Raw genomic sequence first — 72,089 nt, 5'->3', positions numbered from 1 at the left:
GTAGATTTTTATTTTCATTGTATTATTTAGAACTCTAGCCCAGGGAACTTAGCTAATTCCCAGTTCACTAATTCACAAAACCTAAAATTCTCACCCCACTCCTCAGTGAAGCTTTAATCACAGAGAGATGTAGTAAGGGTTCAGATTACTAAAACTTCATTACTCATGCAAAATATTCTTGAGCACTCCTATGCTGTGGTGTAGGAGCATAAATAATTAAAGCAGAACTACACTTGTCAAAAGAAATGAAGCGGAGACATACTCTACTGTTTGCAGAGCCCGTATCGGCAGTGACTTCCTCATTAATGCAATAATCCACAAAGGATTTCCATGGGTAATGGGAATTATTGAGGGACTAGCATGCTAAAATTTTTCAACTGAATGACCATCCAATATTCAAAGAGATGGGGCTTTGCGAAGATACTTAGAAAAACTTCTCCCATCCTTAATGACTCTTTCCAGTTAGAAGATTGGGAGTCAAATTTTCAAAGGTGATATTTGTGGTTTGCAAATCTGATCATTCATTCCTTGTTGGTGCTAAGCATTTAAGATTTCTTTAGAACTTCCAAGACAGATGTCTTCTTCTTGACTCTCTTTATGTTTTCTCCTTCAGGTTTAAGTTCCATGGATATAAGGACCAACTTTTGGGTTTGTTTTTCCTGTACTTTTCTGAGAGCCAACAAAGAAGTCATGTGGCTAGTTATATAAACATCAAGCATCTAGATGATAAATATTATTTAGGGATTCAGCAAATAAAGACTCATATTTTCATTATAAACCATTTCTATGAGTTAATCAACTTCTGGAAAATGCACTCTACAATAAAAATAAAAAGGGTCTTTCATCATACTGACTCTCAATTCTGATAAAAACAAAATATCTGGTGGTAAAAAGGTATGGCTTTTTGGTAGGTTAAGTTCCACTGAGAAATAAAACTTAGTCAAGAAGCAAAATAGTTCTTTTCATGAATAGAGGAAAGAAACCCATTATAGATGAGAAGTGAATATCCGAGCCCTGTTGCATCACACAGGTCCTCTCAACTTCTTAGGATATATCTTGCTGAATAGAGTAACTAGAATAAAAACCTTTGTGGGCTTAGTCAGGAGTGAAATACCTATTTTCAGTAACTAGGAGAAATTTTGGTTAAATTAAGTATCAAACATTGTAGAGTATAGGAAAGTAAATACATACATATAGAGTAGAAGCATCAATATAACAAACAGTAGTATAAATAAAGAACTTGACAATCTGAACACAATGCTTTACACAGAGTAGATATTTCATACATATCGATTGCCAGTGATGGAGTGAAGATTACTCTTTTATTGCGGAAAAATATTTTTTTTCTCACTTAAGAGTGATCTTTCAAAATCAATTCCTATAATATTTTGCATCCTAGTTTGTTTTTTAAAAATAACTTATTAATAGTTGTACTACTGTTTGGTTGGGGGCAGGGGCAATTGGGGAAAGACTGAACCTGTCATTTCATTGAGATGGTGAACTCCCAATGAAGAAATATTTTGATCAGTGTCTTCTCTGGAATTTATAATCTCAGAGAATTTTCCTGGGGGCACCGAGGGGTTAAAGGATTTGCCCTTATTTATACAATAGGTATGTGACATGGACAGGCTTTAAACTCAGTTCTTCCTGACTCTAACCATTATACAATAATAAGCTACTCAACAATAGTAGTACCATATTTATATGGTCATAGTCTGATGCTTTATAGGGTTATGATCCTGGATGCTTGATGGTTATAGTTATCAGAATGGCTGGTATTTGTAGAGCACTTTAAGCTTTGTGAAGTGGTTTACTTGTGTCTTCTCTTTTGATCCTCACAACAATCCTTAAAGGTAGGGGTGAGCAATTATTCCCATTTTATAGATGAGGAGACTGAGGCAAATAGAAGTTATGTGACTTGCTCAAAGTTACACAGCTAGTAAGCATCTGAAACTAAATTTGAACTCAAGTCTTCCTGACTCCAGATCCAGTGCACTATACACTGTATCATCTAGCTACCAGTGGAGCCCAAGTTTGGACAGGTTCTACTACCTGAAAAGGCTTTGTATATGATGCTGGCAATAGCCTATTTCTGCTTTCTAACTTGGTCTGGAATGACCATCTACAGGAAATTGGTCAAGGGCTTCTGGCAGCATATGAGAAACTAGAAGAGCCCATATCTGCCCCAAACACCCAGGAAAGCTCTGAAGATGCACCACAAAGAATAAAGACAAAGAAAACCAGAGAAATGAATGTAAGATTCTCCATCTAGTTCAGGACTCTACAAGAAAACTTCCAGACACTTTTGAAGGCTCTGTGAGGAGACCAGCCAGGATAGGCAAAAGGCACGGCTCACAAGTAGCCTATTATCAACAGGGTCAGATCAGCACGCAGGCAGTTCATGCTCAACTTAGCACCTAGGTGGCTCGTGTCCAACCCAGAACCCAGGCAGAGCGTGTCAAAACTATAGGAGTAGAAAGGACAAGATTGATACTCAGCCAGTCTAACACCCATGCAGCATACATTATAGCTGCAGCACGAGAAAGACCGTCAGGGAAGCAAAGCAGATCTTGCAAGAGAGGAGGCCTGTTTGTTACCAGCACAACTGATAACATATGGTTGGGGCCAACTCTGGTTTTGGAACTGTGAAAGAAGGAGACAGAAAAAGCGCTGAGGTAAAAATCCAAGTCAAGTCATCAGGAGACTGGACCAACAGTGAGGACTTCCTGCACATGACAGGCTACTGTTAGCCATCATATCTAGGACTAATCTTGCCCACACTACCAAGAATATAGGGGGTTAGGGGTGACAGAAAAAATCAGAGTCTGAATTGCATATGGGTACACACACACACGTGTACAACCCAATCCAGAAACTGAGGCTGGAGACAAGAGTAAAGAGAAGAAAATGTTTAATACTATGAGGAAATATAATACATTGACAGAAGCCAAAGAGTTGGTCCCAGAAGAAGAGAGTGACTCCGTAGCACTTCCAAATAAAATTCAGAGAAAAGAATGATGGTAACAAGATCATTCTTTAAGAATACATGCAAGAAGGGCAGCTAGGTGGCGCAGTGGATAAAGTACCAGCCCTGGATTCAGGAGGATCTGAGTTCAAATTTGACCTCAGACACTTGACAGTTACTGGCTGTGTGACCTTGGGCAAGTCACTTAATCCTCATTGCCGAAGAAGAAGAAGAAGAAGAAGAAGAAGAAGAAGAAGAAGAAGAAGAAGAAGAAGAAGAAGAAGAAGAAGAATACATGCAAGAAATGAAGCATGGGACACAAAGGGTGATACTAAATGAAATGAGAGCTAGACAGCAAAGAATGGGAAAAAGACTTAATTGGGAAATAATCTAACAAAATAAATATAATAAAATATAAAAAGAAATAAATATAAAAATAAAAAATATAGTAAAACAGAAAATACATTTTATTGTTGTTTTTTGTTTTGCAGGGCAATGAGGGTTAAGTGACTTGCCCAGCGTCACACAGCTAGTAAGTGTCAAGTTTCTGAGGCCGGATTTGAACTCAGGTCCTCCTGAATCTAGGGCTGGTGCTTCCACTGCGCCATCTAGCTGCCCCCAAAAATACATTTTAAAGCTAAGTCAAAACTAAAAGATCCTTATGTATTGATTAATGGCCTAGTTTCTATTTGAAAGGGCAGAAGGTTGGTACAGTGAATAGAAGGTTGGGCCTGGAGTCAGGAAGACCTGAGTTCAAATCTGGTCTCAGACACATACTAGCTGTGTGACCCTGGGCAAGTCAATTAAATCTGTTTGCCTCAGTTTCCATATCTATTAAATAAGGTAGACAAGAAAATGGCAAACCACTCCAGTATCTTTGCCAAGAAAACCTCTAACAGAGTCAGGAAGAGTCAGACATGACTGAACAACAAATTATATTTTGAGTTTGACACCACTGCTCTAGATATTATGCCTTGGTGACTCTATAAAATAAGCATTCACAGAATTAACATCTAAAAAATGAGACAGTGATTCCAAAGACCCAGCACAGCTTCATTAAGAACAGATCATAGGGGGCGGCTAGGTGGCGCAGTGGATAAAGCACTGGCCCTGGATTCAGGAAGACCTGAGTTCAAATCCAGCCTCAGACACTTGACACTTACTAGCTGTGTGACCCTGGGCAAGTCACTTAACCCCCATTGCCCCGCAAAAAAAAAAAAAAAAGAACAGATCATGGGGCAGCTAGGTGGTGCAGTGAATAGAGCACTGGTCTTGGAGTCAGGAGGACCTGAGTTCAGGTCTGGCCTCAGACACTTGGCACTTACTGGCTGTGTGACCCTGGGCAGGTCACTTGACCCCAGTTGCCTCACAAAAAAAAAAAAAAAAGAACAGATCATGACAGACTAATTTCATTTCTTTTAAAAATAGTATTGTTAGATTAGTCAGAGAAGGGGATCTTTTACCTGTAGCTTATTTAGATTATAGCAAAGCATTTGACAAAATCTCTCACACTATTCTAGCAGAAAAAAATGGAAGAAAGTAGGTTAAATGGCGGTACAGTTAGCTGTATTTGGAACTAGCTTAATGGCAGACCCCAAAGAGTAGTCATTAATGGTTCCATGTCAAGTTGTAAGAGAGCTCCAGTGATGTGCCCCAGAGAATTATACTTGTCCTTGTACTATTTAATATTTTTGTCAATGACTTGGATAAAGGCATAGGTAGTATGCTAAATGGTACGCTTATATCAAATTTGCAAAGAACACCAAGCTAAGAGGGAGAGCTAGCAGATTAGATTATGGAGTTAGGATCCAAAAAGATCTTGACAGGCTAGAACACTGGGCCAAATCTAATAAGGTAAAATTTAATAGGAAGAAATGTAAAGTCTCTGATGTGCCACACGAGGAAATAGAAATGGTATTAAAGAAAACAAAGATGGGGAAAGCCGTTGCACTAGACAAGTATACACAGAGGTGGCCCGTGCTAGAAATAACACAATTATGGAGGCATTGAGAGATCAAGTTTCAAGATATCTATAAGCTGTCAAATGCTCAGGAAAAATCACCAGTTTTATTATGACCAAAAAAGGTGATTGAGAAAGTATCAATAACTAAGGATCTGCATGCCTACTTCCTCTTCCCCAAACAATATTTATGAAAACAATTTACGCTGTATCAAGGGCATCCTTTCTGATGTTATGATAAGGAAGCAGGCAGGTTTTCACAAATAATATTCTACAGTAGACCACATCACACAATTGACTGAAAGGGGTTAGAGAATAAAAGCTCCCACTGTGCCTATTGTCTGCTGACTATTAAAACAAAACAAAACAAAACAACAACTTTTGGTTTGGTATAGCAATAGGCTTCCTTAAAGTCTCTCCTCTAACAGTCATACAAGATTTTTAGAGAGCTGTAAGAACAGAGATAACTTTGACAACTTTCTGATCAATTAGTCAATCAAGAAATACTTGTCAATGGGTTACTATGTGCCAGGCACTGTGCTAGTTGGAGATACAAAACTGTCCCTGCTTTCAAAGATTTTACATTCTAATTGGGGTAGACAAATCTATGCATATATAATTATGTAGAAAAATGACATGCAAATTAGATACTTGGTTGTTTTTGTTGTTCTTGTGGGGGAATGGGGTATACAGCAGCATCTAAGGGACTAAGGAAAAATCTCATGTAGAAGGTGGTACTTGGGCTGAGTCTAAAAGAACACAAGAGATTCTAAGAGACTGAGAGTGCATTTCAAGCATGGAGTATAGCCAGTGAAAAGATATGGAGATGGGAAATGGAAGTGTTAGGTATAAGAAACAGAAAGAAGCCCAATGCATGAAGGGAACTAATGTGTAATAATGCTGGAAATGTAAATTGGGACCAGATTGTGAAGAGCTTTGAATGCCAAATTGAGGAGTTTGTATTTGGTCCTATAGATGTTGAGGAGCCAAACAGATATTAAGCATGACATAAAGCAGGGAGGTGTCTACTTGCTAAATCTGTTTGTCATTGTCATAAATCATGTGTTTCCATGGATAGTGTTTTCTAGATGCTCCTCTTTGGAGAAGACATTGTACTTATTGCATTAAGGTCCAGGAAATAGTCTTCCAAATAAGATCTATAATGATTCAAAAGAGCTTAGCCTAACTATTTACTTACTGAGGAAGAAAACCAACAAGAAGAAAGTCTATTATTTAGACAATGAAATGCAGTTGCAACAACCCATGAAGCTCATCTGTAACTACACATATCATTGCAAATGGAATGAAAACTGGGAATAGAATAGGAAGAGGCATTTGGGTTGTATTGCATTTGGGAAATCATGCAGAACTTTTACTAGCGCTAACCCTCCCTGAGACAAAGGCCCATCTCTTTTAGCAATGTTTTATTGATGCCTTTTATCTTTACAACACAGTCATCTCAAGTTTTCCTTCAGCTAAAAAAACATCTGATATCAAAATGGTATCTAACAATGAAGAAAACATATATAATCTTAGCAGTCCTCCCACCTCTTACTTGGGTGGAAATTGGTATGTTTCACTATCTTCAGTTTCACTCTGGGAACTTCATTGGTTTTAAAAATTCCTTTTTTTTTTTTTGGGTGGGGCAATGAGGGTTAAATGACTTGCCCAGGGTCACACAGCTAGTAAGTGTCAAGTGTCTGAAGCCGAATTTGAACTCAGGTCCTCCTGAATCCAGGGCTGGTGCTTTATCCACTGTGTCACCCCTAGCATTAACTTCCTTTTAGTAATCTTTTCAGTTACCTTGTTTTAGACAGTGGATTTTTTGGGTTCTATTTATTTAATTCTGTATCAGTTCATAAAAAAATCTTAATCTATTTTTCTGAATTCTTCATATTTCTCATTTTTTACAGAATAATACTAAGGCTTATATATATTTTAAAATTAAAAGTTATTTCATTTTCTTGAATATTTACCTTCTCTCTCCCACATTCCCCTAGTGCTCCAGTGAGAGAGCAAGAAAAACAAAATTCCCATTATAAACATATATAGTTAAGCTAAACAAATTCCCACATTGGCCATGTTGAAAAAAAAATAAAAGTCTCAATTTGTACTTTGAGTTCATTACCTCTCTATGAGGAGATCAGTAGCATATTTCCTCTGGAATTATTGTTAGTCATTGCATTGATCAGAGTTCCTAAGTCTTTCAAAGTAATTTGTTTTTTTTTAAATAATACTATTTTTATTGTATAAAATGTTCTCCCAGTTCTGCTCACTTTAGTCTGCATCAGTTCATATACATCTTCCTGGGTTTCTTTGAAGCTTTCCCCTTCATTTCTTTTTTTTAATCATAAAAGTATTTTTATTATTTTCCAGTTACATGTAAAGATAGTTTTCAACATTTGTTTTCATAAGATTTTTAGTACCAAATTTTTCTTCTTCCCTTCCTTCCCTCCCCCCATCCCCAAGACAGTAAGCAATCTGACATAGGTCCTATAGATACAATCACATTAAATATAGTCATATTATGTAAGAAAAATAAGAACAAAAGGGAAAAACTTCAAAAAAGAAAAAAACACAGAAAAAAGTAGAAACAGTATGGTTCAATCTGCATTCAGAATCCACAGTTCTCTTTTCTGGATGTGGAGAACATTTTCCATCATGAGTCCTTTTATCCCCTTCATTTCTTAGAGCAAAGTTGTATTCCATTCCATTCATATGTCATAATATGCTCAGTCATTCCCCAATTGATTGAAGGTCCAACTTTTTAACATCAATATTCTTTGGGTGCTGCTGTATAGTTGGGAATCATAGAATACCAAAGCCTCTGAAGAATTACTTTGTCAAGTCACTCCAAGGACGATATAGAGATATGTAATGTGTATGAGGAGCCTTTAGCAGATTACTAACAAATAATTGCACAGAAGTGGAATCAAGCAGAAAAGCAGATATTGGCTCAAAGAATAAAACAAGCTTCCTAACAGTGCTATTGAAAAGTAGAATGAAGGAGTTTCTGAAGTAGTGAGTTCTTCATTTTTAAGTGAAGCCTGGACAATCACTTGTAGGGTGGGGGGTTATAGAGGAGATTCTTGGGTGAGTATAGGTAGTATCTGTCTCAGATATAAGTATTAATGAAATGTCATTGGACCTGTGATTTCACTGAATTCCTAAAGAGGAAAGTCATTCTACCAAAGCAGATAAGCACTTTCTCTGCAATCTACAGTCTTAAGGAGTTGACCAGAGGTTAAACAATATATACACAGGGTTACACAGCAGGTATAAGTCAGAGGCAGAACTTGAACCTAGGTCTTAAATCTGATGTTGGCTCCCTCTATATGATGCCACTTTGCCTCTCTAATTACTAAAAAGTACCTCTAGTAAAATTAGCTTAATGATCTTAGGCAGCTAGGTGACACATTGGCTAGAGCTCCAGACATAGAGTCAGGAAGACTCATCTTCCTGATTTCAAATCCAGTCTCAGACACTTGCTACCTGTGTGACACCTGGGAAAGTCACTTAACTATGTTTTCCTTAGTTTCCTCGCCTGTAAAATGGGCTGGAGAAGAAAATAGCAAACTACTCCAGGATCTCTGCCAAGAAAACCCCATATGGAGTCACAAAGAGACAGGCACAACTGAAATAACTGAACAACACTAATGTACTAATTCAATGAATAGCCATTTGGCTGCATATTATATTCTGAATAGTAGGAATCTCTCATTCATTTAATTTCCCACCCTGCTCCATATCTTGTTCAGACTGTGCAGATGAACAATGACCTTGGCATATAATTGAATGAATAGGATGAAGAAATCAGTAAGGATGGCCTTTGGGAAAATTTTTGGGTGCTTTTAATGATGTAAATCCCAATATACATTTTGGCTGTGAATTCTGGAAACCATGGCCCTAAAAAACTAAAGTTGCAAGTCACTCTAAGGTCAATGGAAAGATGCCTGGTGAGTATAAGTAACATGCAGTATATTACCAATGAAGAACTTTCTATCAAGAATGCTATAAAAGGCATCATTGAGATGTGTGACTAGAAGAGGAGATGAATCAATTGTGTAGTGAAAGTAAGGAATAAAAGATACACAATGATAAGTCTAGATGAAAATCCCCAGCATGTTAGTGGATTCCTTGTGAAGAATTTATAGGAGGATGTAAAAAAATAGTAACCCAATAAAATGAAGGGGATGCAGTTTTTATTGAGATTATCCATATCACTGTGATTATAGATAAATCAAAGGAATTATAGTCTCCAAATTAGAAAGGGCTTTAGAGACTCCTACAGAGGAATCTTTCCTACAACATGCCCAACAGGTGCTATCCAGTCTCTGCTTGTAGACCTCCAATGATGGGGAGCCCACTACATCTTGTGGTAGGCTATTCCATTTTTGACAGCTTTTCCTGACATTAAGCATAAATTTGTCTCTCTGGAATGTCCACTCATTGTTCTGTCCTTTGGAGGGAAGCAGAACTAGTACAATCCCTTTTCTACATGTAGGTGGTTGAGTGAATAGGCAGCTGGCTCTGGAGTCAAGAAGACCAAAGTTTAAATCCTGCCACATAACCTACTAGTTGCATGACCCTGGGCAAGTCACTTTACCTCTCTGAGCCTCATTATCTTCTTCTATAAGATGGGGGAAATGATAGCACCTCTCTCATAGGGTTGTTGTGAGGATCAAATGAAATAAGATTTGTGACTGGAAGCTGACTGATTTTTGTCTTCTTGGAGTACTGTGAGACTGAGACTGGAAACTCAGCCCTTCCCCTCTCCACGATAGAAGGAAAATAGAAATTTTTCCCAAGAGGATTAGATCAGAGAGAGAGAAAAGTCAAGCAAGCTAGAAAGGTGGTGAGAGATCTAAATGAAACCTGAGTTGAGCATGGCTGTGATGGGGGTGAAGTCAAGGGAGATTATAGCTATTTATGTTTTCTAAGAAAAATAAGAATGATTCCCGCCTTTCCCCCATTCTCCTTATCTTTGCTCCGAGGAAGAATGTGCACAGGTATGTGTGTGTGTGTGTGTGTGTGTGTGTGTGTATGTCTGTATTACTATTTAAGATAACACTGTAGTAAACTCAAAAGTGCTATTGATCTTTATGAATTTCATTTGCTCAAAGGCAGCTGAGAATGAGGTTATGGTCAGTTGCTAGAGAAAAAAAAAAGGAAATTTTCTTTTCAATTTTCCATGATGTCTGATGGGGGCCTTGAAAGAACCAAAGAGATTTTTATCAAAGGCATATTATTAAAATCACTAAAAGAAGTGATTAAAAATGAATCTAGTTAGTTCATGTATTCCCTGGTGTAAAAAATATGGGGTAATGGTAGAAGTGGTGAATGAAGGAAAGAAGGAAAAAGCATTAAAATGCTTACTATGTACTAGGAACTATGCTAAACATTGGAGATAGACGAGTAGAAGAGTCCCTACCTTGAAGGAACTTAGATTAAAATGAGATGAGATGTTACATCTAGGGCCATGGTGGACAGGAAAATAAATTTTCATATTGGGAATCAGGGATTATCAGTGTATCCTAAGAGTGAAAATCTAGTCAAAAAATGCCTAGGAAGGAGGTATCATCAGTGCCAAAAGCTGAAAAGAGATGAGAGAAAACATATGGATTGCTTTCAGGGCTACATTGGTATTCTTGACATTTCAAAAGACCTAGAAGAATACCTCCAATGCGTTGGATAGCTCTATTGAGTGTCAAGGAGGACACAGTCAAATATCATGCAGTAGAATGAATGGATGGAACGTGAGTTATAGCACCAAATTCCAGAAGGATATAGTTTTAAAGATATTTACAAAGTACTTTCCTCAAAACAACTCTGTGAGGGAGACACCTTCTTTTATATTCTACACAGTCTGATTTTGTAACAGGAATGGAACATTTTCTTTATATAAAATACACCAAACTGAAAACACTTTGTTTGCTTACCATGTTGTATTTGGGACTCAAATAATTAAGCTCATTAGATTTTCATTATGCAATCTATTAGCAGTAAGGGGAGAAAAATAGAGATTAATAGTAAATTAGGATGATTTGTCAAACTTGACCCAAAGAGAACTTTACTTTTCTGTAAATGTGTGATTTCTTCTAATCAATTTTCCTTCTACTTCTTATATATTTATGTTCTTTTACCTCCCGGAAAAGAATTTATACAACACAGAAAGTTGGATGTCTGTTATCTAGGGAGCAGTGAGAAAGCTCTTTTCCTGGACCATGGCTAGAAAGTCAAGAGGAAATCATGGAGAACTGAGCATGCCTGGCAAGGTCTGAAGTTTCCATATCTATAGCGAACAGTTGGGAAGTGCACTTAATTTTTTTAAAATTAATAAAGAATTTTATTTTTTTCCCGTTACATGTAAAGATAGTTCTCAACTTTTGTTTATACAAGCTTCCAATTTCAGATTTTTCTCCCTCCCTCCCCTCCCACCCCCTCCCCTAGACAGCAGATAATCTGATATAGCTTATATGTGTGTATATACATATATATAGCTTATATGTGTATATATATATATATATACACATAATAACAATCCTATTTCTGCATTAGTCATGTTATAAGAGAAAAATCAGAGCAATGATGAAAAACCTCAAAATAGAAAAAACAACAGCACCAAAACCAAAAGAAATAGTATGGTTCATTCAGCATCTATATCCCACAGTTCTTTTTTTTTTGGATTTGGAGATCCTCTTCTATTGTGAGTTCCCTGGAACTCTTCTGTACCATTGCATTGGTGAGAAGAATATAGTCCATCACAGTAGATCAGCACTCAATGTTGATGATACTATGTACAATGTTCTTCTGGTTCTGCTCATCTCACTCATCATCAGCCATTTTTCTTGCCTACCCATTTTTTACATCATCCCAACATAATCAACTCACTTCCTCACCTACTTTCTATGTACAATTCTTCTAACTGCCCTAATAATGATCAAATTCTTAGGAATTACAAGTATCATCTCATATGGAAATGTAAACATTTTAACCTTATTGAGTTCCTTTTGATTTCTCTTTCATGTTTATCTTTTTTAAGCTTTTCTTGAGTCTTGTATTTAAAAATCAAAATTTCTATTCAGCTCTGGTCTTTTTTTTCATCAGGAATGCTTGAAAATCCTTTATTTCATTAAGTATCCATTTCCCCTCTTGAATATACTGAATACTGTTTTTCTGGATAGATTATTCTTGGTTGTAATCCCAGCTCCTTTTCCTTCCAGAAGTTTGCCACTTTCTCAGTGTGGAAGCTATTATATCTTGTATGATCCTGACTATGGTTCCATGATATTTTGGAAAGTTTCTTTTGTTTCTTTTTTTGCTGTTTGAAGCATTTTCTTTTCGAGCCAGGAGCTCTGGAATTTGCCTGTGATATTCCTGGGATTTTTCATTTGGGGATTTCCTTTAGGTAGTTATTGGTGCATTCTTTCCACTTCTATGTTACCCAGTTTTCTTTGATAATTTCTTGAGATATGATGTATAGGCTCTTTCTTTGATCATGGCTTTTAGGTAATTTAGTATTTATTAAATTATCTCTCGTGGATCTCTTTTCCAGATCAGTTGTTTTTTCCAACGAGATACTTCACATTTTCTTCTATTTTTTTATTCTTTTGACTTAGTTTTATTGTTTTTTGATGTCTTGTGGAGTCATTAGCTTCTATTTACCCAATTCTTATTTTAAAGAATTATTTTTAAGTGATCTTTTAAAAATCTCTTTTTCACATTTAACCAACTCTGCTTTTTAAGGAGTTATTTTCATCAGGAAATTTTTGTACTTCTTTTTTCCATTTGACAAATTCTGTTTTTTTAGGGTATTTTCTTCAGTATTTTTGTGCCTCTTTTATCAAGCCATTAATTATCTTTTCATAATTTTCTTCCTTTGCTTTCATTTTTTTACCTATTTTTTCCTCTACCACTCTTATTTGATTTAAAAAAAAAATTTAAGCTCTTCTAGGAATTCTTGTTGGATTTGTATCCACTTCCCACTTCTCTTTGAGGCTTTGCTTGTAGATGTTTTGACTTAATTTTTGTGTCTTGATCTCTGTCACCATGGTAGATTCTTATGGTCAGGTGTTGTCTTTTTCTTTTTTCCACCCTATTTCTTGATTTGGAACTTAATGTTGGTCTCTGTTCCCAGTATGGGAGTAGAAGGGCTCTGTCTCTCAAACTTCTGGCTTTTTTGCATTGCTGTTTTCAGAACTAGTGATGGTTTGGAAGTTTTGGGTCCTTTCAAGGTTCTGTGGTCTAGGGAGAAGTGTGGTTACTGTTCTTGTGGTCTATACTTTGGTCCTTATCCAGGAAGTACCCCTCATCCATTGGGGTTGCAATCAATACTATTCTTCAGAGTCTTTGATCCCTTGGGATCAAAAATGATACTCTTCTCAGGGCTCCCATTCCCTCATGACCAAATTTTTCCTCTCTGCCCATGAACTATGACCCAGAAATGGGTATAGGCAATGGAGGTGCCAAACAGCAACTGGTCCTACATCCATTGCTAGCACAGGAATATTCTCTGATCTCTTTCTGACCAGTCATCAGACCTCATTATTGTCTTTGGCTTGAGAGATCCTGAAACTGCTGCTGCTTCTGTCACTACCACCTAGTCCTGTCACTTGTGTTTCATTCATGTGGGATCAGGGCCAGCGTCCTCTCACAAATCACAAATCTCATTTTCTGACCTCCTATGTTGTCTTGGGCTGGAAGAATATCTCACTCTGGCCTTTTTCCCCCTCTGTCACTCAAGAATTCAATTTAAGGCATTATTTTAATGTTTGGAGGGGAATGTTGGGAGAGATCAGCTGAGTTATTTCTCTACTTTGCCGTTTTAGTTATACCCCAGAAAGTCAGAAGTTACATTTTAAAAACACCTAAAAGATAATCTGTTTTCAGTAAACAGGGGTAGAGAAAACCCCATATCTACCTCTATCAGATAAGAGGAGAGGATCTAGTTGATTGGGCAGAGGTGATAGAAGCAAGATACTGCTAGAGGTAGCTTGGGCCATAGTATATTTTTTTGTGAGGGAGTGAGTCAGAAATATTCCATAGCTTGTGCTCAACTCTAACTCTTACTCAGGTGCTCTGAGGTTTCAGACCAGCTTTTCTTTTTAAAGGTCCTTAACTATCCATTTGTATGAGTATTGGATAGGAAATGATTACCACCACATCATCAGTACAAGTATGAAAAATCTCAAAAAATCAGATTTGGAAGCAACCTCAGAAGCCATTTGATCCAATGTATATCTGAATAAGAATCTTCTCAATATAATACCTGGCAAGTGTTCATCTAGATTTTTCTTGAAGCTCTCTAAGGAGGGGTAATTAACTACATCTTGAAGCAGTCCATTTTAAGTTTAGATAGTTCTAATCATTAGGAAAGTTTTTCTTACATAATCTAAATCTTCCTCTGTTTAATTTTCATCTGTTGTGTCTACCTTTGCATTATGGACTTAAACAAAAGAAATTTAATCTCTCTTCCTTACATCAGCTTTTCAGATTCATCAAATTCATTTCAAATTAATCATACTTTGTCTTCTCTTCCCTTGTCTAAACATTCTTACTTCCTTAACCTGATTCTTGTATAGTATGATTTTAAAGCCCTTCACTATTCTAATCATGCTGTTCTCCTACCCAGGTTATCAAAGTCTTTCCTAGAATATGGTGCCCATAATTAAACACAGTGCTCCTAATGTATTCTGTCAAGGACCTAGCACAGTACACAGGGCCATATAGAGATGCCAAGGTCATTTAAATTGAGGTCTCCTTTTCAAAGAGATACATAACTGTTAATGGCTATTCCTTTGAGTCCCACCATTCAATCATAGCTCATGTAGTTATCTGGACCACAAGGTAAGTATGAGTGGCTTTGCTTGTTTGTTTGTTTTTATTTTTAAAATCAAATTCATTGGGGGCAGCTAGGTGGTACAGTGGATAAAGCACTGGCCTTGGATTCAGGAGGACCTGAATTCAAATCTAGCCTCAGACACTTGTCATTTAACTAGCTGTGTTACCCTGGGCAAGTCGCCTAACCCTCATTGCCCTGCAAAAAAAAATAAAATAAAATCCATTGCTGAAATATTGGGAAACTATATTTTGTGCACTTGATCTACCAGCTTAGTAACTGGTAGGTCAAGGGGGAAAATGAAATGAAGTTCATCTTATATGAGATATTCTTGATGAATCCATGTTAATTCTTCATGATTGCTACTTTCTTTTCATTTGCAGGTTTTACTCTCTTTTCAATCAAGATACTTGCCTTTCTCTAGTCTATCAAAAGTAATTCTTGTGTTCTCCAAGCGCTTTTCAACATTACCAAAAGCAACTCAGCAATAATATCTGGAAGTTTCTTAAGTATCCTGGGATGTGGCTTCTTTGAATCTAGTAACTTGAAGAGGGTATCTAGGTGCCCATTTGTAATTTTATCATTCATTTCTAATGTCTACTCCTTGTTAAGTTTTTTGTTGTTGTTGTTGTTTTATTTCACCCAGTTCAAAGATAATTCTTGTTGGAAGATAACACAGAAACAAAATAAGAATTGAGTAGTTAATCTTCTCACTGATTTCCATGATCACCCTTAAATCTTCCCTGAGCAATGACCCTGTATCTTCTTTTATCCTCTTTATGTTCCCAAAATAGCTTAAAAAACAATGCTAATGAGATATACCTTTATACAGTCAAATAAACCTTAAATGGAAAAATATTACTAGATATGCCTCTGTATCCCATTATTGTGATAATCTCATCATCCTGTAAATTCTCTTCAGTCTTGAGATTTTACCTCATCACTGGCCTCTGCCTCTAACTGGAAGGTGGGGCCATGGAGTTCAATTCTCCATTTAAGGAGAGAGCTCAGCTCAGAACATCTTATTTCTTACCTGACTGTACTACTCTGAGACTTCTTTGACTGACTTCTCTCCCTACCCCCACTTTTCAGTTTCTTTTTGTGTGTTGTCTTCCTCTATTAGATTCTAAATTCCTTGAGGGCAGGGACTCTTTTTTATATTTGTATCCCCAACATTTAGCACAGTGCCTGGAACATAGTAGGTACTTAATAAATGTTTATTGCCTGATAATTGGTATAGATCTTGTGAGGATTAAGAAAGCTGTCTTCATCAATGTTAGATGCCACTTCCCCTGAAGTCCAATTCCAATGACTAATCATAGTGGGGGCATGATCCCTGGATTTCTAAATACTATGCTAATATAATATAAGTCCTCTTAGGTTCTACAAAGTTGGAAAGCTTGAAGTACAGTCTTAGTGTTTATTATCTGAGGGCCAGCCTAGCTAGTTGTGAAGAGGCTGATCATAAGATGATTGTCTACCAGGTGATGAATATTTTTGCCATGAAACTAATGAAACAGACAAAGATAAATAATGGTCCAACTAGTCTCCATTCATATCTACAGTGTTGTTGACAGAATGATGGGAAATGGGACAAAGAGTGTGAAGACTCAAATATTTTCAAGATTGTTAATATTAATTCAACTGTATAATCTCATTTGATGGCTAGTGATATACTATTTGAGGAACCTAACCATATTCCTCTTCATTTTCTCATTACAAATATAACTAGGAGAAATAAAGAATCAGATTCCTTCCGGGTAGGGACTGTTTAATTTTTGTCTTTGAATCCCCAGAGCCTAGCATATTAAGTGCCTATAGTAGGCACTTAATAAATACTTGCTGCTTAAATGAAGAAACTGAAAATAAATAAATGGGAGAAGAGTTTTGATGTTCTCCATGAAGGGGAGATCAAAGGATTTGGCAGAATTGGTTTAACTATGTACCCACATATAATAATAAAGTGTTCCATGAAATTTTGTTTCTTATCACATCTTGCAGTGCTCATTGTGAGTGCATACAAGCAGAATGCTGTGAAGATAATTGCTGCTTAGAAGGCAACATCTGTTGCTGAGGGTGAAGAGGTGAAAAAGGTCTGTGAGAAACTTGATGAATTTTTACAAGTTAAACCCATGTGTACTTTGATACTTAGCAATTTCAACAATGGTGAACAGGGAAAGGTAGTAAAAACAATGTTGGAAAATATGATTCAGGGGCAACTAGGTGGCGCAGTGGATAAAGCACTGACCCTGGATTCAGGAGGACCTGAGTTCAAATTTGGCTTCAGACACTTGACACTTACTAGCTGTGTGACCCTGAGCAAGTCACTTAACCCTCATTGCCCCACCAAAAAAAAAAAAAAAAAAGGAAAAGGAAAATATGATTCAGGCACAAGTAAGGAGAAGTCATAGGTTTGTTGCCAACTTAGAAGCCTTAAACTCTGTCTTTGCTCAGATAGTTCATTCTTTCTGGGGCCATCTCCAGTCATCCTACCCATGTCTTGCCATTGGACTCCAATGACTCCAGAGGAGAGAGTAAGGCTGATGACTTTGTGTAGCCTTGCCTCATTTAAATTCAATTTCCTTTCAAGTTAAGATGTCACCCTCCTGATGTTATTGGACCCCTTGGGGAACTCAGCACAAACAATAATAACAAACAATCATTCTTTCTGGTATATACCCTCAAACCCTTCTTTAGCTATTAAACTTCTACCTTTCTTTTAAAATCTAAGTCAAGTTCTACTTTCTTTATTGAGCCTTCTCTTGATTAACTCTCTCAATAATGACGTTGTTTTATACCTTGCTCATGGACATTTTATGGGCAACATAGTCATCTGTTTAAGTGTTTTTCCCCTATAAAGTCCATGAGAGTAAAGGTCATATCTTATCAAACCTTTATATTTACCTGTATACCTAGCATAGCACCCTGGAAACATTAGAGATTTGGTTAATGTGTTATATTGAATTAATTTCAACAAGAGAATTGGATGAACTTGTATTAATTGTGTCAAGTCCTAAGTACCATGAAGTATTTTCATTAAAACACACAATAGGAGGCAGCTAGGTGGCGAAGTGGATAAAGCACCAGTCCTGGATTCAGGAGGACCTGAGTTCAAATCCAACCTCAGATACTTGACACTTACTAGCTGTGTGACCCTGGGCAAGTCACTTAACCCTCATTGCCCTGAACACACACACACACACACACACACACAATAATACACATTTATAGAAGTAGTAATAAGTGGATGAAAAACATATATTCCAGATTACAAAATGCATTTGGACAGACATCCCATTTATTTAAGCCATCAATATGTATGTATATATTTTTTTCCAAGCCCTGTATCAGAATGCCAATGAGGAGGGCCCAATGAGAAGAGGAAAAGGTCATGATGGATGGAATTTGGAAAATGATCTAGGGCTTTCAGTTTATTTTAAGATATCCTCAGGGTCCATCTCTATAACAGTAAGGTTCATGGAACATTATCAACCACAGAAAGATTAAAATGGAAAGATAAAGTGGTAAGTATAAGCACGCCATAGTATGCACCAAGAAAAACTTGTATTAAAGAAATGTACCAAGAAAAAAAACATCAAGGTCATTTGTGACTGGAAAAGGAAGTGAAAAAGTTGTATGGAAAGCATGAGAAATAGTCAGTTCACAAATGGGCAATTTGATACAAGATGATACATTGATATCTCTGAGATACCAAAAGGGAAGAATCTCCATTGCACTGGATAGATCATCAGAAGAGGATTTTTATGGTAAACATAGACCCGAGTGGCATGAGATGAGAAGGCATACGGGGCTTGTGAGCGATGTTTTTGGATGGTGCATCTATGCTGACAAAATTTCAGGTTTCTCAAAAGTATCAAAGTGAGCCATGTGGGCTGGCTTTTTAGTGGTGCTGTGGGAATTTATTTCACATATCACTTTGGGTAGTTCAGATTCGCCAGATTGTCCCCATTGCTTCACATTGTGGCTACATCTTCATGACTGCATTAATTAAATTCGATTCAGCAAACATTTATCAAGGACCTACTATGTACAAGTTCCACAATGCCAAAACAATTGGCATGGTCAATTCAGTGAAAAAAATTAACTAAGATCATTTAAATCAGGGATTTGATATATTGGATTTTTCATGCTCTAAAAAAGTTGCATTGCCATTTTGTGGGTACATGTGTGGATCTTGAGGCCCAATTGTTCCCATCAGTCCTGCTTTATAGTGAGACCCACCTCCCTCCCTTTATAGAGAGGATCTATTTCCTTTACTGTTACTGTGACCCATTGGCACAGTTGTTTTTTCCAACAGTTAAGTAGCAATGAGAAGGGGGGAAGTGAAACTACATATTACCTACAGTTTGAAATCTGTGCCACGTGAGGAGGCTCCTCTTTGTATGTGGAGGAAAGCCTTCCACTGTGCATCATGGTACTGAAGGACCTAGAGGGAGCACACACACTCAGCTATATTTTAAGGGGAGCAGCAGTACAGTAGTGGTGTTTGATAGTTTCCTTTATCTCAGCACAACAATCTCTGGGGCACACTCTGGTCTCTCAACATGTCCCCATTTAACTACACTCCTTACCTTTAGCTGCCTGGGCTCAGCTAACCAAGTGGTGGCAGAGATGTGTATAGGCGATCTTAAATCATTCTGATTTTCCCAAGTCCCTCTGCAGTTTTCTGATAGAACATATGGCAATGTTATGTCTATTTGAAAAAGCCTTTGCATCATATGTTTATACAACTGCTCACTATCCCAAGACAAAAATTCTTTTCCTGTTATTGCCCATTTGCTGACTAAAGAAATTATCCTCTTTATGTATTCTGGTACTTTACCTTGATATCTTACATGTTTAATTATGTAGCCCTCAGTCCATAATCTATATCCTCATCATCTGAGGCCATTTTGCTTCTGTGAATCCAGAGCTTAATGATATGTTGGGAAATAAAAAGAAGATACTTTAAAAATTCGTGTGCTTTCAGTCTTCTTAACATTTTTTCATCATAAGATCATAAGTAAATAAGAGAACAGGCTGGTAGAGACCAGGGGATTTTTAGTTCTTTCTTACATGTAACCTAAGTGTATTTTTATATTACCAACAATGATAATACCTTAAGCACTTTTATGGAAAAGAATCCTAATTCTCATTCACAAGTTACAAACAGAGATAGTCTATCTACTAAATACAGACAATTCTAGGGAAGGACTAGGTAGCCATCACATTCAGCACCTCTCTCTTGTGGACAATTCTTTTTCAAATGTAGGTTGGGCTAGACAGCCATAGAGATCTCTTCTAACACTGTGAAAATCTGTGATTCTGTGAAGAAGAAAAAAATTTTAAAAAGAACTCTGAGCAATCTATACAAGTTAAGTTATTTTTACAAAGTCAGAAAAACTTGGAATTGTAAGGGATGTCAGAGATCATCTAGTTCTGAGACCTCAGAACTTCAACTGTATGTACCCTTATAGCATTTTATCCCATACATGCTTATGGTATATTATAGACCTCCCCCATCCTGCATTATTCAGAACTCCAAATGGATTAACCAGCTTTAATGAAGAGGAAAAAATAGTGATAGTAGGGTAAATCGATGAGCTTCATAAATTTAAACAGGAAAGTTGAATTTGAAACCTTTAATTAAGTCAACCGTTACCTGGACCATGCACAATAGCAATGAATGCTACAGGGGAGCAGGAATAGCAAAAATCAGCACCAGGAAAGATTTTGGAATGAGATCTAACTTAGAAGAAAGAAGCCACATTATGGTTGCTTTCTTGGAAATTAGATTTGTGACATTTTTTCCTCTTCTAAGTTCTTTGTCATTTGTTCTGGAAGGGAATCTTCTTAGGCCCCTGCAGATAGCATATCTTTTGTTTATGACCCAATTGAGTCAATGATTTTAGACTGGCGTCTTTCCTGTTTTAATGATCTGACCACGTCTTTGTTCTGTTGATAGAATCACCCGGCAGGTCCACGGTCTCTGTGAGTATACATCAAAACCATCAGGATGGGGGTAATACAGCATTTAAATATTTCAGGGTTGGGATCCATTGCCACTTCATACTTTGTCTATGGTTTTCTGAGGTCTTAAACCAAAGTGTGTTTGAATGTTCTGTGAAATGTGTGGGTTAAGCTGGCTGACCTGGAACTTCTTAGAAGAAGTTAGATTACATTAGCTAATGCACTACGAAGACTAGCTGGAGTTGGGCATCACATCTTGCATGTAAAGCAAAGGTATCGAATTTGTGGCTTTTGCAAGCTTTGCAGAAAAGGTTTTTGGAAAATGCATTTCTTGATGGGGCAAAACTAGCAAAAGCCACAAATGGAATGGGTTTGCTTCTCCTGGAAAACCTTTTGCATCCTAGAGCTCTGGTTAGGTTTTGCTGTGCTTTGCGGTTTTCAGCTCCAATCTCAAAACAGGGCTGCTATCATCTTGGCTTTTCTAGAAGCTGGACACGTTTGACTTGGAATACCAAACATGGAAACCAAGGCATCACGGTCCATTTCCCAGTGTCTAGCAGCAGGCATCAGTGCCATACTTAGGACAGCAACTTGGCTGTCCTGACTGGAATGGAAGGTATCAGGATACCTATAGGGTGACTGGTCAACCAAAGCAGTGAAGTTATTATTGCTTAAGTAGGCAAAGGAAAAACTTTGAGGTCCCCATGATAGCCCCATTAGAAAAGTGGGAAATTATCAATTTGATCTTTGGGAAACACCAGTCACAGAGGGAGGACAAGCCCTGTTTATATAAGTCTATCAAATTGATTGAGAGATTTTGAGATCAGGCCTTATGTCATTCAGGAATTCTTGGCTTACAGTGGCCATCCAAAGTACAGAATCAGTGTTAAAAAGAAAAAGGAGCTAAGTTTTTTTCTTCTCACTAAGAGTCAAAAGTTGATCTGAAATTTTTTGAGATTTCACTGGATGGGATATATTGTTCACTTTGTATTCTTCAGAAGACAATTGTTCTTTTTTCCAAAAATCCAAGCCTGGGCTTCTCTCTTCCTTTTTCCTCTCCTTCTGGTGATCACTTCCACTATTTGGTAGCATTCTGGGCTAGGAAAGCAAGAGAAATTCAATTCTTTTCCTTGTTAGATAGAAACTGGGGAAAAGACAGTCTAGAGAGGGGGTTGGTTTGAAACCATTGGTTAAAATTAGATTTTTAGACAATTTTTTGGTTTTATTGGTCCTTCCTGTATGGATAACTGAGTATTCTCATCACACAACTAGTTACCTGAAAGGACTCTTGTCTTTTATTCTTTGTGCATTCTCCCTCCATTAAAACCGACCCTCTCCCTGTTATCCCACCACTGACTTTTAAAGGTTCTTTGTGCACATGATACTGTATGAGATGTTTAAGGTATAAAAAGGCATCTGGTACATGAACTTGATTTTCTTTCCTGTGATGAATGATGATCGTTATTAGATGAAAACTCAGGATCAGAAACTTTGTATGAAATTCAGTATATCTTATGTAGGAATAGAAGGAAAATAGGCTTAACCTGAAATAGTACATATATGTACTAAATGATTAGAGACTTATCTCCTTGTTCTTCTATTCCTTTACAAAACTGAATCTAAGATGGGTGAGGAGAGGGAGAGATGAGGAAACATAGGAAAAACAGAGATATATGGGAATGAATGAAGATAATTTGAAAAAAGGGCAGGAAGGAAAAAAGGAAAAGAAAATAGAGGGAAGAAAAATGAGGAAATTAATTAAAAAATGAATGCTAACATACGGAAGGTACAAATGCACAATGAACTAAGTATTAAGGCTTAATCGAACCTTTGAAATGAGACATTTTGGGTAGTTAGGTGGCACAGTGGATAGAAGCCTAGGCCTAGAGTAAGGTAAAATCATCTTCCTGAATTCAAATCTGGCTTTAGATACTTCTTAGTTGCGTAACTCTGGGCAACTCATGTAACCCAGTTTGCCTCAGTTCTTCATCTGTAAAATGAGCTGGAGAAAGAAATGGCAAACTACTCCTGTATCTTTGCCAAGAAAACCCCAAATGAGGTCACAAAGAGTCAGACAGGACTGAATGACTATACAATAAGAACAATTGAGACATCAAGTCTGTAATTCATTCACAACTGTCCTGGTCAATTAATCATGGAAAAAATAGTGACACGTATACAGCATTGTTGTTCAGCTAGATGATAACATTTTGAGACCATGTTTAAATGGAGACTTAATAGAAAACAATCAATATAGTCCTATAACCTGAGATTATCTGGGCCCACTTTGAAATTCTGAAGTGTTCTCTAAACAGGTTCAACTTCAGGAGCTAAGTGAGGATTTAAACCAGATATTTTAATTTATGTTATCATATTATACTTTGTACAGAAATAGGAGTGGTAAATCCCATCTAGTACAGTGATTGTGACCTGAGAGTTAATCTAAGGCCTCGAAAGTCTGATTGTATGAGTTCAGAAATGGAGAAAATTTGTTCTTTGCCATAGCACAAGTTCAATAAGGAGAGATCACAGGCTATACATTTTTTGTACAGCATGGACCCGGGGCTAAGATACTCTCTTGGCTCTGTTTCACATATAAAAATCCAGAAAAGCATCTTTTAGCATGTGTTTTGGGATGCCCCAAACACCCAACCAAACCGAGGACACACTCTGAGAGATTTGAAAAAAAAAAAAGTGGACCAAATGAGCAGCTGTAGCTATTGGAACTGCAGAATGCATAATTATGTTGCCTAAAATGAAATGTGAAGTAAGTGATGTGGATTCTGTCTAGGACCTGAACTATGGCTCTCTGGGTGGCCCTGCTTAGAAAATCTCACCTAGGCATCTCTTAAAAGTCTTTCCAAATAAGGACTGCCCCTTGTCAACATCAGCCAAAAATATTTTTACTATGCAGGTTTCAAGCTATGGGATTACCAGTTAGCATCCATCATAGCCAGCACAGAGAGAATCTGTGAGAACTGCCGATCATTTGTATCAAAACTAATGAGGTTTTCCTTTTCTTGAACATGATAACTGTATTGTGTGCTGACTAGGGGGGAAATATCTGTCCAAGGGTATCAAGCTTTTCTTTTCTATTTAAAATTTTTTTTCTCTCAGAGCTTGTATAATTGATGATTCTGCCTGTCTGGATAAGGTTTTTTTTTAGCACAAAATTCATTTTAATAATGGTTTTTGCTTATTTAACAAACCATTATGGAGGGGATTTTGTTGTTGTTGTTATTGTTGCCATCCAAAGCTGGAATCACGGGAGCACAAAACAAATCAGCCTAATTTTACCGTGAACTTTTCTTTTGACATCCTTCTATTTTTCAAAGAGAATAAACGTGCTGTTACATGACTGCTCTTTTCCAGACAGAAGAGGCAGAGAGCTATTTTTGAAGCTCCTTAAATCAGAAGCTCTGGCTCTTTACAAAAGCAGCCCCACAGGATATCAAGACTGTGTTTGGAAACATATGTGATAAAAAAAAAAGAAACAAACCATAAAAATGAACTGGGATCACCTTGTAATTGGGCAGAGAGGGCTTCCCGCTGCTGTCTGTGGCTTGCTCTCTCTCTTTTTAAAGGCACTGCTCTTACATTTCTCACCTTTTGCTGCAAGACCCTGAACACAGACTCTCCAATTGCCAAGCAAATCACAGCCGAGATGCGGACCCCCTGTTTGGAAGAGACCTTTCTCCTCTCAATATTCTCCTTTATTGATGTTATGGAAAGAAATTAGATATACACAAAGAATCAACAGCAGTTTTGGAGAAAATGCAGGCCTATACAAAGGACCCTGAGCGAGGTCTTACAATGAGGCACCATCCACATGGGGATGACATTAGACAGCTCAATAAAGTTTAATTGTTTTACTGCTGTGCTTCAAGGCAGACACCTTGAGCACCAATGGTGGATAAGTGCCTTGTAAATAAAATGCATTATTATTATTTTATTTAGTATTGCTAAATAGCCGTTATCCCCCGAGCCAGATTGGGAGCACAGGGACTCTTGGGCATGAAGAAGCCTGTATTTTATCCCAGATTCTGTTAGTGGCAATGATGCAGGCTGCTGACTTCACTAGATAGTGCCTCCTCACTAGTTTCCCTTCTGTAAAATAGAGCTGAAGAAACATGGGAGTGCTTACTTTGAAGAGCTGTGAGGCGAATGGATCAATGAATATGTATATAGTCGTATACCAAGGATGCATTTATTGGGTTCCCACTATTAGCATGGCTAAGAACCAGGGACTCTAAAAAGATATTACTGAACATAGAAATGTCAATCCTCCCTTTCAAGAAAAATGACTCATATATATATGTGTGTGTGTGTGTGTGTGTGTATACATACACACATATAAATTTAGATATGTGAATCTATATACATCTATATACCTATATACAAATGTGTACATGTACACATTTGTATATAGGTATATAGTTGGACTTAAAGAAGTCTTTTCTTTTGAAACTGTAACTGAGTCAGAAAAATATGTTATAATTTATATTTATATGCTATTTAAGTTATGTTTGCAAGTACAAAGTCTTTAGGGAAAAAAAAGTAACATTGGGTGATTAGGCATAATATCAGAAGCGCTTTTGGTTGGATGTGACATGAGAAATTTGGGACCTAAAAGATACCTGAAAGTTGTCAAGGGATCATAAAGACTCAAATTGTAATGTCCTGATGTAAACTAAAGAAATTAATTTTTTTTTCTGGATGCCAGCTCTGACCTCAAGGAGGAAGCTGACAAGTCTGGAGAATGGAAACCTTTAGAAAACTCTGCCTCAATGAGCCTTTTAAATAAGGGCACTATTGACCCAGGGGAATGCTGGAAAGATCTATGATTTCATCCTTGGCTGGGGAACTCCTTCCTTCGAAGCAGGCCACAATCCATCCATGATTTAGTACATTCATCCCGGGGAGTTGACTGAAACTCATAAATGACAACCCTAGGTCAACAGGGCTAGTAAGTGTCTGAGGAGGGATTTGAACCAAGGTTATTCTGGCTCCATGCTCAGCATTCCAGTTCCTACACTGTTACTGCTTCTTGCTGTTAGCATGTATACACATACACACATATGTTTATGTCCACAAATATGCACGTGTGTATATGTATACAAATACATGTGTGTACTGTATATTTATACATTTTAACACTCAAGTGGATCTGTGATTTCTTGGTAGCTAGCATTTATATAACACCTTAAGGTCTGTAAAGTCCTTTCTCCTCTATGGTATTTCATTTGGTTCTTAAAATAACCTTTTGAGGTACGTGCTATTAGTATATTCATTTCATAGATGAGGAAACTGAGGCATATAGAGATTAAGTGACTTGCCCAGCATCTCACAGCTAATTGATTTTATTGTTTAATCTAGTGATTCACATCACAACCTATCTATGTCTGCTCATTCTTTATGACTTTTATTCACATAATCTGGGGTGGGGTGTCTATGCAATGTGCTTGGGGGGCTTCATGAATTTTTCCTGATGCCAGTGGAATGTGCAAACTGTCAACTGCTTATCTCTCAGTCTAGCCCTGTGACCAGTTTATCTTTTCCCAATCATACATTTGTTTGTTTTGTTTTTGTTTTTGTTTTTGCAGGGCAATGCTGGTTAAGTGACTTGCCCAGGGTCACACAGCTAGCCAGTGTCAAGTATCTGAGGCTGGATTTGAACTCAGGTCCTCCTGAGGACCTCAGGGCTAATGCTTTATCCACTGCACCACCTAGCTGCTGAGGATGTGGGTCCCACAGCTGGTAGAAGAGGAGGGTTGCTTTTTTTGTTTGTTTGTTTGTTTGTTTGTGGGTCTCTATCTTAAAAGTATTCTAGAGAAGACAAGATAGATTTCCAGTTGGATGGTAGAAAAGCATGTATTCTCCCTGTCCCAGGAAAATCAAAAGGCAAGGACTGAGCCTCTAGGCTCAGCTGCCCATGTGGAGTTTGACCTCAGACTTGCTGGGCTTATTTCTGGAGTCCCTGGCTGCTTTGCCTCTTCTTTCATCTTTCCTTTCCTTTAGTATAGACCATGTGGACACCAGAAAGTCTTGGATAGCTTAGAAAGGGCAGAGTCTACCTGGTTGGTTATAGTTATAGCAGTGCCTATAGAATCAGACTTGTGACAAGGTAAGAGTTAGCATCAGAGAGAAAGAGAGACAGAGACAGAGACAGAAACAGAGAGACAGAGGGAGACAGAGAGAGCACCACCAGAAAAAATCATGTTTGGAAAGCTTGGTATTTTATCAGACTTGTGGTCAGCTGAAATATGAACTGATTGATTGGCAACCTCACAAAAATTGTTAATGTCCTATACAAGACTTGAATATTAGCTTCTCGATAGGCTCATAATCAAAACTTACTAGATTTTATTCTTCTAAAAACATTTTATGTGTTTTAATAAGTCAAGATCTGCCTTTTCCCTCTCCTTCTCTGATCTTGGAGTCATTCTCTTCTGGGTTTGTGTCTTAGAATTTTTTGCCACCATAATATCTCATTATGCTGGGCGTTCATCTTCTGTTTGCCCATCCTTCAAGGCTACTTCTTGACTTTAGACTAGATGCTAGGGCTCGGCTCTGATTATCTCTTGATGAGATAATCTAGGCCGGCCCTGCTGCTGCTTTTGGGGGCTGTGTTATTCCAGAATCTTAGGGACATATAGGGAACCTACAAGCTTTCAGTGCTACCAAAATGATCTGATTCAGGGCAAAATCTGATTGTTTTCCCTCTCCTCTGAGGTCTGCAAGTTATTGACTTGGATTTGGGTCTGTGCAAAAGCAGACAGTGGTTGAATTCATTCCCTATCAGCCATTTGGGAAACTGCTGGTTCAAAATGGCAGAACTATAGGTTCCCCTTTGGTCTTCCTTAGTTATTCCTCTATAAGCTGTATTAGATGTTTTAATTGAATCGCTGCTCTGGGCTTGGAGTCTGAGACACATCAATGCTGCTGCCATTGCCTTTTGAATATCCTCTTTTCTCGATACACCACCTGGGACCTCCCTACCTGGGAATACCATCCCTACTCACAGATACCCTTCTCCCTTGGCCTTGGATTTGTGATATGGAAGTAGGTATTGGGTGACAACACTGTGAATTGGCACGTGTCCCTGTTGCAGTGCTTTTTAGGAATCTGGGGGTAACCTGCTATGGTTTTGCAACCTTTTCTTGCCCTGGTACACAGCCTCTCTGGGTTTTGGAATGCTCCTGGCTGGTCCCAACCCAGTACTGACACATCTGTGTTTCTCTATTCTGAGTTCAGCTGGGCAATGACTCACTATGACTTTAACCCATCATGCTTCAGTCTGGTACATTTTCTAGAACTTTTTGGAGAAATTTGTGGAGCAGAGCTCCCTGCACTGCTTCCTACCACTCTGCAATCTTGTCTCTGCCTCTGGATTCTGTTCTAATCATTCTACAAGTATTTGGGGCTTAGCATTCCTTATTCTGGGTAGGAATACTACCCGATTCATATTTGTATATCAGGCAACTTTTCCTGCTTCCTTGAGGAATCTCTCGACTAGAGCCAAAAGAACCATTAGTGTAATTAGCAATTTTCCTTAGAAAGCTGAGGTGTGGGTGAAGAACCAATGTATGTGAGAATTAGGGAGTCTACTCCCTTGATCAAGAACATGGGTATAGCACTATGGTGGCCTCCACTGAGTGCAGCCCAATTAGGCATTATGCTACACATTTCTTTGATGATGTTACCTTTACAATTCTTTTTTTTTTTTTTGGTTAAATTTATTTATTTTTGCCAAGCAATGAGGGTTAAGTAACTTGCCCAGGGTCACATAGCTACTAAGTGTCAAGTGTCTGAGGCTGGATTTGAACTCAGGACCTCCTGAATCCAGGACCCATGCTTTATCCACTGTGCCACCTAGCTGCCCCCACCTTTACAATTCTTAATAATAGTTCTTCATTTGTTTTGTCTTATAACCTATTCACACCCTCCACATTTCCCGCCATCACCTTCTGAGTGATACTAATTTCTAATTTTTTGAAGACTGTTGCTACTATGATTTATAGCCATGCTACCACACAAATAGATGATTCATATTAAAATAGTGGGCCCTTGCTACTGAGAGAGCAATGGGATCTCTCAGATACCTCAAAGGAGATTTGCAACTTCCCAGGGGGTAATCTAGCCTTTTTTCTTTTTTTCCTGTTTAATTCTGGACCCAACTCATCATCTAGTTAAACTAAGGAACATAATTAAAGATAGCATTACTGACTTGCTTGACCTAGGTGTTCTGGAATACTTGGGCCTTTTGGGTTGGGTTCAAGTACAATCTTAAACTAAGTTGTAGCTACTTTAACTAGGAGGTATCTTAAAGAACTGAATTTTCTTTTAAACTACTAGTAGGTTCCAACCACAAATTTTCAAATAATTACTACTGTATTCAATATGGTCATCAGAAAGTCTCCCCCTCTCAATCATAATGTTATCACAATAATAAATACTCTAAACACTGATAGATAGGTAGATAGGTAGATAGATAGATAGATGGATGGATGGATGGATGGATGGATAGATAGATTGATAGATAAAAACACAGATAAAGTAAATTAGACTTAATTAATAGATGGATAGATAAAATAGATCAATAGTTAGCTAGATGGATAGATACAACTAGATAGACTCATATATATATATATATGTGTCTATCTATATAGATAGATATAGATTCAGAAAGATCAATAGCTAGGTAAACAGATAGATAAAGTAGATGGAGTAGATAGACATGTAGATAAAGTAGAGAGATAGAAGGAGAGGTAGAGCCAAGATGGTGGTGTGAAGAAACACTCAACCCAGCTCTCCCAAATTCCCTTCCAAACAAGTCTAAACTAACTTTTCAAATCAAATTCTGGAGTAGTAGAACCAACAAAAGGTTAGGTGAAACAATTTTCAAGCTCAAGACAACTTAGGAGGTCAGTAGGAAAGGTCTGTCTCACCAAGATGGTGGTAGACCCCAGGAAAACAGCATTGGTCATGCCTTGGGGGTGGCTGCTTTGGTGGTGGCAGCAGCTTTAGGAGTTCACAGCCTATGGGTATGTGTGTGTGGGTGAGGTGTCAGACAATTGGTCTCAAGGATATTGCAGGGGATCCTTGGTTGGTACTGGGTTCAGGACTCTGTCGCATTATCCCATGTGCAGTTTCACAGTCCTAGAGCCAAAAGGAGTGAGAGTGTGGCCACAAGGGAGAAAAGGCCAAGGTTATGGTTCCAAGGAGAAGAATAATGCTTGTTATTACCCATGGGGAGTAGGTGGGAGTAGCAATTGTGACTGCAAGAGAGCTGGGGACCTGGTCACAGTACCAAGGCCAGGAAGAGTGCTAGCACTGGTGGCTACAGGGAAACAACATCCCTTCCTGGGTAAAGACCAGACCACAGGCCAGGCGAGCAGTGATCACACTTCTCCTTAGATCATACCACCTTGGAAGCCCTCCAAACCTATAGACTCCCCCACCCCCCCGCCCCAGAGCTAGCCATGAAAATAGCAGCAAGAAAGGCCAGAAGCTTGGGACTGTGGCCCTTGTTGTACTATAAAAAAATGATGGGCAGGATGTTTCCAGAAAACTTGGGAAGACAGTGAACTGATGCAAATTAAAATGAGCAGAGCCAGGAAAACAGTATACACAGTAACAGCAATATTTTTTATTTTTATTTATTTATTTTTTTGCAGGGCAATGGGGTTTAAGTGACGTGCCCAGGGTCACACAGCTAGTAAGTGTCTGAGGCTGGGTTTGAACTCAGTTCCTCCTGAATCCAAGGCTAGTGCCTTATCCATTGCGCCACCTAGCTGCCCCCAGTAACAGCAATATTGTGTGATAACTATAAATGATTTAGCTATTCTCAGCAATACAATGGTCCAAAACAATTCTGAAGTGTATTTATGATGAAAAATGCTATCTACTTCTAGAGAATGAATGGATGGTGTCTGAATTCACAATGAAACATACTTTAAAGACTTTATTATTCTTGTTTTTGGGGGTCTTTATTTTCTTTTTTTGTGGGACAATGAGGGTTAAGTGGCTTGCCCAAGGTCACAAGTCATTTTCTTTTGCAACATGGCTAATATGGAAATGTGCTGAATTTTAATGCATATACTCCACCAGAATAATCTCTTTCAAATTGCTTGCCTTCCCAAGGAGGGGGGTCAGGAGGGAGAGAGAGGATTTGGAACTAATTATTATTTTTTTAAATTCTTTTTTTTGGGGGGGGGCAGGGCAATGAGGTTAAGTGACTTGCCCAGGGTCACACAGCTAGTAAGTGTCAAGTGTCTGAGCCAGTTTTGAATTCAGGTCCTCCTGAATCCAGGGCCAGTGCTTTATCCACTGCACCACCTAGCTGCTCCTGGAACTAAAAATTTTAAAAAATGAATGTTAAAAATTTTGGTCTGCATATAATTGAGAATAAAATAAAATAAAAATTAAATGAAAAAAATAAGGTAGATAAATACACACAGATAGAATCAGATAAAGAAGTTGAAGTAGACAGGTAGGTAGGTAGGTAGATAGATACATACATACCTACATACTCCAGACTGGTGATTTTGTTTGTATAGAGAACTGCTGGGAGGTAAAGAAACTTTGTCAGTGTACATGAGTACCTCCTCTATAATTTATAGTCTCAGACTATTGCCTTGGGGACAATGATAGATTTGGTGAGTTGATCAGGTTGTATATATAACTGTATATTGATATTTAGGCAATTCAAGAAATGCATTCAAGGAATTGATTCTGGAATCAGTGGAATGGTGTTCCTAGCTAGTTTCTGATTCTTACTGTCTGTGTCACATTGGTCAAGTCATTTAACCTGACCTGGTTTTTTTCCTCTGCTGTAAAATGAAGTAATTAACTGAGATGGCCTATGAAATCCTATTCCAGTTCTAAAGCTATGATCAAATGGTAATATATAGATAGGTTAATATCTCTTCCAGGAGGTTCTGCAATGTCCTGTGCTTAATAAAATCATTCTTATGTCATCTGCAAATGAGCTTCCTGAAGAACTTCATCATTCACTGGGAATCTCTTCACTTTGGGATCTGTACTCCATAACAGTAACAAAGACTGTTAGCAAATATATATTTTGCCATTTTATATTTTACCTGATATTCAAGATCAAGGGGTCATTGAAAAGACTACTTCTGTTGTTATACCTGTTGAGCAATGTCAAATATTCTGATGTCTATATGTAAGACACTTTACATGAAAAGAACCTTTAAGACAGAGTTTCTGTATATCACATCAATTTTAAGGAATATTCAGTGAACAATAAAAACAATGGCATTTTGTCTTCTCTACATCATTCATTCAATATGATAATAAAGATGTAGAATACTGTGGAATACAGCAAGCAAAAGCTTGCCTGTTTTCTATTAATTTTCTCACTGAGGATGCCCCAGTTGCATGTTCAGGTAATTCTCTGAAAATGTATTTTTATGTAAATGGGAAAAGAGGCATATAAATTGTTCTCTTGATTATTATTCTTGATTTTGATGAGATCCAAGACTTTTTCCATGCTTTTGGTATCTTATCCTCTTTTATTTTTGTTTTCAAATTTTTCTCTATTAACAAGCATTTTCCCTTCTTCCTCCAATCTTCCTCTACCATTAACTGAACGACAACAACAAAAGATAAAAATAAAAGCTTTGTAACAAATATGGATAATCAACAAAAGCAAATTCCTATCTTAGTCATGTTCAACAGCGATTGTCTAATTCTAGATCTTAAGTCCACCACCTCACGGTCACTTGGGAATGAATTATGGTTTGTCATTGTCTTGATTAGAGTTATCAATTCTTGCGAAGTTGTTTTTCTTTATAATGTTGTTATTGTAGAAATTAGTCTCCTGGTTCTGTTCTCTTCACTCTGTATCATCAGTTTTTCCCAGTTTTCTCTGAACCTATCCATTTTCTCATTTCTCATGGCAAAATAATATCCTGTTACATTCATACACCACAAGTTGTTTAGCCATTCCTCAATAGAATGGCTACCCTTTAGTTTCCAGTTATGGAATAAAAAAATTTCTTTAAGTAGTGCACTTACAGGTCATTTAACTTTTTCTTTGAAATTTTTAGGGTGTAAGCCTAATAGTGGTGTTTCTGTGTTAAAGGGCATGAACTTTTTATGCATAGTTTAAAATTACTTTCCGGAATAGCTGGGCCAATTCACAACTCCACCAACAGTACATTAATGTGCCTATTATATTTCTAACAATTGTCACTTTTCCTTTTTGTCATTAAAACAAAAACCTTTTGGGAATGAGGCAGAATATGGGAGTTATTTTAATTTGTATTTCTCTAATTATTAGTGATTTATGGCATTTTTACATATCACTTCTGGTATCTCGGATTTCTTTCTTTTCTTTTAAGTGATTTGCCCAGGGTCACACAGCTAGTAAGTGTCAAGTATCTGAAGCTGGATTTAAACTCAGGACCTCCTGAATCCACTGGCTGGTGCTTTATCCACTATGCCATCTAGCTGCCCCCAGCTTAGATTTCTTTCTATAAAAACGGCCTGTTTCTATCCTTTCACCATTTATCTATTGGGAAATCCATATTATTCTTTTTCTGTTTTTTTTTTTTTTTCAGTGAGGCAATTGGGGTTAAGTGACTTGCCCAGGGTCACACAGCTAGTAAGTGTCAAGTGTCTGAGGCCGGATTTGAACTCAGGTACTCCTGAATTCAGGGCCAGTGCTCTATCTACTGTGCCACCTAGCTGCCCCTGAAATCCATATTATTCTAAGAAATTTGATTCAATTCCTTCTATGTCTTGCATAAGAGAAATTTATTAGGAAAAAATGCAAAAAATAATGCAAATGATTTTTTTCCAAGCAGTTTCCCCTTTAATTTTAACGGTATTGGTTTTGTTTGCCCCAAATCTTTTAAATTCTATAAAATTAAAACTGTCCATTTTATATTCCGTAATCCTCTTTATCCCTTATTTGGTAATGAACTCTTCCCTTATCCACAGATTCAAAAGGTAATTTCTTCCTTACTTCTCTCATTTGTTTATGATATCACCTTTTATGTCTAAGTCATGTATCAATTTGGAGTTTATCTAAGTATATGATATGAATGCTGATCTTTGTGTAATTTCTTTCAGAGTGCTTTCTAGTTTTCTCAGAAGCTTTTGTAGAATAGTGAGTAATCACCCCAGTAGTTGGAGTCTTTGGTTTCATGAAAAAAAAAAAAAACAACCCAAAACCCCAAACAAAAAATAGGTACTAGGTTAATTTGTTTCTGTGTATCAGATCAAATCAAGTCAACAAACATTTATTAAGCATCTATTATGTAACAGAGTTATTTGCCTAATCATTTGCACTAATTAGTATTTCTCTATATCTGTCTCTGTCTCTGTGTTTTTCTCTCCATTCAGACTCCATCAGTTCTTTGGAGGTAGTTAGCATTTTTCATCATAAGTCCTTCAGAATTGTCTTGGATAATTACATTGATCACAATAGCTAAGGTATTCATAGTTGATCATTATATAATATTGCTGTTCCTGTATACATTGTTCTCCTGTTTCTATTCATTTCACTTTGTATTAGTTCATGTAAATCTTCCCAGGTTCTTCTGAGAACATCCTGCTCATAATTTCTTATAACATAATAATATTCCATCACAAGCATATACCACAACTTGTTCAGCGATTCCCCAATTTATGGGCATGTTCTCAATTTCCAATTCTTTGCCAACACAAAAAGAGATGCTATAAATATTTTTGTACATATAAGTCTTTTTCCTTTTTCTTTGATCTCTTTGGGATGCAGACCTAGCAGTGGTATTGCTAGGTCAGAGGGTATGTACAATTTTATAACACTTTGAGCCTAGTTCCCAATTGTTCTCAACTCCAACAATAGTGCATTTATATCCCAATTTTTCCACAACCGCTCCAACATTTGTCATTTTTTCTTTTCTGTCATATCAGTCAATCTGATATGCGTGGGGTGGTAGTTGAGAGTTGTTCTAATTTGCATTTCTCTAATTAATAATGATTCTGAACATTTTTATATGACTATGGATAGGTTTAATTTCTTCTTCTAAAAACTCCGTCCATATCATTTTATCATTTATCAGTTGGTGAATGACTTATATTATTACAAATTTCAGTTAGTTCTCTATATATTTGAGAAATAAGGCCTTTATCAGAGAAACTTGCTGAAAAAAATTTTCCCAATTTTCTGCTTTCCTTCTAATCTTTACTGTATGGGTTTTCTTTGTGTAAAACCTTTTAAATTTATTGTAATCAAAATTATCCATTTTATATCCTGTAATCTTCTTTATCTCTTCTTTGGTCATAAATTCTTCTCTTTTCCATAGATCTGACAGGTAAAATTTTCCATACTTTTGCTGATGATATCACCCTTTGTGTCTAAATTATATTCCCATTTTGACCTTATCTTGGTATGTGGTATGAAATGTTGATTTATACCCAATTACTTCCAAACTGCTTTCCAGTTTTCATATCAATTTTTCTCGAATGGTGAATTCTTAACACAAAAACTTGAATCTTTGGGTTTATCAAACACTAGATTACTATGGCCATTAACTACTATTTATTATGTACACAATCTATTCCAATGATTTACTACTTTATTTCTTAGCCAGTACTAGATTCTTTTCATGACTACTGCTTTGTAATACAGTTTGAAATCTGGTAACACTAGGCTATCTTCCTTTCCTTTTTTTCATTGATTCTCTTGATATTTTTGTCCTTTTATCATTCCCTGAATTTTATTATTATTTTTCTAACTATAAAATAATTTGTTGGTACTTTGATATGACACTGAATAAGTAAATCAATTTAGGTAGTATTGTTATTTTTATTATATTGGCTCAGCCAACTTGTAAGCAATTAATATTTCTCCAATTTTTTAGATCTGTCTTTATTTGTTTGAAAAGTGTTTTGTAACTGTCTTTATATAATCCCTGACTGTATCTTGGCAGGTAGATTCCCAAACATTTATATCGTTTGCAGTTATTTTAAGTAGAATTTTTTTACTATCTCTTCCTGCTTAACTTTGTTGATAATATATAGAAGTGCTGATGATTTATATGGGTTCATCTTGTGTTCTTCAATTTTGCTAAAGTTGTTCATTGTTTTGACTAGTTTTTTATTTGCTTCTCTTTGTGTCTTTCAGTATACCATTATATCATCAGCAAAGAGTGATAATTGTGTTTCCTCATTGTCTATTTTTATTCCTCTGATTTTTTCTTATCTTATTGTTATCTTTAGCATTTATAATACAATATTGAATAATAGTGGTGATAATAGTCAAACTTGCTTTAGCACTGATCTTATTGGGAAGGCATCTAGCTTAACCTCATTATAGATAATGCTTTCTCTTATTTTTAGGTATATACTACTTTAGGGAAAGGTCCATTTACTCTTATACTTTTTTTTAATAGGAATGAGTGTTGTATTTTGTCAAAAGATTTTTCTGTATCTATTAAGATAATCACATGATTTTTCTTGGTTTTCTTATTGATATGGTCAATTATCTTGAGAGTTTGCCTACTATTGAATCAGCTTTATAATTCTAGTTTAAATCCCACCTGGTCATAATGTATGATCTTTGTGATATATTGTTATAATCTCTTTTCTAGTATTTTATTTAAATTTTTTGCAACAATATTCATTATGGAAATAGTTTGATAGTTTCCTTTCTTTTCTACCTGCTTTAGGTATCTGTACCATATTTGTGTCATAAAAGGAAATTGGTAGGATTCCTTCTTTACCTATTTTTCCAAATAGTTTGTATAGTATTAGAATTAATTGTTTTTTACATGTGTGGTAGAATTCACTTGTGAATTTATCTGGTCCTGTGGATTTTTTCATAGGGAACTCATTTTTGGCTTGTTCAGCTTATTTTCCTAAGACAAAGATATTTAGGTATATTATTTCCTTGCCTGCTAATCTGGACAATTTGTATTTTTATAAATATGTATCAATTTTATTTATAATGTCATATTTATTGTCATATCATTGGGCAAAATCAGTCCTATTAATTTCTTTAATTTCAACTTCATTGGTAGTGAACTCACCCTTTTCATTTTCGATACTAGCAATTTGGTTTTCTTTTTTCTTTTTTTCTGATCCAAATGAATCAATGGCTTATCTAATTTGTTGGGTTTAAAAAAAAACAGCTCCTACTTTTCCATATTAATTTAATAGTTTTTTTTAACTTTCAATTTTATTAATCTCTCCTTTTATTTTCAGGGTTTCTAATTTGATGTTTAATTGCAGATTTTTAATTTATTCTTTTTTAGCTTTTTTAGTTGCATGCCCAAAACTCTGATCTCCTCTTTCTCTATTTTATTGATCAAAGATATAAATTTCCCCTTAAGTACTGCTTTTGCTGCAACCCATAAATTTTGGTATGCTGTCTCATTGCTGTCATTCTCTTTAATTAAATTATTGATTGTTTCTATTATTTGTCCTTTAACTCACTCATTCATTTGGATTGGATTACTTTCCAATTAATTCTTAATTATTGCTTCCATTGCCCTTTATGGAATGTAATTTTCATTGCATTATGTTCTGAAAAGGATGCATTTATTATTTCTACTTTTCTGCATTTGGTTGTGAGATTTTTATGCTCTAATATGTGATCAATTTATGTGAAGGTATCATATATAGCTGAGAAAAGGTATATCATTATCTATTTTTATTCAGTTTTCTCCAGAGGTCTATTATATCTAACTTTTCTAAAATTCTATTCATCTCTTTTACTTCTTTCTTATTTTTTTGTGGTTTCATTTATTTAGCTCTAAGAGGGAAAAGTTGGCTCCTCCACTAGCAAAGCTCTACTTTCTATTTCCTCCTGTAACTCATTTACCTTTTCATTTAAGAATTTGGATGCCACAGAGGGAAAAGACAAGATGGCAAAGAAAAGGTAGGGTCTTGCCTGAGGTCTCCCCCAAACCCTTCCATAAACTTTAAATAATGGCTCAAAACAAATTCTGGAGTGTCAAGACCCATAAAAGGACAGGGTATACACATTTCCATCCCAAGACAACTTAGAAGGTAGGCAGGAAAGGTCTGTTCTAGTGGGGTGAGAGTGGAGTTCAGTCAAATGCAGATCATGCCCCAGTAAACCAACAATAGACCTTGGGGGTGACTGAATTAGAGGCTGCAATGGCAGTTTTGAGACCTCTCAGCCCACAGACAGTAAAAGGGTCAGAAAACTGTCAGAAAGAGACCTTTTGCTGGCACTGGGGGCAGCACTCTGTTTCATTACCCATACTTGGATCTAGGTCTTTGTTCTGGGTCCAGGGCAAGAAGCAACACTAGCACAACAGGACTTGTGGTCACACAGGAGCAGAGAGAGGTCACATTTCCAGGGTGGAAAAGAATGCTTGTGGTTGCTCACATATAAGAGCACAGGCCAGGAGAGTATTAAACACACTTCTTCCTAGATTCTACCACCTTGGAAGAAATGGAAACTTATAGTTCCCATAATTAACTCTGAAAACAGTTGCAGAAAAAAATCTGAAGCTTAGAACAGTCCCTCCCTCCACTGTGGATCCAGAGCCTCACTTTACCATAGAGTTAAAAGTCAAGAAATAGACTGGAAAAATGAGCAAACAGCAGAAAAATATCCTATGTATAGAAAGTGACTATGGCGATAGGAAAGATAAAAACACAAACTCAGAAAAAGACAACAAAGTCAAAACTTCTACATCCAAAGTCTCAAAGAAAAATATGAATTGCTCTCAGTCCTTTGAAGCGCTCAAATTAAAAAATCAAATGAGAGAGGTAGAAAAAAATTGGGAAGAGAAATGAGAGTGATTCAATAAAATCATGAAAAAAGGGCTAATGATTTGGTAAAAGAGACACAGAATAATGGGGAAAATAACACCTTTTAAGGTGTTTTTAAACCAGAATAAAGAAAATTGTAAAAGAGGGACAAAATCCAATGAAGAGAAGAATGCCTTGATGAGCAGAATTGGCCAAATGGAAGAAGATATACCAAATCACTGAAGAGAAGAACTCCTTAAAAATTAGAATTGGCCAAATGGAAAAGGAGGTACAAAAGTTCACTGAAGAAAATAACTTCTTAAAAAAATGGAATTGGGCAAATGGAAGCTAATGACTTTATGAGAAATCAAGAAACAATAAAAGAATAAAAAGAATGAAAAAAAAAAGATGTGAAATATCTCATTAGAAAAACATCTGACATGGAAAATAAATCCAGGAAAGATTATTTAAGAATTATGTATTACCTGAAAGCCGTGATCAAAAAAGGAGCATAGACATAATTTTTCAATGAATTAGCAAGAAAAAAAATGTCCTGATATTTCTAGAATCAGAGGATAAAATAGAAATTGAAAGAATGCACTGATAACCTCCTGAAAATGATCCTAAAATGAAAACTCCAGAATATTATTTTAATAGTATTTTCCCCAATTACATATAAAGATAGTTTTCAACATTCATTTTTAAGATTTTGAATTCCAAAATTCTCTCACTCCCTCCTCCTGAAGCCAGTAAGCAATCTGATATAGATTATACATTACAATTAAGTTAAAACATATTTCTACATTAGTCATGTTGTGAGAGAAGAATCAGAACAAAAAGGGGGAAAACACAAAAAAGAAGAAACAAAACAACAAATAAAAACAACAAAACAGTGAAAATAGTATGTTTTGATTTGCATTCAAATTATATAGTTCTTTTTCTGGATATGGAGAACATTTTCCAACATGAGTCTTTTACAATTCTTCCAAGGAATATTATTGCCAAATTATAGAGCTCCTAGGTCAAGGATAAAATAGTACAAGTAGAAAAAAAGAAACAATTCAAATATCATGAGCAACAGTCATGATACCATAAGATTTAGTGGTTTCTATATTAAAGGATTGGAGGGCTTGGAACATGATATGCCTGATGGCAAAAGAACTAAGAATCACCTACCCAGCAAAACTAAGCACTTTTAATTCTTCAAGGGAAAAATGAATATTCAGTGAAACATTGAATTTTCAAGCATTCTTGGTGAAAAGACCACAGCTAAATAGAAGTTTTGACTTTGAAATACAAGAGTCAAGAGAAGTATAAATACATGAAAAGCGTAATCATAAGAGATTCAATAAGGTTAAACTGTATACATTCCCACATGAGAAAATGATACTTGTAACTCCTAAAAACTTACTAGAGCAGTTAGAAGGAGTATAGATTAACAAAGGGCATGGATATGAGTTGAATATGATGGGATGATTATCTAAAAATTAAATTAAGGGGTGAGAAAGGAATGTACTGGGAGAAGTAGAAAGGGAGAGGCACATGGAGCAAATTATCTGGCATAAAAGAGGTGTGAAAAAGCTTTTACAGTGTGTGTGTGTGTGTGTGTGTGTGTGTGTGTGTGTAGAACATGTGAACCTTACTCTCATTGTAATTGGCTCAAAGAGGGGATAACACCCACTAAATTGAGTATTGAAATATATTTTACCATACAGGACAGTAGGAAGGGATGGGGATAAGGGAAGGGGTTGGGGCTGATAGAAGGGCAGGCAGATTGGGGGAGGTAAAAATCAGTAGCAACCCCCCCCCCTTTTTTTTTGCAGGGCAATGAGGGTTAAGTGACTTGCCCAGGGTCACACAGCTAGCTAGTAAATGTTAAGTGTCTGAGGCCAGATTTGAACTCAGGTCCTCCTGAATCCAGGGCTACTGCTTTATCCACTGCACCACCTAGCTGCCCAGCAAAACACTTTTGAGAATGGACAGGGTGAGAGAGAGTAGGATAAACAGAGGGAAAATGGGATAGAGGGAATGCATAGTTGGTAATCATAACTGTGAAAAAAAAATATAGCAAGTTTCTTTGATAAAGACCTCATTTCTCAAATATGTAGAGAACAGTCATTAATTGATTGATAATTGGTCAAAGGATATGAACAGGCAGTTTTCAGATGAAGTAATCAAAGCTATCTATAGTCATATGAAAAAATGCTCTAAATCATTATTGATTAGAGAAATGCAAATTTACAAAATTCTCAGCTGGGGCAGCTAGGTGGCTCAATGGATAAAGCACCTGCCCTGGATTCAGGAGTACCTGGGTTCAAATCCAGCCTCAGACACTTGACACTTACTAGCTGTGTGACCCTGGACAAGTCACTTAACCCCCATTGCCCCGCAAAAAAAAAAAAAATTCTCAGCTACCATCCCATACCTACCAGATTGGCTAATATGACATAAAAGGACAAGGACAAATGTTGGAGGGGTTGTGGGGATATTGAGACACTAATGCACCATTGGTGAAGTTGTATACTGATACAACTATTCTGTAGAATGATTTGGAACTATGCCCAAAGGACTCTAAAACCCTTTGACCAAGCAATACCATTACTAGGCAGTTGTTAGATGAAGAGATAAAAAACAAAAAAGAAAAGGATCTATGTGTACAAAATTATTTATATCAGCTCTTTTAATGGTGTCCAAGAATTGGAAATTAAGGGGATGTCCATCAATTGAATAAGTTGTTGTATATGATTGTGATGTAACACTATTGTGTGATAAGAAATGGTGAATAGGATGCTCTCAGAACAACCTGGGAAGGCTTACACAAAGTGATGCAAAATGAAATGAGCAGAACCAGAACATTGTATATAGTAATTGTAATATTGTAAGATGATCAACTGTGAATGACTTAACCATTCTCAGCAATACAATGATTTAAGTTAATTCTGAAGGACAGTTGATGAAATATGTTAATCATTTCCAGAGGAAGAACTTATGGAGTCTGAATGCAGATCAGAGCATACTTTTTTTTTTCTTGTTTTCTTTTCTGTTTTCTTTCCCAACATGACTAACATGGAAATATGTTTTGGATGACTGCACATATAACCATGTAACATATAACATGTAACCTATATCAAATTGCTTGCCTTCTCCATGTGGGAGTGGGGGGGGAGGGAGATGGGGAGAGAATTTGAAACTCAACATTTGTAAAAAAAATAATGAATATTAAAATTGTTTTTACATGTAATTGGGGAAGATAAAATATTAAATTAAAATTTTATTTGGATTCCATGCTATTTGGTACATATATGTTTAATATTGATATTACTTCATTCTCTATAGTTCTTTTTAGCAAGATGTACTTTCCCTGCTTATCTCTTTTTGTTAGGTCTATTTTTGTTTTTGTTTTGTTTAAGATCATGATTGTGATCCCTGCCTTTTATACTTCAGCTGAAGTATAAAATTGCTCTAGCCCAATACTTTTACTCTCTGTCTATCTCTTTGTTTCAAGTATATTTCTTATAAACAACATATTGTTGGATTTTGGCCTCTACTCCATTCTACCATCTGCTTCCATTTTGTGGGTGAGTTATTCCATTCATATTCACAGTTATGTTTATTAAGTGTGTATTATAATTTTTAAAATATTCACCCACTTCATTCACATTATCAATTTTGTTGATATTGTCCCAAGTGAAATTTAACAAAAAGGTAAACTGAGGTACATTTGTATAAGCCAGATATTTTATTACCAAGGCTGGTTACCTGTGAATAAGAAGGGTCAATACAATAGTTTGCCTCCATTTATGCCAAAGTCCCAGATTTGAAGATGTAACTCATTTTTATAAGCATTAAACAAAGAACGGTACAGGTAGTTGGCATCATGGGGTTGATGACAACATGATTCGTTACATGGTGAGGGAAGAGAAACCACCCTCTCCTTTCCCCCGTCTCTAAGAAATATTCATTTTTTTGAGGTCAGCTGCAAAGTCTATAGATAAAGGACCAGACCCTTGGGACAGCAACCAGAAATCCTTGATGTATAGCTTGCCGGTGTAAATATATTAGACTGTACTGGCTAGCCATATCCCCCAAAGTTACCTATACTCCTTGAAGCAAGAATAGAACAGTGATGAGCAGGAAGGCTAGATATCTGAACTTTACCATTACAAGCCAGCTAAATTATGTACGAAGTTCAGAGACAAATAACCTTGACTTAGGCAGAAACAGGACAAAATAAATTAATTTTGAAAAGGATCAATAATTAATACATGATCAGTCAATCATTTCAATATCTTGTTTCCTTTATTTTGCCTTTGTTGTGTTATCTTTTAAAATTTTTGACAAAAAGAGTTTGGTTTTTCTCTCTGTTTAGAAATTATATTAGTGATGTTTATCTATTTTTGTCTTTAAAAAGTCACCTCAGATCATACTTTTATCAATTTAAAGTCTATTCTATTTTCAGTTTTGTTAACTTCTTTGTTTTCAGAATTTCTACTTTGGTGTTCAGTTGGAGGTTTTTGAGTTGTCTTTCTGTTTTGGGCTTTTTTAAGTTTTATGACAAATTCATTGATTTGTTCTTTCTGTATGTTGTTATTGGAAATATTTAGAGATACAAATTTCCCCCTAAGGACTACTCTTGACATATTCCTTAAGTTTTGGTATGCTGCCTCATTATTGTCACTTTCTTTGATAAAAATTTCTATCATTTCTGTGATTTGTTCTGTGACCCATCAATTCTTGAGGATGAAGAGTTTTTAGTTTCTGATTAATTTTAAACTATTTCTTCAAATGCCTTTTATTGAATATATTTATTGTATTATGATTGGTAAAGAATACAAATAGCATTCCTGCTTTTGGCACATTTCTTAGTATGACTTTTATACCCCAAAACTTGGTCAGTTTTTTTAAGGTGCCATATTCAAGTGAGAAACATGTAATCTACTTTTCTGTTCTCATATGGCAATAACCAAAGAATCATCACTTTTTTTTCTAAAGTTCTATTTAAATCCTTAATTTTTTTCTCATTTATTTTTTGTCAGTTATTTGTATCTAAAAGTATTACATTGAGGTCCTTTGATCATTATCATTTAAGTACATTTTTCCTGCAATTTGATTAATTTCTCCCTTTAGTATTAAGATGCTATCCTATTTGATGCATATATTAAGTACTAATATTGATTTTTTTCTATGGTACCTTTAAGAAAAATACAATGTAGGGGGGCAGCTAGAAGGCACAGTGGATTAAGCACCGGCTCTGGATTCAGGAGGACCTGAGTTTAAATCTGGTCTCAGACACTTGACACTTACTAGCTGTGTGACCTTGGGCAAGTCACTTAACCCTCATTGTCCCACAAAAAAAAAAGGAAAGAAAGAAAGAAAGAAAAGAAAAATACAATGTTTTTATTTCACTTTGTTGTGTATATATTTTCTGTATCCTTTACTGAAATCATGATTGTTTCCCCTATTTTTTTTGGCTATGTGAAAAACAATAGCTTCTGCTTCAGCCTTTTATTTGAACCCTATATGAATCTATACATTTTGAGTGCATTTCTTGTAAGCAACATATTATTTCATTCTGCATCCTACCTTATTCCACTTTCTAAGCCACGCTATTATCTTCCTCTATTTAATGGGTGAGTTCATCTCATTCACATTCATTGCTATACTTGCTAATTTTGTTTTTTCATTCCATCTAGTCCTCTTGTACTATTTCCTCTTTTTGTCTATGCCCCTTCTTACACAGAATTAGGTGGTAATAATAATAATGATAATGATAACAATAACAATAACAATATGATTGATGATGAAGATGAAGATGGAACTTTTCCATAGAGCTTTAAAGTTTGGGAAGCTCTTTGCCTATATTTTCTCATTTGAACTTCCCAACAATGCTATGAGGTGGTCGCTATTGTTGCTCTTATTTTACCAATGAGGAAATTGCAGAAGAGAGAGGCTAGGTGAGTTGAACTCAGGTCTGATTCCAGGTCTAGCACTCTATTCACTGGACCATATAACTGCCTAGCATGTTTATCTAAAAGAGGAGTTTGCCTATACTTGTGATCTTTAAATGAATCCATCTGATCCTGCTCTTCTTCTCTTTCCCATCACCCCACGCCCAATTATATATTCTTCCCTCCTACATTGGAGTTTGTTGTGCTTATGACTATTATGTTACCTAGCCTATCCTTTATCTTAAACATCTCCCTTCTTTCTACCTGTCCCATTCTATTTCCCTTTTGAGTTGAATATATTTCTATACCATGATCTGTGTGTATATGTTTGTGCACATGTGCATGCACATGTAAATGTGTTCAACCTTCCTTTGGTTGAGATGAAATTGAGTTCATGGGATGCCCCCATCTTATCCCTTCCTCCATGTTTGTATACATTTCAACTTATGTATCTTCATCATGTGAGATAGTAAGTTCTCTCTTCTTCCTTTCCTCTTCAGTATTGTTCCCCATTCCTCTCATTTCAGTTTTCTCTTAAGTAAACAACAACAATAACAAACAGGAAAAAAAATCAACTATCCCCCCCCCCACACACACACACATCAGCATCTCTGTTTTATTTAACTTTCTCTAGAACCCTTGAAGAGATTAGGGTCCCAAGTAGACTCTTGTTCACATGACTAATGTGGAAATATGTTTGATTTGGTTGCACATATATAACCTGTATCAATCACATTGCTTACTGTTTTGGGGATGGGGAAGGGGAAGGAGAGACGGAGAAAAATTTGGAAGTCAAAATCTTATAAAAATGAATGTTGGAAACTATCCTTACATGTAATTGGAAAAATAGAACACTATTTACAAAAAACTTAACAAATTAAAAAGAAGACTTGTTCTTCATTATCATGTATTTATCCTTATATATTTTCAATGTGTGTACTTGTTTTCTGTTTCTCTTTACTGCATTTCCATTTCAAAGTTTTCTCCTCATTTCTAGAATTTTCATCAGAAAATATTTTTCATTAAAGATGCATTTTTTCCTAGTAGGATTACACTTAGTTTTGCCAGATAGATTATTCTTTGTAAGACTTTATTATTTTTTCTTGTGGAATATCATATCTTTCTTCAAATTGGCATATGCCAAGCCTTGTGTATGTAATGTGTGATACTCACTATGGCTTCTTTGTCCTTGAACTCCTTTTTTTGGCTTCTTGTATTTTTTTTCCTTTGACTTGGAAGCTCTGGATTTAAGATATAATATTCATGGGGCAGCTAGGTGGCTCAGTGGATAGAGCACTGGCCCTGGAGTCAGGAGTACCTGAGTTCAAATCTGGCCTCAGACACTTAACACTTACTAGCTGTGTGACCTTGGGCAAGTCACTTAACCCCAATTGCCTCACTAAAAAAAAAAGAGATATAATATTCATGAAACTTTTCTTTTTGAGGTTTTCTTCAATAAATGACCATTGGATTATTTCTATTTTCACATTGTCCTCAGGTTTAGGATCTCTGGGCAGTTTCTATTTATGATTTCTTTAAGTATGGTATTCAAGCTTTTTTTGGTCATGATTTTAGGATTATCTATTGATTCTTAGATGCTCTCTCCTTGTCCAGTTTTCCACTTCCATTGTTTTTTATATATTCCTTAAATTCTATATTTTTCCTTTCTTTGATTTTGTTTTAATATTTTTTGTCTCACTGAGTCATTATTTTCTTTTCAGCTCATTCTAATTTATGAAGTGTTTAATTATTAGATAAGTTTTACCATCATTTGTTATGATATAAAAATCCCCTTGTCATTCTTTTTTCTACAGCAGGAGTTAGCAACCTATATTCTGAAGCATACCAACTGCTGTTTTATAGATATTCCATTATATAACTCTTTTAAAATTTTGTCTAGATATCCTTGTAGTCCTTATGGCCAGAACATACTTTTCAGTCAGGGTCTACTTGACTTGTAGAGTTATTTAATTCTAGGTTACCTCATTAGGCGTCTTTCAGTCCAGGGTATTTTTTCCTTGTATTTGGTGTTTCCTTTTGTTTAGCCATATCTCCAGCCTTAGTTTCTGCAATGGGGATTCATGCTTTTGTTCAATGTTAGATGGTCTGGGCAGACCAAACCTGGCCCTAAATATTGTGATTAAGACTAGGAGTCATTTTTTTTTTCAGGAATTGCCTACCCTTGTTTAAAACTATGGTTTTGGTCCAGGCTGCCTCCATGTTCGGTTGGGCCAGGGCTGTGATTTGGGGGGCATGGACTTCCTGAATTCTTGGTCAGGTTAGGGCTACCTGGATTTTCTCTGACCTCATCTCCTGCTGAGGTTTGAGCTCTGGAGATGCCATGAATTAGAACTGTCTTATACTGGATGCTCTCTGGGGCTTGCCTCCTGTAAGAATTTCAGGGCTGGGATTTCATGTTGGGATTTTCTGTGGACTTATTCGCTGCTGTAGGACTAGGTTGCTTTAACACTGTACCTTTGGTTTGCATCTGTGATTTCACTGTTGTGGGGAAATCTCAGTTTTCTAAACTCCCTCCTCCAATATTGGTTAGCAACTTGTCTATAACTTAAAGTCTTTGAAGGTGGACTGGGGTATTGGAATATTAAGTGGCATACCATGTATCACACAACCAGTATATGACATATACAAATTTTTAATGTAGGACTTCTTAACTCCAAGATTTCTCTTGGAGTCTATGCTAGCGCCTTTCTTTGGGGCTTTCCCTTCCCCTTTCCCTCTTCCCTTTCCCCTTCCCTTTCTCCCTTTTCCCTTTCTCTGTTTCCCTTTTTCTCCTTTCCCTTTCTTTTCCCCTCCACCCCCCCTCTCCTCTCCCTCCTTCCCTTTCTCTCTCTTTCTTTTTCTCTTCCTTTTTCTCACCCACCATCACTCTTCCTTTCTAGATGTACACATATATATAGTATACATATATACACACATATATAACTATATATTATATGCATTTGTATTTCTCTATGTTTCATACATATATATATACATGTGCACATAGATGTATTCACATGTATGAACCTAGGCTAATGGACATAAACTGCATAGACAGCTTTGTAGACAGACTCTATGTGCCTGAAAAAAACCAGATACACACATAAGATACACCTCCTTTCATTTTTAGCAGCAGGTAAAGAGAATCAAGCCTTTTCGGCTTTCTAATCCTTTCTAATTGGACCAGAAGTTAATTTTTGACTGGATAAAAGTCAAAGAAATATATATTCAATATTGAATTTCAAGTATTCATTCATTCACATATGAATGAGAAATGAGCTGCAAAATTATGGGGCAGGAAGATCACACCCAATTGCTGTTTTTTTTTAAGGTTTAAAAAAAATTTACTATGCTTTTCCCACACATTTTTTAACATGTTCTTATGATACCAGTGAATTACAGTTTTCATCCATATGTTTATGGCATGTAAACTTCCCTGTATGGATGGATAGACAGGAACATTATTCTTGGAATTTGTTGACAACATGGGTACGATTTTTCACTTCGTCTATTCTCAGGGAATTCTGCAAAGCCATAAATTCCATGTTAGCTGGCTACAGGGTTTCTAAAAAATTTTTATTTTAAAAAGAGTGCTGCTTGATTTTTAAAGAAATCTTTCTGGTCTGTAAGAAAATCAGTGTGTCTTGACCTTCTTTATTAAAGAAAGCTCTGCTGATGGTGAAAACATAATTAGCCAGAATGGGATGCCTTTAATGAAATGTGCTTTACCAACCTCATTCACTTACTTCTCCATCTTACTCTACTCCAGAAACAGACATAAAGAGACAATGGGCAAGTTTAAAGGTAAAACAAAGAGCAAAAGATGAAAATCCTGGAGAAAAAGAAATAAAAGTGTTTAAATTGGGAGGAAAGGGCATTCTAGTAGGCACAGGAGTCGAAGGACTCCCACACTCTATTTACCTGGATGGACATGATCATGATTTGGGGATAATTCAACTTCACCCATTGAAGGTACAGTGCTACACTCAACACCAGTGCATGGAACATTGTCTAGGTGCAGTGAATGGATTCCAAGATTAGGAGTTCCTGTGCTTACAAACAGCCTTCTAGAGCATGCCCTAATTTAGTGACTACCTTGTCAATGATTGGATAAAGCGGGGCCTTGACACTCTAGCTTTGGTATTGCCCTATTTGTAGATGAGCTCTCACTCAGAACTTTCCAAATTGATCAAGGGTAAGAGCCAGAGTTTATCAATGATGGAATCAGTGATCTCCAAAGTGAGGGCCCTGGTGGGCATTAGGGTATATAATGAACCAATAGGAAAGTGGGATGATAGATCACTATAGCCCTTCACACAATAGGCAATTTTCACCAAACAATCCCCTTCTCTGTCCCCTCCTAGAGTCATGCAATCCCCTCACCCTTCTGCTCTGAGCTTCCATCACTTAGGGGTGAACCCCAGCTCATCACCCCCAAACTACAGCTGTATTGTATCACTAGTGTTTTGGGAAAAATACAACCTTGGCCCCAACTCACTCCCTCATGGTTCCCTCCACCACCTCCAATCACCTCCTGGTTGTAGCTCTTAGGTTTTATGCTTCAGGGAGGTAACTAGTGAATAAGACAGTCTCATTCCCTCCCCACAAACATTTTCATTTGGGGCTAGACAGAACTGGACAGGGCCTTAAGAAAAAAATAGAAGAATTCCCTAGAGAATGGTCCCAGCACCTCCACCAGGCTCTCTGGGTGCCCTCCTATTCTTAGAAGCAGTTGAACCAAAACCCAGTTACCCCAAGGCTACCTGAGCTACCAGAAGTCATGGGCTTTCTTTAGACTCATGGTTTGCCCCATGAGTCCGTATCAAGGTCTGCAAACCTTACTCATTGCCCAATATAAAGAGAAGCTCCCTAGAACCCCGAAAGTTACTTTACCCAGGCCCACCCAATTGACTCCTAAGAGAGCAAAGGTCCAGGTTTTTTGGGTAATCCTTACTCTCCTCCATCTCATCAAGGCCTTTGATGGATAAGCCCCCTTGCTCACCACAGCCTCTACATTCCCCACTGAACTGTACTCAAAGAGCTTTAATTTGTTGCCCTTTTCCCACTGGAACAAGTCCTAAACTAAAGACACATAGGATGAACAGACATGTATTCATTATGAAACTGCATTGGGTTTGAATCCTGCTTCAGACTTTTATTAGCTATGCAACCCTCTCTGCCTCAGTTTCTTCATCAGTAAAATGGGGATAATAATAGCACCTACTTTTGGGTGTTGCTATTAGGATCAGATTATACATACACACATACACATGCATATAAAGTGCTTTGCAAACCTTAAAGTGCTATATAAATAGGCATTAATTATAGATATCATTATGTGACATATATAGATACACACATCCAAGTATATTCCATTTTCTGGTCCATTTTTTCAAATCATATATCTCTCTTGTGACACCCTTTACAACCCTTCTCCTGTACATTCTATATTGGTGCTATGGGAATTGTTTATTTCCTTTTATTATTCAGGACTCAGGGCCATTTCTCCTGCAAATTTTGGTTAACTAAAAGTCTGTCTTAATATTAACCTCACCTGACCAAAACCTGTACCCTGAGATGTGAAAATTTACTTTGAGCCTTAAACATTCCTTAGATAAGAAGCCAGAGGGAAAATCTCAACTGTCTCTGCCTTCTTGGCAACATATAAATCTTCTTCTTCAATTACCCTATTTGTGAATCCTCTAAATGTAATTTAATATGTGTAACCTGACTTAGTTTACCCACAGAGTTTGTTTGACTAGGTTTTCCTCCTAAGGGGATATATGAGATTATGACTCTGTTTAACTAAGTTTGTTCAACTTTTATGACATTGAAGGAAGTATGGGATTATGGATCTATCGTCTCTTTAACTTTTATGGCCTAAGAGAAATGTACACCATTGCAATATGTAAAAGAATTATTTCTCTGTCACTCTGACATAATTTTGCTTATAAGGAACCTTGTCAGAATCCTCATGGTTGTTCAGGTTTTCTCTGATGCCTGAACCTATGCTTGAGCATACTAATAAAACCTAGGTTTTACCGCCATATTTTCTGTGTTGTGGTAAATATATATTTGGCAGCAGTTAAGAACCACGTGAACAGAGAGAGGAAAATATTTCTCTCATAACATTGAAGATATAATATAGTCTACTCATAGCACCATGTGGCTCTACATTGACTTTAGGCTGAACTTTTAATTCTTCAGAGACTGTGTGTTCCCCAATTTGCAGCCATGTAGCATTAATAGAACATACACATATACATACACACACATACATACATGCTGTGAGAAAATAATGGGGTTTTGTGACTCCCAGAGGTCCCTGCTGAGAGAGCATGGCTGGACCTTTCTTAAGGTCAGCCAAGAGTCGGGAAATTACCTGAGAGTCTTGTTCCCGCCAGAGGGTCTGTTCTCTGGGCTCTGACATCAGCATGACTGCACCGAACCATCCTCAAATCCAGTGAACCAATAGATTTGAATGATCCTAGCCAATTAGCTTTAAGCAGTGTATAAGGATGAGCTCTGCCCTTCCCTCAGAGAGCTTTGAGAGTAGACACAACCCACTAGGGATCCCCATTTTCTCTTTTCTCTCTCTTCTCTTTCCTAGCTAGGCTTTCCTATCTTTCAGAGCCATGTGCGCTCTCTTTACTAATATTTAATATGCTTTAATAAATGCTTAATGTCCCAAACTGGTGCAGTAGCCTCTAAGTTCTAAGTAACAAATATATTATAAATTCCAGATAATTTTCCCCAAACTTGGGACAATAATAAGGTGACCATATATAATTTTATTTGTGACAATACATACATACATGCACATGTACACACAACACGACCCATTCATAACAACATGCAATATACACAGACACATGCATATATATAATGTACATTTTCATACATATAAAATACACACACTACTATGTATATACACATACATAGCACATATATTTATACAAACATACACATTAAATATACACATATACACATATATATAAATATACTAGTTAAGAACTAGCTAAGTTTACTGATAAATTCAGCAACGATTTAGGCTTTTAAGCATTGATTAAAATATATTAGGGGTTAGCAGAGAGAGAGAGAGAGAGAGAGAGAGAGAGAGAGAGAGAAAGCTGCTTTCACCTAGCTATCAACGCTTCCAAAGAGAACACGTGAAGTTCTGAAAGTTAGGAGATCTGTCTACTCTGCCTGTCCCTGCCCCCACACTCTTGTTCCTGAATGAAAAAGAGCAATCCTTAGTCCATTCCAGTGGAAGTTGATTATTTGATGAAATTATATAAAGTATTTCCTTGGTAAATTGATTACCATGACAAGTGTAAATTAATTATAGAAGTACTATTTTTACTAAATTTAAAAAAGTTATTATTTGAAATTATTGCATATTGTATCATATTCTGAGTCAAAGCAAATTCACATTTTTTTGCAGTCATCATTATCCTCAATTAAATCCATATGAGACTTGGATTATGGGAATTTACCATTTAAGACATTAATTGCCTTCATTCTGAGTTATCAGATGCCAGTTGGCCAAGATGACAGCCAAGCACAAGAGGAATACATACAAGAGCAGACATTGAACTGTCACAAAAGGGGAGATATGCATGAAGTCCAGGTAGTGCACCGCCTTGCAAAAGGCTGAGAGAACAGTCATTGGCAAGAGTCAAGGTTGGATTCTCTTGGTTTAATTTTCCCCTGCGTAGCACCAGACGGCTATGCCATCTCATTCTATGCCTGACTTTGATTCCCCCTCCTATATGCCTGACGCCATGAACATCTCAATCCTATGCATCTGATTAAGCCTGACTCAGTTTCCCCCCAGAATACTGCTTTGGCTGTCTGTAGAGCCATGAAGTTTGTCAATGCTCATTTCTTTTATTTCTCTGTTCTTTTATGGTAACCCCCATAATTATCTCAGGTGTTAAATACAATGTTGGATTTGGCCTTGACATCTGCTGCCAGTTATATTAGATCCTTTAATTTCTCATAATGGCAAGGGGATAATTAGGCAGATGATGCAAAAAGTGATGAAAAAAGATAAAAATTATTTTCTAAATTAATATCACAATTGTCTTCTCAATTTATTCTCCACGGGGGGAGTGTAGTAATATTAAATTTTAGAGAATGTTTCAATTTTTGTTTTTATTATATGTTTCATGTGTAACAACTGGACAATAATCCTAAAATCTCTAAAAGATTCTGAATTTCTGTAGACATGTTTTTGAGAAGTCTCATTGTTTGATTTGGTTATTGACAAAGCTCTTTAAAGTTGTGTTAAGATCTATTTTGTAGGAAACTTTCCATCTGATTACCAGTATCTGAAACACATGAGAGACTTTACAATCACACCCAGAACTCTACAGCTGAGGCTTGTTAGTTGATCATCAGCATCCATACCTGAAAGACTTTAATTCCACAATTACATCCAGAAGACATCCCAAGAATCATCTGAGAAAAGACTTCCAAAGATTTAAATGGACATTTTCCTGTTTTCCTTTCCCCCATTGTATACACTGTTTATAATGTCCACTTACTAAAGGGGAGTGCCCCCTTTAGCCTCTGTTAATGCATCACTCAATTTCTTTTCTCTCTTTTCATTCCATTTATTTCATTAGTTATAAGTATGTGTAATGTTATTGCTTCATGTAAGGAAAGAAGGTTTCTTCATGAAGCACAGGGGGGAGTATGAGAGTCAGGGTGCAACCCCCCTGCTAAGAAAGACATTGTGAGAACCAGGGCAACACTCCCATGAAAAGAAAGCATGTGACTAGCATCTGGAAGCTGCCTGGAGTCCAGAAGTTATGTCTATTCATAGACTGCCCGTAAGTCACGTCAATCAATGGACCAGCCAATTAGCTTGGAGCTCTGTGTGGGGTCCGCCCCTCTTCTAGTCCTGCAGGAAGCTTCCGGACATTGGTCACATGCTTTCTTTTCAGGGGGGCATTGCCCTGGTTCTCACAATGTCTTTCTCAGCTGGGGGTGGCACCCTGATTTTCACACCTGCACACACATACATACCTGCAACACACATGCATAAATGCATACATATCTGCACAATACATATCTGCATGCCTGCATACACACAACAACACATGCATAATACATACCTGCATACATACAGGCCTGCATACTGTGATGTTTAAAATTCTAGCTATATTGTCTAAAAAAATCTAATTTGTGGTCACCTTAAATTAGAAGCTTTAGCACCAGTCTTCGGGCATTAAGCATTTATTAAAACATACCAGGTATTCACTTGGAATTCAGAAAGTTAAGAAAAGGCCTATCTATCCTAGAGTTCCAACATGGTTGGGTTCTTCCTCAAGTCATCTGTCATGAGCCTACTTCAATGAGGAACTCCCTAGCAAACTGAGTGTGGAAGCTTTTTATAGGTCTGGAGCATGGGTGGTCCTTACACACTGCTTCAAGCTGGATTGGTAGGCATCCTCCAAATCCATTGGTTCACTGGACTTGAAGGTGGTCTCTAGTTGAGTTCAAAGTCCTTAGCTTCTGAGAACAATACCTCCTTAAGGGTTAGTCCGGTGTGGTTACAATCTAATTAACCTGAAGCAGGCTAATCAGCAGTCAATCACTCTCACTTAATTCAATCAGTTTAGATTAATCTCCAGCTGAGCCTTTGAGTATCTGCTAAACCCCATTGTTTACTCACAATACATACACACATACATGCACACCTGCATGCATACATACATACATACACACACACATATGCTTTTCTCCCACTTACACAGCATTGCCATCACTCAGGACCTCATCATCTCTCCCTCATACTATCAAAATTATCTCTTAATTTATTTTCTTGCCTCAAATTTCTCTACAATACAAGCCACTTGCTAAAATGATTTTCCTAAAGCAGAGGTTTCACTGTTATCCTCCCTTCCCCCTTCAACAAGTTTCAGTAGCTGTGTATTATCTCTGGGATCAAACACAAACTTCTTTGTGTAACTCTTAAAGTCCTTCACAAACTGGCTGCTTCTTACCTTATTATACAGGACTTCCTTTTCCATATTCTCTGGTTCAGTCAAACTGCCCTGCTTGCTATTCCTCACATTTATTAAAAATAATGTAACTAAAATATCCAAATATGAATAGGAAATTAAAGTATGATTCATCCATTAAGGGTAGCTTGGTGGCACAGTGAATAGAGTGCTGGGTCTGGAGTCAGAACGACTCATTTTCCTGAGTTCAAATCTGACCTCAGATGTTTACTAACTGTGAGACCCTGGGCAAGTTACTTAACCCTGTTTGCCTCAGTTTCTCCATCTGTAAAATGAACTGGAGAAGGAAATGGAAAACTACTCCTATATCTTTGTCAAGAAAACCCCAAGTGGGGTCACAAAGAATCAGACAAGACTGAAAAATGACTAAACAGCAACAATAACCTTTCATTAAACAAAAGCACTTAGAGCAAAGGAATGAATGTATACTGAAAACTTTATGCTGAGTTGAAATTAGAGTTTGTGCCAGGTATGGTAACAGTTGCCTTTAATTTCTGCTACTAGGGGAGGTTGAGCCTGGTGGATCACTTGAATTCAGGAATACTGAGTAACAGTAGGCTAAAGTCTATCAGACATCTGCAATAAGTCTGGCATCAATATGGTAAGCCCCTGGGAGGAGGAGTGGGGGGATGTTCCAAGTTATCTAAGGAGGAGCAAACCAGCCTAGGTCAGAAACTGAGAGGGGCAGATCTTCCATGATAATTAGAACCATGAATGATCACTGCATTTCTAGACTTGGGAAGGTAGGGAGACCAAGTTCCAAAGAAAAAAATCAGAGACCATTTTGCTTAGTGTTTTTACATTTGTGGTTATTATTTTGTTGTTTTCAGTTGTATCCAACTCTTCATGAGCCCATTTGGGGTTTTCTTGGTAAAGAGACTGGAGTGGTTTACCATTTTCTTCTCTAGCTCATTTTACAGATGAATAAACTGAGGCAAACAGGGTCAAGTGACTTACCCAGGGTCACACAACTAGTAAGTATCTGAGGCCATATTTGAATTCAGGAAGATGAGTCTACCTCACTCCAGGCCCAGTACTCTATCCATTGCACTAACCCAGCTGCCTTTGTTTTTGCACTGGGGATGCTGAATATACATTCATAGAGAAATATGGCTCCTTATAGAAAGCTGTTACATCCATTTACTATTTTTTTGTTTGTTTTTTGTTTTTGTTTTTTTAGTGAGGCAATTGGGGTTAAGTGACTTCCCCAGGGTCACACAGCTAGTTAAGTATTAAGTGTCTGAGGCTGGATTTGAACTCAGGTATTCCTGACTCCAGGGCCGGTGCTCTTTCCACTGTGCCACCTAGCTGCCCTCATTTACTATTTTATTTGATTGTTATATTATGTATCTTTCACTTGAAAGTATCTAAAAAAAGAAATTCTAACTACATTGATCAAATTAACTCAATAATTAATTATTAATGAATAATTATTACTTTTGTTTTCCCAATTCCCCTAGGGCATATGCTGAGATTTTTTAAAAGAGTGATAAAACATTCAATCCCATTACTTTCAAGAGCAAAATAAGATTTTTAGCAATTTCAATAAAACAAAATGAAATAAATATAATGATTGTTTATTTCATATTTTAAATTTATATTTTGTATAGATTTTATAATATATGTAACCACATGTATAATAAATAAATATGCACATATTTAATGTGGATATTCAATTTTTTTGTTGATACCATTTCCATAGATGATTTTTGCAACATCAGATCCATTTACTATATTAAATATAACTAATACATGTTTACATTTATCCATTTATGTAAATTTTTGGCTTCTTCCTTTATCCCTGCTTCCCATACTTATTGTAGGAGTTTCATGAAGCTTTGATGAACCCCTATGGCCCAGACTGGCTAATGATCATTTTGGTAGTTAAGAATAAGAAAACCAGAGGGAGATGGCCGAACTAGAGATACTGAATACTAAGAGGTGAATACATGAGTACTTCAGTTTATCTTCAGTTTTAGCACTGTGGGCTTTCCCTGTATTGATGCAGATTGCAACACCTCTAGGCTTACCCATACTATGCATCGAATCATGTCTCTCTCTTGTAACATCCTTTACAACCTATCTCACGTACAATTCTATATTGGTGATATCATATAGTCTACTCAAAGTGCCATATTCCCCCTTAATTGGTTTTGGGGTGATCCTTAATTTTAATCTTCTGAGAAAGAAGTATTCCCCAATTCATAGCCATATAGCACCAATGGGAAAAATCTTGTTTAAAAAGATGGACCTTTCAGGGCGGCTAGGTGGCGCAGTGGATAAAGCACCGGCCCTGGATTCAGGAGTACCTGAGTTCAAATTCGGCCTCAGACACTTGACACTTACTAGCTGTGTGACCCTGGGCAAGTCACTTAACCCCCACTGCCCCGCAAAAAAATCCAAAAAAACCCCCAAAACAACAAAAAACAAAAAGATGGACCTTTGTTTCTAGAAGTTTGGAGTCTATAAAGCACAGTACATGGTATTTAGAATGATCAATCAATAAGCATTTATTAATCTGTTATAATATGCCAGGCACTGTACTAAGTGTTGGGGATACAAAAAAAAAGAAAAAAAATAATCTGTGGTAAGATTATTGGAATTTGGCTATATTACAGGCTTGTGTGAGAGCCACAAATTCAGCAGCTTGCGCACTAAAATGGGAAGGCAGAGAAGCTGCCCAGACAGTATCATAATCAGAAACTACAGTGGCCCCAGTGAAACGGGTCCCATCTTTCATAAACGAAGAACCCTCCATATAGAGGACAATATCAGGCTTCTCTAAAGGTGTATCCAAAAGATCATCATGGGGTTTCTCAGCCATATCAACTAAAGAAGCTCAGTCATGCAACAGCTCCCCCGAGAGTGGTAAGTCAGGGAGCAGTGTTGCTGGGTTAAGGACTGTACAGCGTTTTAGAGTGATATTCTCATTACTTAACAGGACTACTTCATACTTAACCAGCCTTTGATCTGAAAAGGCTTGTGTTCTATGACATAGTAAGAGAGCCTCAACTTCATGATGGCATTGCACAATTAGAGGGTTACCTAGGACCAAATCAGAGGCTTTTTCTATCAAAAGGGCTGTGGCCGCCACTGCCCTAAGGCAAGGTGGCACCCCAGAGGCTACAGGGTCCAGTTGGTTTGAATAGTAAGCTATGGGGCATTGGTTGGGCCCCAGTGATTGAGTCAGAAATCCAAAAGCCACCCCACTTTGCTCATGCACAAAGAGAGTGAAGTGCTTATTGTAATCCAGGAGGCCTAGGGCAGGTGTTGATAATAGGGCCTGTTTCAATTCTTTTAGAGCTGAGAGATGTTGGGTTTCCAGCGGAAGAGAAAAGATATTGTATGATAGCTAGCAGGGAAGGTAGGATCAAGTGAGGGTTTTTTCAGGATGGAGGAAACATGGGAGTATCTGTAGGCAGCAAGAAAGGAGCCAGTGGACTGCCAAATGGAATAATATAAAGAATGGAGATGATATAGAGAGGACAATCTGCTGGAGAAGATGGAAGTGGATGGATCAAGGATGCATGTAGAAGTGTTTATCTTGGCAAAGAGAAAGGTCACCTCTTAATAGGAGAAAGGTATGAAAGAGAAAGTGGGAAAAGATATCTGAGTGATGTTTTAAGATAAGAAGAGTAAACTCTCATTATGTGGTCTCAATATTTTCAGTGATGTATGAGGGAAGGTCTTCAACTGAGAAGGGAGGGGAGAAGATAACATGAGAAGCTTGAAAAGGGATGACAAAGGTCTATTGGAATAGAAGGTGGGAGAATGAATCTATTTAGTGAATGCTGCTTTAGTGAGAATCCAAATAAGATTATGTAACATAAATTTGTAGAAACCCTAAACACCACAATTTCATGACTTTCTCCAGATATGAGGAATAGGAATAGCTTAAAAAATAATAACATAGGTAAGGTGAGGTAGAAAGTGTTTGGAAAATTGTAATTGCATTCTATGGTTCAAAAAATCTAAGGGAAAAAAGTCATTTGACATAATTTTCCAAATAGACCTTGGGCTCACTCTTTGTCAGCACCACCCAGTGAGATAAAGAGTGAGAAGGAATTCATTCCTCCCATCAAAATCCATGTCTCTGGATCCCTAATGTTCCCCAGTTTTCTCTTGTTTTGCTGGTAGTAACTCTTCCTCTCTCTTGATTGCTGAAATACAGTTGGGCACAAAAAGATGTTTTAGTGCCCACAACTAGCCTCTGCTATGAGGTCAGCTAATTTTAGAGCAAAAACTAAATGCAATTGGGGTTACCTCCCCCACCCCATGTTGAAGTTATATATAGCTCAGTCAGCTTAGCTCAGGGTTAAAGGGACTCATTTATTTATTTACCTTGCGGCTGCAGGTGATGTCTCATTTTGAAAATATGGTTGTTCAGTCATTTTCAGTTGTGTCTGATTCTTCATGACCCCATTTAAGCAAATATACTAAGGTGGTTTGCCTTTGCCTTCTCCAGCTCATTTTACAGAGGATGAAGCTGAGGCAAACAGGGTTAAGTGACTTGACCATGGTCACATAGCTAGAAAGTGTGTGAGGCCAGATTTGAACTCATGAAGATGAGTCTTCCTGATTCCAAGCACAGTGATCTATCCATTATACCACCAATCTGCCCAAAGTATGAAATAGTCCCTCCCAGTTTTTCCTATCTTCACTTTTCTTTAGTCAACTCTATAGCTGCCCTCCATTTATGGACCAAGAACTAATCTTTAGCACTCCATCCAGTCTTTGGATAGATGCAATGCTTTTCTCTTTTGTTTCTAAGTGCACATCTTTGGCTTCTACTCAAGAGTACAGGGATGTCATGGTTCCCATCTCTTTTCCCAACATGGTTGGTCAGAATCCTGGTTCTGACCTTAGAAAATTCTGTCTCCTGGCTACGCCCTTGCCCTAACAACCAGGGATCTGGGGCCTGCTCTCTTTCTTAAATAATCTGCTTTGAAAACCTGAATATTAATTTCATTGAAGCTTTAAGGTACCTATCTACTCCTAGCTCAAGTCACTCTCTAAACTTCTCCATCTCCTCACCAATTGCCTTCCTATCCTGGAGAAACCTTCTCCCTGAGGCATGTTCACCTTATTAATCTCTTTCTCTCTCTCTCTCTCTCTCTCTCTCTGAACATCATTTCATGAGGGACTTTAGCCATACTCACTTTGCTCCTGGCTAGACTCACACTCTGGACTTCTCTAACCCATCAGTTACTTTGTCATCTCCCTGACCCTCTGTTTTCCATCTCCCCTTTATATGTTGTCTATACACATCCCCCCAGGAGGATTAGCTTCTTGAGGGTAGGCGCTATTTTATTTGCTTTTATTTGTATCCCCAACACTTAGCACAGTGCCTGCATGGCACATGGTAAGTGCTTAATAAATGTTTTAGGTATGTGTGCACATATGTATGTTTGTATATATGTATGAATCTTCCAACTGTCTATCTAATCTATCTATCTATCATCCATCCATCCATCTATCCAAGTGCTAGGGCAGCAAGGTGAAACAATGGATAAAGCACTGGCCCTGAAGTTGGGAGGACCTAATTTCAAATCTTACCTCAGACATTTACTAGCTGTGTGACCCTAGGCAAGTCATTTAATCCCAATTGCCTTAAACATCTGGAGCCATCTCCAGTTGTCCTGATATCTATGTTGCCACTGGACCCAGATGGCTCTGGAGGAGAAAGAAAGGTTGGTGAACTTGCACAGCCCTCCCTCACTTAAATCCAATTCAGTACAAGTCATGACACCACCTCCTGCTGTCATGGTCCTCTTTGAAAACAAAGGACAATCAACAACAAACAACAACGTGTGTGTGTGTGTGTGTGTGTCTATCTTTCTTTCTATCTATCTATCTATCTATCTATCTATCTATCTATCTATCTATCTATCTATCTATCTAAGGGTTTACAGTCTAATCATGGCTACATGACATACAAACAAAAAGATAATAATATGTAGCCACATAGACTGTTACAAATAGCTTACAAATAATATATGTTACAGAGATTGAGAGATGAAAATAATCCCTAAAAGCTAGCAAGGTCAAGGAAGAATACATGGAGGAAGTGGGGTTTGACCTGATTTTAAAGAAAGAGTAGAACTTAGGTTATCATATGAAATATAGGGCAGAGAATATGGTTAGAGCATATTTATAAAGTCAGGAATATGTGGAGGCATAATACAAAAGGCCCCCTTCTGTCAATGTTTTTTTTTTTTTGTTGTTGTTGTTTTTTAATTTGTTTTCCTTACTATATGACCTCAAACTCTTTTCTTATCCATTTTGGCATTGTGCAGGCTTTGGGTCTGCTCCCAGGTTTATGATTCATCTTGTCAACAATCGATTGTAAAATAGCAAAAGGAGTAGACCTGAGCACTTTGCAGCATTGCCTGAGTGGACCCCTTTCTGACTGCCCGAAACTGTCTGGTCCAGCTATCTGAGGAGTTCTACTAATTGCCTCATTAGGCAATCTTACTGTAGAAACAATATTTAAGTACATGAATGCAAACTCTTGGGTATATGTAGGATTTAATAATAGACAAAGCCAAATGGACCAAAAATGGAATGTGTATTACCTTTTTAATAAGAAATTTTAAATGATCATTTTTCAAAAGTACTATCATTTCTTGGTAACAATTCATGTTTTTTAGCTAAATGTCTATCAAAAGTTGCAAATGCTTCTAAACCATTTAGAGGATCATTTAAATATTTTCTGCAAATTATCTCAACATTTTCAAGCACGAGAGGCTTATTAGGTACTTATTTCCTCTAGAGTTAGATGCATAGTTCCTAAATCACAAGATCCAAATGCATAACAATATCACAATTTGTTGTAATGTGTGAATTTATAATGGAGTAGCATTGCTACATTTTAATATTTAAGGGCACATTTACTTTCTAATAGTCTTATAAAGCAGTGGCTTATCCAATTTGACCACATAGGCTTCAGAAGTCCAGAGTCCAGGGGGACGTGTAGTGATCTAATAGAAGTGAAAGGCTGAGTACGTGTCAGTGACCGAGAAGACATGAGAAGGGCTGAGGACCAGTTACACAGGTTTGTTATTTTCCAAAATGGCCATAGAAATGGTGATTAAAAAAACAAGTATGCCTGGAAGATATGGTTAGGCCTAGGCATCTCTGGGTATTGCATTTTGTATCTATCCCATCCTTTCCATTTTCCTTGCCATCTCCCTTGTCTAATTCTTTAGTGTTTCATGTCTGGTTGTTGCTGTTGTTGTTCAGTTGTTTCAGTCATGTCTGATTCTTTGTGACTCCATTTGGGATTTTTATGGCAGAGATACTGGGGTGGTTTGCCATTTCCTTCTCCAGCTCATTTTATAGAGGAGGAAACTGAGGTGAACAGAGTGAAGTGACTTGCCCAGGGTCACATAGCTAGTAAGTGTCTGAACTCACAACTTCCTGACTCCAGCCCCAGCACTCTATCTACTGTTTTACCTACCTGCCCGTATCTAGACCATGGTGATGAACTACTAACTCTGCCTCCAATATCTTTCTCTCTCCAACCCATTCTATACAACTCTAGAGGTTAATCTTCCTTTAAAAAAAATCCTTTTTATCCTGCCATTCTATTGCTCAAAACATTTAAATTTCTCTCTGCCAGCAACAAACTCCTTCCTTACGTAAACCTGACATTCAAGGCCCTCTACAACCTGCTTTTAACCTACCTTGCCAACATACTCAATGACAATTTAAAATGCTTTTTCTAGTCAAGAAGAGTTTCTCAGTGTCCCTTGAACACATCGTGTTCATTTATGTCTCCAAATCTGACTCAATCATCATTTGGCCTTATCTGACTGTTTCACCCACAGTGAACTCTCCATGTCTCTGTCTCTGTCTCTCTTCTGCCCTCCAAGTATCAGCTGTGTACTTACTAGGCACTAATGATCTATTTCCAGGTATTGTTGTGCAACTTAATGTGGGTATGTCCTCTCTCTTAGGAAATTTCAGGCTTTTCTAGGGCAGGAGCTTTTTTCTACAGTGTCCCCATCGCATGGAGACAATCTTATGTTCGTACACAGGATTGCAGAGTTAGAGCTGTAAGGAAGCTCAGAGGCTCAGAAGCACCATCTCCCCATTTTACAGATGAGGAAACTGAAGACTATGGAGGTTAAATGATTGCCCAAGATTACACAAGTAGTAAGCATCTGAGGCATAACAGGTTACCTTTGCAAATTAGTCTTCTTAACACAATGGATCATCTATCAGGTCTTGTCATAAATTTCATTTCAAGTCAACAAACAGCTACTTAGCACAGTGTTAATCACTGGGAATACAAATACAAGAGGGAAAACAGTTCCTGCCCTCAAGAAACTTATTTTATCCCGATGAGGTAAGAGAATATAAAAGGAATCTGTTTAGGAAGATTATAAGGAGTCCAGAGTACAGCCTGGAGAGGAATGAAAACTTTGGCTTGGGGCTTGACCAGGGAGGAACCATCCAATCAGAGGGAGAGGCTACAAGGTCACTTCCAATGTATGTAAGCTGCCAGGGTGAAGAATGGTTCTAGGGTGTGGAGGTTTTCTTAGCATGGTTTGATGTTGTTGTTCAACTTTCTTTCACAAAGAGGACCAATAACATCAAGAGCCTGCTGTTTTGACTTGCAAGTGAATTGGATTTAGGTCAGGGCTGTGCAAAGTCATCAGCCCCACTCTCTCTCCACAGCAAGACATAGGTCAGGATGACCAGTAATGGCCCAGGATGCAGTGGGAGAGCTTGGCCTTTTTAAACTAAGGTCTTTCCCAGGTCTCAGTTTGTCTGAGGCAATGCCCATTCAGTAGTTAAAGGCTAGGTAAGAATTGAGGTAAAAGATGGTCTACTTTGTCTTCCCAAAAGAATCAGGGAGGGGAAGACCAGAGTTTCTGGCCAGAACAGAAACAACTGCTATTTACACTAACTCTGAGCCATCAAAACCAAAACAATGAGTAAGTGAGACTTGGACTGGAGCCTATTATTGGTCAATCAGTGATAGGCAGAGTGATTTGGGTTTAAAGTCATAGTCAAGTAGCTTCATTTGAATCCAATTGGTTTTCCACAGCTATATTTCAAGAAATCATAAATGAAAACTTCATGAGACAAAAGAGTCAATTGTTCCAGTTTAAAAATACACACACACACACACACACACACACACACACACACACACACACAATGATAGAATAAATAAGTTGGGAAGAAAAAAAATCAAGCTCCCAAACTCCAAGATACTTTATAAAGTAGGAGTGATCAAAAATTATATTCCTTTGGACAGAGGGCCCACATATGAACAGAAGAAGGAGAGGGAGTCCATAACATGGAAGAGAAAGTCTGGAAAATGAGGAGTGTCTCCTGGAAAGCAATGGCCCCTTGAAGGCAAGTGCCTTAATTTTTTACAATGCTATGCAAATGAAATTTACAAGATAAAGTTTTGCTAAATGAACAAGTGAATGAATGAATGAGTTTGCTTTTCTGTTTCTAGTATTCCCCATAGGTAATTGTGTACTTGACCTACTTATTACAATACTTAAATTGGTCATTTGTAGACCTAAAATAAGATTCATTCTTTTTTCCCCCCAAATGCTTTCTAACCCTCAGATTTAGGACTGGCACATTATTGTGACTAAATTTGTGTTTGGTAATACTCTATCAGATCTGTCGGTAGGAACAGGCTGTATATTTTATTCCTTAGGGTTTTTACATTTGCTGTTAATTGCAATATAAAATATCTTAAGTTTTCATCAGTAATTTTAAGGGAGTACATATATATTTCCTGGTAATATGGAAAGCACAAATCAGGCTACACAAGATCAAATGAATCACCATCACCACCACCACCATCATCATCACCACCACCACCCTCATCACAGTAAAAGACAAAATCTGTGACCTCAAAGGGCTTCCACTGTAGGACAGACTGCTTTTCTTGGAATAAGGCACTCAGAATTCAGAAGACAACAACTCAAGTTAGCACACAAAAAGTTTTTGAACATATTCCTTTATTGTATCTTAGCAAGAGATGGAGATGTGTAGGCCCTTAAAATATAATTCCAGGGAGAGAATTCTGATACTTGCAACAAAAATATTTTAAAATATAGTTTACTGCAGTTGATAAAAGCCAGGGATCACCTTCCTCTGGGAGGGAGGTGGTGACTGTTTTCAACTACCTGGAGGGGGTTTGAGACATAGGGGATTCAATTCCTGCAACTCAGGAATTTCAAATACAGTCGGAGGTTCAGGACAAATAAAAAATACTATACATGTCACTTGCTCTTTCTTCTCTCTGTGCCTCTTCTTCTGTATTTCTTTTCTCTTTTCTTTGGGTCTCTCCTCTTTCATCCTTTGCCTTTTATACCCTGTTCTTCTAGAATTGGCTGAGTTAATACCAGGCAGGATTAAGTGTTCATGCATGGAAAAAAACACACACCCGTGTGTGTGTGTGTGTGTGTGTGTGTGTGTGTGTGTGATTATATATACATAGAGACATGGAGAATACCCTCCCTTTTCTAACTTTGTGTTCCCTTAAATTCTTTTATCAGGGGTTGGGTTTGCCGAGCCCAGTTTTCCTGGGGCCTGACTCCCTTACTGATAGTAAGGTAGGCATTTGGGGAGTCGCATTAACTCTTTTATTCCACTGGGGGACCATTTAGTACAATGCTTCAGTGGACTCATTATCATTTATTCACACTGAACCCAATTCTCCCTTGTATGTGGGGTTAGCAGGCTGTCATAAGAGAACCGGAATAAATATACCTTGAGTGTCTTTAATGGGGGATGGAAAGGCAAGGGGAAATGAATTGCTCCTCTTTCCCTAGCTGTTCCTGGAAACTCCCCTGTATCTTAAGCTAGCACACTCCTTTCTCTTCAGGGAGAAGAGAGCCCATTATTTTGCTGGTTCCTCTGAGATCTGTCAGGCGTTTCCAGCCAGAAGATGGAAAAAAAGGGGGTGTGTATATGTGGCAACTGAAAAACAACAGGTTACATCTCTTTCCTTTCCAGATAATTGAGACCATTTATATTATCGTTGAGTACCGCAAGGGGAGTAAATGGCCATTGGGGAAGAAGACAAGCAAAGAAACAAGAAGGGTTGACTCTGGGAGGCTATGAAGGAGGGCTCCTCCAACTTCCATTTGTTTGAAAAATGGGGACTTCAGAAATATCAAACTGTGTAATCTGCATGAACAAGTAAAGAAATGTAGCAATTACCCTTAAAAAGAAGACTTCAGTTATTAAGAGAAGATAAGGGGGAATGTCATTAAAATTTGAAGGACCTAAAAGTAGCTGGCCATTTTCAACTAGGTAAACCTTACCTCCTAATCCAAGGTGATTATGGCCTCTGGCTAGATTTCAGAACTTTCCCCAGTGACACTCACTGCCGTTAGCTGATAGGAGGCCTGGCCATTGGAATCACTGAGGAATGTCTTGGGGGGGGGGGCGGTGAGGAGAAGGGTAGCTTAGACTGCAGCAGCCTATGAGAAAGAAGAGACTGCCATACTTTTTCTCAGAGGGGTAGGAGGGTATATTTCCTTTAGCCTCTGAGAACTCGAGTGTATTGCTGTGAAAACTTAGGGTTAACATCTTTTGCATCAAGAACAGTGTCAGTGAGTCTCTTAGTTCCATCTATTTACACAGCAGGCAGCTTTGCATTTGGTTGTAAAGATGAAATGCCCCAGTAGGTTTTCCTTCTCTGCTCAGAAACCCTGCTCCTGGCCCTTTGTGGGTCAGAAGAGAAACTGGGAGGGACAGATGAAAGGAAAAGCCACTCTGAGAAAGCTTCACAGATGAGACCCTCCCACAAGGGTGCCTGTGGGTAGGAGCCAATTCACCAACATACCAAACAGTATTTCAATTTTGAATCTATTAATGCTGTAATTACTGTATATTATATATTGTTTATGACTATCTTGCACTTACTTATTTGTGCATATGTTACTTGTTCTGGATACAATGTAAGGTCCCAGAAGTCAGGAACTATTTAGCTATATCACTTGGCATTTTTCAGCCTCAGTTTCCTTGTCTGCAAAATGTAGATAGTAATAGCACCTATCTAATAGGGATTGTAGTAAGGCTCGAATGGGAAAATATAGGTAAAATGATGTACAAGCCTTTAATTGCTATTGAAATATTAAATATTATTGGTGTTGTTATGTTTTTGTATCCTTGGTGCCTAGAACAATGTCTAGGACACAGAAGGTCTTTAATAAATCCTTACTGAATTGAGTTTAATAGAATTATCCATTTCTTAATTTGTATGTGAATTTCAGTGAATTTTCTTTTCATTTGTTTTACTTTTTGACAATCTCCTACTTCCTTTTTATGCTTGTTCTAGGGGAAACATAGAGCTCTGAGGAGCCCCATGCAGCCCAAAGTCCCCAGGATGGCTGGGCCTGCTCTATAATAATCATATTTTTGTGAGTGGAGACAGGAAAGAGAAGTATTTGAGGGTGGAGAAGAAATCAAAGACACTGAATATTAAGAAGAGGGAAAGCTTGACAAACACAGCCAATGGAAACAAGGTTTAGAAAGTATTTGGAAAACGGGGTATTCTCTTGTCCAAAAGATATGATGGCAGAAAGGTGTTTGAAATAGTTTTTTATTTTTCCAAAACAGGAAATGGAATTTATCATTAGGACTAAAGTAGTGTTGAATAGGACTTGGGTATGTGTAAGGATGGCACTCCCCAGTCTGGTAGCATGAGGCAGTGTGTGTTTTTCTGGTCAAAGAGAAATGGAGAGGTTGATCATGGTGAGTGAATATGAGTGTTGTTATTTTAAGTTTAGGCTTTATTTGGGTAGGAAGAAACTTCTGCTGCTTGGAAATTGTTGCCGCAGCCATAGTCACCATTCGTCAGTGGGAAAATCTACCAGCTATTATCCTTGGGGAGCAATTTTGTATCTGGGGATAGGTAGAAATTTTATTTTATTATTTTAGCCAGCCACAGTCCTTGTTTAAAGGGATCATAGTGGATATGAGCCTGGTTTGGGTTGTTTATAGGTCTGAAATCAGGATGTTATTCATGAAAAAGGGAATTCTGCCCCATTGACCAGTTGTCCATTTGCCACACTTCAGCTTGTCTAGACCTTATAAAAAATTTCAGGGTATCTACCCTGCAATTCACAAGAGCAAATCACTAGAAAGAGGGTTAGAGTGAATCAGGAGATGAGTAAGAAACAAAGGAAACTTGAAATTTTAACACAAAAAAACTGCAATTTACTACCTATTTTCAGAGTCACAAATCCCTGATCTGTAAAAGGAGGGGATTAGATTAAATGGGCTCTGAGTTACCTTTTAGCTCTAAATCTGTAATCCTGTGAAGATGAAAAATAATAGAATATATGTAAATTCTTAATCTTCTGTTCAAAAAACCAATTTTTAAAGTATAAAATGAGGAAGACATTGCTAGATAGTAGCTCATTTGAAAAAGATCTGGAGGTTGGAGTGAACTTCAAGCTCATTAGGTGTCACTAGTGTGATTTGGCATCCCCAAATGTCAATCCGTTTTTAGGCTAATTTAAGAGAGAGACATATTGTTCAGGAATAGAGAAATCACAGTTCTGTGGCACTCTACCATAATCAGGCCCCATATCAAAGATTTTTCTGGGTTTGATGACATTTTTTAGGAAATGGCTTTGATAAGAGCATGCAGAAAAGGGTGACCAGAGGCCCCAAGAGCATTCCATATGAGGATTCATTGAAGCAACTAAAAATTTTGTTTAGAGAAGAGAAAACTTTGCTGTGGTGGTAATAATGGTATAGTAGTAGTAGGTGGTAGTAGTAGAGGTATGATAACAACCTCTGAACATTTGGTGTTGTAAGGGGCTAAAATTCTAGCTAGCCTGTCTAAAATATCTAATGAGTAGTTGCCAATAAATTATAAGCTTTAGAAAGAGTTTAGACTTTTAAGCATTTATTAAGGAGAATAAAAATTTGGTGAAGAAAGGCCTAGACTCATCTATCTATCAAAGGGAGAACACATTTTAGCTCCACTCTCCACAAGAGTCCTCAAGAAAGAGAGCAAGCCACACCTCCTTCATCCTACAAACCTCCTGTGAAACTGGCAAGTTCCCATCCACATGCACACACATCTCCAAGCTAATTGGCTGGTAGCCTTGATTGACAGTACCCACGAGCAATCGTCACTTCCTGATGCCAAGGAAAACCGCATGGCTTGCCTTCAGACGACTTCTAATCATGGCGGAGCTTTCCTACAGTAACTCTCCAGCAGGTAGCGTCATTCCAATTGTTACAGTGTGAAGAGGGAATAAACTTTCTGTGCTTGGCCTGAGAGGGAAAAACTGGGTACAACATGTTTCAGAAAGGCAGATATGGAGTTAATATAAGGGGTGGGAGGAAATCATGTTGAGAATTAGAATTCTCTAATTGTGGAACGGACAGTCTCATCAGTTCATCCTTACTACATAGATCTTCTATCAAAGACTGGATTCCCACTTGTACATATATGTTGCCGAAAGGATTTTTGTTCAAGTAAAGATTGGGCTAGATGACCTCTGAAATTTTGTCCTTTCCAACTTTGAGATTCTATGACTTTGTAAACTATATAACTCCTATTTTTCACCCATTTTCTCTGTTAAGGAGAGTGAAACTTGGCCTATTCCTCAAGGATGGTTATTTAATTGGAGCCAATGTGTCAACACTTTGTCAATCAACAGGTATTTATTAAGCAACTGCTTTGTACCAGGAAGTATACTCAGCAGTGGGGATACAAAGAAATGAACACCCCCCCCTACCCCAAACAAAACAGTTCTTGCTCTGAAGAAGCTCATGGTCTAGTGGGGGAGACAATGTGCAAAACAACTATGAGCACATAAGATACATACAGAATAAATTGAATATAGTCCCAAAGGGAGGAACTAAGATTAAGGAGGACTGGGCAATCCTTCTTCCAGAAGATTAGACTTCACTTGAGACTAGAAGGAACCCTGGGAAGCTGGAAATTTCCACCACAGACACATAATAATCCTATCATTCTTAAATGGGTCTTCAGGCATTTCCATGGCCAAAAAAGTCATCACCCTTGTAATGAACATCTCCAAACAGCTTGGCTGGACATGTCACCTAGTTCACATTTAAAGCTTTTCCACCTTGGCAGGGCCTACTAGAACTTGTGGTCTTTAATCTTTGAGAAACCAGATTCACCTCCATGTCATGATGATAAGGCATTAAAGGAGACTTTTAAAAAATCTTGAGGTAGAGTGGATTAAGTAGGAAAAATGTGGTTAAGAGGGCGTTGAAACCCAAGCTTCATGAGGAAATGAAAGAAGGCCTTGGATATATTAATGGATCTGTGATCTCATCGATGTGAACACTCCAACCAAACAAGCATTTATTAAGTCCCTACTAGGCACTTGGGACAACTTACTTGTACTTTCATCCAAACTACATTTCTCCACTTATCTCCAAGCATATCATGAGGTAATTTATCAAAGGTCATGCAGAAATCCAGACACATAACATCTACAGTATTTCCCTAATTTACTTGTCTAATAACACTATCAAAAAGAGACATGTGGTTAGTTGGGCATGACTGTCTTTTAATAAACCTCACTGTACTGGACTCAAATAGACAAAAAGAAAAACCACTTATGGCCACAAAGAGCTTATATTTTACTGGTAGAGGGAGGAATAACATGTAAATGCAATCATGTTTATGATAATTTAAAGAAAGGGGGGGAGAGAGAGAGAGAGAGAGAGAGAGAGAGAGAGAGAGAGAGAGAGAGAGAGAGAGAAAGGAAGGAAGGAAGGAAAGAAGGAAGGAAGGAAGGAAGGAAGGAAGGAAGGAAGGAAGGAAGGAAGGAAGGAAGGAAGGAAGGAAGGAAGGAAGGAAGGAAGGAAGAAGGAAAGAAAGAAAGAAAGAAAGAAAGAAAGAAAGAAAGAAAGAAAGAAAGAAAGAAAGAAAGAAAGAAAGAAAGAAAGAAAGAAAGAAAGAAAGAAAGAAAGAAAAAAGAAAGAAAGAAAGGAAGGAAGGAAGGAAGGAAGGAAGGAAGGAAGGAAGGAAGGAAGGAAGGAAGGAAGGAAGGAAGGAAGGAAGGAAGGAAGGAAGAAAGACTAGCTACTAAGGAGATCACAAAAAGCTTCCTGAGGGAAGTGGCTCATGAGCTGAGATGTAGAGGAAATGAGACGCTGTAAAAGGCAGACATGAGGAAGCAGTTTATTCCAGGCATAAGGAGTATCCTATGCAAAGGGGGGAAATAGAAAGTAGACTAGTTTGACTGGATCATAGAGCCTGGAATAATAGGCTAGAATCAGATTTTAAGGACTTCAAATGCCAAACCCGGGAGTTTGTATGTTATTCTAGGCTATAGGGACCCATTGAAGATGCTTGAGCAAAGTAGTGATACAGTCAGGCTCATGCTTTAGGAAAATTATGAGGTCAGATCTCAACCTTTCCACACTCTATGTAGTATAATTCTTATCCACGTCCCCCCATAAATTCTCCATAGAAGACTTGCCCTCTGAGGCACCTTGGAAACCATCCTCTACTTGTAGCAATCAACCCCTTTTCCTTGCTACATAGCTGGCTCACATAGTTTTCTAGTCAAATATGTCTTTTTTTTTTTAATTTATTTTTTTAGTGAGGCAATTGGGGTTAAGTGACTTGCCCAAGGTCACACAGCTAGTAAGTGTTAAGTGTCTGAGGCCGGATTTGAACTCAGGTACTCCTGACTCCAGGGCCGGTGCTCTATCTACTGCGCCACCTAGCTGCCCCTCAAATATGTCTTTGAGATCATGTGTACACATGTGTATACATATACAGTACATACAAATATCTTTACATATGTAATCACACACATATATGGATATATAGATAGAAAGAGAGTATACAGGGAACCAACATGTAATTAGTCTGGAATATAATGGTATCTATATTTGGATATATGATCATGTATATAACATCAATCAATCAACAAATTATTTATGATGAATGGCCACATATAAAATAATTTGGATACATGATCATATGTGGTATCAAATATATATATATATATATATATATATCTCAAACACATCAACTATGGTAACTTGTGTGTGTACATATGTATATTTACACACTTCCCAGAGCTGTGATTGCATTGGCTTAGGATTTTTCCTGTGAGAATCTGATTCCACCAATGCAGGCTCAAATCTACTCTACAACTATAGCCTTAGAGAGCTCCCTCTGGCATTGAGAGGTTTATGACTCGCCCAGGGTCACACAATCAATCAATGTTTATTAAGTGCCCACTACATTCCAGGCACTTTGTGAAGCACTGGGGACACAGGCAAAAGACAGAGCCTGCCCCCAAGGAGCTTGTAGTCTAATGGGGGAGACAACACATAAGCAAGTACATACAAATCAAGATATACGAGATGAATAGATAATAATTAAATGAGGAAAGGCACTAGAATTAAGAGGGGTTGAGGAAAGCTTCCTGAACAAGGCAAGATTTCAGATGCACTTAAAGGAAGCCAAGGGGATGAGCAGTTTAAACAGAGGATGCAGGACATTCCAAGAGGCCACTGACATGGGACTGAAGAGACCATGTAAAAAGAAAGATTTGAACCAAAGAACAGCATGCAATTTACCATCAGTAATAAGCTACAGACTACATACAACAATGTGCATTTCATCCTTGCCCTGCGGTTA

Source organism: Dromiciops gliroides, chromosome 1 (genome assembly GCF_019393635.1).
Source record: "Dromiciops gliroides isolate mDroGli1 chromosome 1, mDroGli1.pri, whole genome shotgun sequence".
Lineage (NCBI taxonomy): Eukaryota > Metazoa > Chordata > Mammalia > Microbiotheria > Microbiotheriidae > Dromiciops > Dromiciops gliroides.
The sequence above is the reverse complement of the archived record's forward strand: the minus strand, read 5'-3'. Positions refer to the sequence as shown.